The sequence below is a fragment of the Agelaius tricolor genome, unplaced genomic scaffold, assembly GCF_023055355.1.
Source record: "Agelaius tricolor isolate 1412-34295 unplaced genomic scaffold, bAgeTri1.0.p SCAF_81, whole genome shotgun sequence".
In the NCBI taxonomy this organism is placed as follows: Eukaryota; Metazoa; Chordata; class Aves; order Passeriformes; family Icteridae; genus Agelaius; species Agelaius tricolor.
Genome location: NW_027269341.1, coordinates 17,301 through 87,109, shown reverse-complemented (window position 1 = coordinate 87,109; position 69,809 = coordinate 17,301). Strand labels below are relative to the sequence as shown.

The following is a 69,809-nucleotide window of genomic DNA, read 5'->3' as shown; positions in this document are numbered from 1 at the left end:
TGGTGCCCAGGGACAGGAGTGGAGGGAGCGGCTGCAGCTGAGTCAGGGCAGGCTCAGGTTGGATGTCAGGAAAAGGTTTTTGCCCAGAGGCTGCTGGGGCCCTGGCCAGGCTCCCCAGGGAAGGGTCCCAGCTCCAGGGCTCTCTGAGCTGCAGCAGCATTTGGCCAGCGCTGCCAGGCCCAGGCTGGCATTGTTGGGGTGTCCTGTGCAGGGCCAGCAGTTGGACTGGAGGATCCTGATGGGTCCCTCCCAGCTCAGCCAATTCTGTGCTTCTGGGATCCCATGAGCCTGGGGATGGGACTGCCAATGGTTGCCATGGCAACGGGCTCTGGCTGCAGGCCTGAGCTGGTGTCCATGGCAACCACCCCTGGCATGGGGACTCCATGGAGCTGCCGAGGGACTGAGCATAGCAACAGGGAGCTGGTGATGGTTGCCATGGAAACTGACCATAGCAACAGGGAGATGGGGATGGTTGCCATGGCAACTGACAATAGCAACAAGGGGCTGCTGATGGTTGCCATGTAAACTGACCATAGCAACAGGGGGCTGGTGATGGTGCCATGGAAACTGACTGTGATAACAAGGAGATGGGGATTGTTGCCATGGAAACTGACCATAGAAACAGGGGGTGGGCATGGTTCCAAGGAAACTGACCATAGTAACAGGGAGATGGGGATGGTTGCCATGGAAACTGACCATAGCAACAGGGGCCTGGGGATGGTTGCCATGGAAACTGACCATAGCAACAGGGGCTGGGGATGGTCGCCATGCAATGGTGATGGTTGCCCGTGGCGCTGCTGCCATTCTCTGCTGCTGCTGGGGCACTCGGGGCTCTGGCTGAGCAGCAAAGGTGACCCTGAGCCAGGAGCTTTCCTTGCCTGCAGCAAAGCCTCGGCACGCAAAGCCCTTCCTGGGGCTCTGCCCTGTGCCAGCAGGGATTGTGCCAGTGGAGCTGACCCGAAATTTCTTCTCCCAGGCAGCTTTAGGACACACAACATGGAAAAGCCAGAGCCCACTCTCAGCTCTGTGCAGTCCTCCAGCAGAATCCGGAGTGTGAAGCAACCTGGGAACAGAGTTTAGTGTCAGGGGAGGGGAACTCAGAGCCCTTTCCTGCCCTGTGGGCTGAGGCTCTGCATTTCCAATGGCCCTGCAGCTGCCAAAGGGGCCTTTTTGGCTCAGCTGAGAACAGTTCTGCTGAGAGCCTGTCCTTAACCTGCTTTTTCTGCAAACATGCCCAATCAATTCTCTTTTTTTGCAGCCCCAGGTCTTGTGTGAGTGCAAGTGTGACAACTGAAGGATGGAACAGCTCTACTGGGGGGGAGTTCTCTTTTTCTTGATTTGTTTTTTTGTTTATTGGTTGGTTTGGCTTGATTTGGTTTTTTATCCTTTGTTCTGTTTTGGTTGGTTTGTTTGTGTTGTGTTTTTGGTTTGGTTGTTTGGTTAGGGTGCTGGGGTTTCTTTTGTTTTCATATGGTTTTGTTTGGTTTTTTGTTGGTTTTTCATTTTTTGTGGTTTTTTTTTTTTAATTTTTTGGTTTATATGGTTTTGGAGTTTTTTTTAATTCTCTCTTCCTAGAAGCTCTGGGCAGAGCTCTGTGACTGTGTCTGACACTTGTCTGTGGCACTGTGCAGGTGGCCAGGGGGACCTTCCCCGAGCTGTGTGCAGAGGAATCCACATCAGCCCAGGCCGGGGTGGGCAGTGGCCGCTCAGTTCCATGGACTGGACGCGGCTCTGGACGCTTCCCTTGGAGCGACTGCAGGGAGGGAACGCTGGGGCTGTCACTGCTGGGGTGTCACACACAGGGAACGCTGGGGCTGTCACCAATGGGGTGTCACACACAGGGGACACTGGGGCTGTCACCAATGGGGTGTCACACACAGGGGACACTGGGGCTGTCACTGCTGGGGTGTCACACACAGGGGACACTGGGGCTGCCCCACTTCTGCCCTGTCCCCAACAGTTCTGCCAGCACCTTGAGGGAACACAAAGGTTGAGCCAAAGGATGAGAATTGCAGAAGGGGCTGAGCTGGGAGGGACCCAATGGGATCATCAAATCCCAGAATCACAGAATCAGAGAATTACTGGGTGGGAAGAGACCTTCAAGAGCATCAAGTCCCACCCATGCCTGAGCACTTCAACTAAACCATGACACTGAGTGCCACATCCAGCCTTTTATAAACACATCCAGAGAAGGTGACTCCATTACCTCCCTGGGCAAACCAATCCAGGACTTTATCACACATTCTGTGAAAACCCTTCTTCCTAATATCTACCCTATATTTCCCTTGGTGCAGCTTAAGATTGTGTGCTCTGCATCTGTCAGTTGCTGCCTGGAGAAAGAGACTGACCCCCACCTGACTACAACCTCCTTTCAGGAAAGGTGGAGAGAGTGGTAAGGTCACCTCTGAGTCTCCTTTTCTCCAGACTGAACAACCCCAGCTCCCTCTCCTCACAGGATTTGTGTTCCAGACCCCTCCCCAGCCTTGTTGCCCTTCTCTGGACACGCTCCAGCCCCTCCATGTCCCTCCTAAGTTGGGGCACCCAGAACTGGACACAGCACTCAAGGTACGGTGCCAGTACAGGGCAAGAATGCCAAGTACACCAGAGCCAGGTACAGGTGGAGAATGATCTCCCTGCTCCTGCTGGCCACACTGTTCCTGATCCACACCAGGAGCCCTTGGCCCTCTTGGCCACCAGGGCACTCTGCTGGCTCATGTTCAGCCGGCTGCCAACCAGCACCCCCAGGTCCCTTTCTGGCTGGGCACTGTCCAGCCACACCGTCCCCAGCCTCTGGCCTTGCAGGGGTTATTGTGGCCAAAATGCAGGACTCGCCACTTGGACTTAATTAACTTCATCTCATTGGACTCTGCCCATCCCTCCAACCATTCCAGGTCTCCCTGCAGAGCCCTCCTACCTTCCAGGAGATGGACACACGCTCCCAGCTTAGTGTCATCTGCAGATTTACTAATGAAAGGCTCAAGCCCCTCATCCATGGTGTCAATAGAAATATTGAACAGAGCTGGCCCCAGCACAGAGCCCTGAGGGACACCACTGGTGCCTGGCCCCAGCTGGATGCAGCACCGCTCACCACCACTCTCTGGGCCCAGCCAGCCAGTTCTGAACCCAGCACAGAGTGCTCCTGTCCCAGCCCTGGGCTGCAGCTTTTCCAGGAGTGTGCTGTGGGAGACAGTGCCAAAGGCCTTGCTGGAGTCCAGGCACACAACACCCACAGCCTTTCCTGCATCCACCAGGAGGCTCACCTGGTCATAGAAGGAGACCAGCTTGGTCAAACACGACCTACCCCTCCTAAACCCCTGCTGGCTGGCTCTGATCCCCTGGCCATCCTGGAAGTGCTGGCTGATGACACTCACTAGAAACTGTTCCATTGCCTTACCGGGTACTGAGGTCACGCTGCCTGGCCTATAATTACCAGGATCCTCCTTCCCACCCTTGTTGTGAATGGGTGTCACATTGGGCAGCTTCCAGTCATCTGGAACCTCACCAGGGAGCCAGGACTGCTGGTAAATGATGGAGACTGGCTTGGCAAGCTCAGCTGCCAGCTCCCTCATCACCCTGGGGTGGATCCCATCTGCTCCCAGGGATCTGTGAACATCCAAGCAGCTCAGCAGTTCTCTGACTGCCTCCTCCTGGATAACAGGGGCCCATTCTGCCCCCTGATGCTCCTCTATGATGCTGTAGCTGCTCAATGACCTCACACAACAAACTCTGTGATGTCATAGCCCAATCTGTGATCTCACAGAACCCACTCTGTGCTGTCACACAGCCCCTTGCTGACATCCCAGCTGCTCTGTGCCTCTGTGACACAGCCACAGAGGTGCCACTGTGACACAGCCCCCTCTGGGACATCCCACAGCCCCTGCCAGTGCTGAGCCCCTGGGAGCTCTGTCTGTGCCCTGCTGGTGTCCCTGAGGGGCCCTGGCAGTGCCCCAGCCCTGCTGGGCTGTGCCCAGGAGCTGCTCCTGGCCAGAGCTGTCTCTCTGCAGCTCTGCTGCCCTTGCCAGGAGCTGCCTCTGGGCCAGGAGCCCGGCCCAGCTCAGCAGCACAGACACAGCACCAGGACTTCAATGACCCTCTGGGGCTTTGGTGCTCTTTGCATCAGAGCCAGTCCCTCAGAGTGGGCTCAAAGACTTCTCAAGAACTCAAAATCAGATTCCAAGTCCAAACTTTCTTTAACTTTTAATGGGTCTCACTTAGGGACAGGACTGAGAAAGTGTCCCTAAGTTCCAAGTAGAGCAGAACACTGGAGATAGTAATGACAGCTGGGGACAAGCAAGGCAGAGGTGTCTCTGGTGCTGAGCAAACCTGGATGTGTTTCAGGAATGCAAAGGGCCAAGGCCTGAGCCCCAGCCCTGGCCAGGCAGATCCTGTCCCTCCCTCCTTGCTCAGGCTCTTCCCAGGATGGGCACTGGCATGTGGGGATGGGCAATGCCAAGGGCAGGAGCGTGGGGCAGCCCCTGCCAGGCTGCTGAGCAGGGACAAGGAGGCCATGAGGCCCCAGGCCTGCAAGGGTCACTTGTCCCCTCCTCACGGCTCAGGCCCAGGGCCAGCAGCCATGGCCAAGGTGCTGCCCAGGTTGTCTCTGGCAGGGCTGTCTTGCAGCTGCTGCCCATCCCTGTGCCCTGTGCAGCCCAGGCTGTCCTACGGTGTCCCTGCCCTCTGTCCCTGCAGGCTCTCGGCATCCCCCGGCTGCCCCACCTGGCTGGGCCCTTCCTTTGCTGGCAGCTCTGCCTCCTGCCTGCCCCTGCCTGCCCACACAAAGCCTTGGGCTGCTCCAGGCTCCTGCTGGGGACGTGCTGCACCACAGCCCTGCCCTGGCAGGGAAATTCCTTTCTCCTGCTGTCCAGTCTTGGCCTCCCCAGCTGCGCTTGTGCTGCATTCTGCCCCAGCGAGGGGCACAACAACTCCCCCGGCCCCGGAGTCTCAGACCTCAGGCAGCCACCGGTGACCAACAGGGACAGGAATGCAACAGGACGGGTCCGGCTTTAGCAAAATCCAGGACCCTTTATTGTGCCAGGGAACAAGACAAGAAATGAGGGGCGGGGGTCAGGTCATGGGTTTTACATGACAGGGTAGGAGTGGAGTTTAGGGTCAGGGTCCAATAGCAGGAGGAGCAGGGGACTGCAATGGGGTGGATCAAAGAGCAAACCAATGGAAAAAAATAAGGTGGGGACACTGCAGTAGAATTTGAAGCAATGAGGACACAGAAAAGGAAGAACATTCTGGGGCCATTCCTATTTTGACCAGATGGGGTGGAGTGTCTTTTCCCGGGCTTGCAGGGCCATGCCCCACAGGTGGAGGGGTGGAATCTTCATTAAATCTCGCCCTTTGCCCGATGCTCTCTGTCTGGGTAGAATCCCCGCCGCCTGGGGCGGGGGCACTCCACACCCTTGGTGCCATTCTTTCTTTCTCTGCCTGTTTCATAGAATGAAGAAAAACTCCAGCATCTGTGGAACCACCCTCCAATTCCTTTCAGGCTACTCCTGTCCTCAGTCTGCACACAACTGAGCCCAGAGCCATCAGCCTCTACATCCTGGTTATGTGATGAGGCCTCCCAACCCCATCTTGGGAGATTTTTGGGTCCTCAATGTGGTCTTTGAAAATGGAAACAGTGGTCAAAGTTATTTTCTCACAGATCTTGCAGTGACAGAACAAGGGTCAATATCTTTGTTACAGATCAGTAATGCCATGGTGGACTCTCCCAAGTAAGGGGCAAATATTAAGTATATGTTAAGAGAAGTTTTGCAGCTGTAGAGTTATGTTTTCCCTCTCCCTTGCATTGTTATCACAGGGTGGCCTCAGTAGCTGGGGCACTTGGGAGGGTCAGCTTGTTACTATGGCAGCACCTGACCTCCAATCCAGCTGTGAGAAAGTGATCTGAGCACCACTGTGAAATAAACACAGGCAGGAGACTTTTCTCCTTTTTAATGCCTTTATTGCAAGTGATGAGCTCTGGGGGGAGAGCTGATGGGCTCACGCTCACGCTGCCACTGCTCCCAGTGGTGACTTGGAGGAGGAGGAAGAGTGCAGCTTTGTCCACTGGTCTGTGGCCAGAGCTGGGGATTCTGTCCTCATGGGAGCATCAGGAATAATCCCTTGTTCACCTTTTCAGTTTGACTCCCAGGGTTCTGCCTCTAGCTGAGGTCCTTCCTTGGCTAGGGCAAGGGGCAAAGAAAGGGTCTCAGCATCTTTGCAAGCTCTGGGCTTTGTTCCTCACATCCAGACATCACTTTGATGTCTTAATTCTGTGTTGGTTCGTTGTTTTTGGGGTCTTTTGGTAAGTTTGGAGGGGTGGCTTTCCCGTGGCAGGCTGGCTCCAAGGTCATTTGCACGCCCTCCCATGTCCCCCTGCCATGTCATCCACCTGGCAGCAGTCAGGGTGGTCCTGACAAAAGGAGTAGGTAACTAAAAGGACTGCTGATTACAATAACAAACAGTTAGAACTCCACCCTGGCAGCAACTGGTCCAACCTGTTCACTCTGCAACCTTTTAAAAAAAATTGGCAGCTTTTTCTACTTGTAACAGTCCCCCCTCTTTTTCTTTGATCGGGCTTAAACTTAAGCTCGCATCAACTTGCAATTTCTGACTCATGAGCACAGAATTTCCTTAATTTTTTGTATTGATTATAAATTTCTTGAACACTCTGATAATCATGGCTACTTAACTTTGTTCCCTTTCCTGGTTTCTTCAGGTTAACTTTTTTAGAGATCTTTAGGCTGGTCTGCCTGGCAGATACTACCATTTTAATGAAGCAGGGAAGTAAGCATAGTAAAAAGAGCAAACCAGCAAGTGTACCCACAGTGAAGAAAGCTACTTTTTTCCACCAATCTCCTTTGAAAGTCCATAGGTTATTCCAGCAACTGGAATCAAGTGTAGGAGTCCGTTCTTGGTTACTTACACATGCTAGTTTTTTATCTTGTTGGAGAGGTTTTTAATGATTGCTCTCTTCATCTCTAATACTGCCTGAAGCCTGATGATTCTGTTTAACATGGATATCGGGGCCCAATAACCCCAGGACCCATCTTGAGCCCCGGTGGCTGGGCCATAAGTCTTGATAATTTTTCTTGGGGTCCAAACCTGGCTCTTAGAATCTTGGATTCTCCCAATTTCTATTGCATTTTGCCTCTTCTGTTTGGTTTCTCTTAAATCATTGTGTATAGGAACTCCTAAACTTGATCCAGTTTCTTTGGGTAATAAGAAGAAAGCTGGTTTTATCATTCTAGCGGTGCAGCTGTCAGACCAGCTTCTCGGCAATTTAGTGCATTCTATAGTACTATAGATCAAAAACAGGTGTTTGGGGGCTCCCCAAAAATGTGTTTTTAGCTTCTGTTGGACATTCCCAATATTTAGAAATGTCTTTCATTCTCCAAAAGGGGTTTATCCCTTCTTCAATACATTCATAAAATTCATATGCTTCATGGTAGATACACTTGTTCTTTTCTTTCCTTTCAGCAGAGCAAAATCTATTTGGATCTCCTGAGATCCACCAGGTAGCAGAGTTCTTTACTGCTAGATACCTTTTACAGACCATTCTTTTGACTGGCCTGTTGTACCCTTTAATACTAAATTCTGAGTTATTCCGTATCCAATTTAAGATTTCTAATAGCCTTAGATTAATCTTTTCCCATGGCCAAATTTCAGTCATCTGGGTACAAACTCGACAATCGGTTAAATTTAGTTTGTGGCTGCCTCTTTCTACTGAATCTATGAAAAGGTTCTTACCTCGGGGTATCTCTAAATGATCTTGTTTTCTTATTGCTTTTACTAACTCTTTCTCTTTGACCAGATCTACCAGCCTTGCTGCAGCAGCATCACATTCAAAGCGCAACCAGGCTTCTCCTACAGGGCACTGTCCCAGGAGTTGCTGCCTAAAAGTGGCAGTATTCTGGGCTATCCAATACATTCCCTTATCTTCTTGACAAAGGACCAATTGGGAGAGGTTAACACAATTAGGGTTAGAATTGATGGACTCTAGACAAGGAGCTCACTTCCTCCTCATAGAGGGGTTGGTAGCACTCACTGCACGGCTCTCCTGGGCTCCCCAGAGCTCCACCAGCAATTAGAGCCATCATTACTACCCTTCCCAAGAGTCCGGTATGGGTCATCTTGCACAGCCTGCCCACCCGGCCTTGCCTCTTGGGGACTTTGCTGAGAAGAAGCTTCCAAGCTCTTTAGAGTCCCTTCTGTGATAAACGAGTCCACTGGATTTAAGGACCATATAATTATTTTTATTATTATGCAAGCGAGAATAAGCAAAGTTCAGTGCTGAGCCGGGAGTCTCCTCTAGGCTGGCACCGTTCCTATCCCCAAAGTTCGCCTTTTATTGCCTTCTTCTCCTGGGTCCAGGGATGACGTGGTCTGTCTTTTGTGCTTGCTCGTTCAGTCGCTAGGGGGTCTTTTTCTGCCTTCTGGTGGTCATGGGATGAAGGCTCCAAGTCTTCCTCTTTAACCTCTGAGTGAACTTTCCCTTATAAGGCATCTCTAGACAGTGGAATTTTCAGAACACTGTACTATTCCTGCAAGCCTAAGCAATTCTTGCAAGTTTAAGGATTGTTGTTACAGCCTTCCTCTGTGACCTCTGGGTGAACTTTTCCTTATAAGGTATATCTTTACCATGGAATTCCCAAAGCACTATACGATTCCTGCAAGCCAAGCAACCGTATGTGGCTGCACATTTAAGAATCAAGCGGTTTTAGCTATTTAGCTATTTAGTTATTGCTTTTATATTGTATAATTATTTAGCGAATGATTTAATTAATGAACAAACGTATTGCTACTTATTACAATCCCCCATTTTTTTTTACCAATTTTGTTCATTAAATCTTTTTAGTTCCTTCCTAGCAAGTGTTAACTGAGTTTCCTCATCAGTTAAGCTATGTGCACTAATTATAGAAGCTAATTTCCTTAGCTTTTTCATCATATTCCAATTCATAATGAATAGAACTGCTGACAAAATAAAACCAAGCACAATCAGAATCAAAAGAACAACAATGGGATGGCATATACTGTTTAGGACACCTGTGGTAGTAGGAGACCACCCAAACAGGGTATCCCACCACCTGTGCTCGCCATCTTGCTTTACCCTCTCTATAACCCGGTGTATTTTTCCTACGTCATGATGAACAGTCACTAGGGTTTTCTGTCCGCTTTCCTTGATTTTCTCGAGGATTTTGATTAGGTCTTGATGGAGCATCAGTTGTCTCACTAGAGTGAAGTTCATCCCAGTCGGGGTGGGCATTAGCTTGTGAAGCAGTGTGTAGTTGGATTGTAATAGGTGATGAGAGGTGACTTTAGCTTCATAAGTGATATCACACCCTGTAATCTTAGTGAAGTTACAAGCACAGAAGTTTGAGTGATTCTTTGTATCCACCACAATATTATCTACAAGCACAGAAGCACAAATAGTTCTAAAACATGCACATCCATTGCCTATGTATGTAAGAACTGTTTTAGAAGTCTCGTTAGGACGAATCTCAAAATGACAGATGTTTTGCTCCGTGTCTAAACAGATATCTTGAGCTATAATTACATTGCCTTCACAGATGAACCCCAATTGTTCTCGGATAATACAAGATTCCAAATCAACAGTTTGCCATTTGTCATCAAACTGATGGGCCCATCCCCTATGTTCTATAGGATAGAGAACAGTTCCGTCATGGTTTATCCCTAATGCAATACCAGGAAAAACTAGATGTACAGAGGCATTGTATATGGTCAAGACAAAAGCAGTAGCTGTATTTGAAATAGCATTATAGGTAAAATTCACCAGTTTCCACCAGGGTTGGAATTCTCTTTCAAAACTGGTGGCATTGTCCCAGATTATTTTCTGAATTTCTGTGGGGAAAGTGCCTTCCTTGTCTTCTCTTATAATCGAGGCAGAAACTGACTGCATCCACAATTGTGCCTGGATACAGCTGAGGGCTAAGGAAACATTATTTTGTGCAGCACTGAGTGCATCAATCACCAGTTTGTGATCGTTCACATTTACTCTTTCCCAATTTGGCAAAATGTTTGACAGCATCCACTGCTGTGTCCCCAAGGCTAACAGAGATGACTTCAGTGGTTGCTGTAATTTGGACAGATCTCTAGTCATAGCAGCCAATTTGTTCATTAGTACTTCCGAATCAACGCTATTCAGAATTCCCAATCCTGTACCTAGAACACCGGTCGCATCTCTAAGTTTCCTTGTTTTAAAAGAGCTGCGTTTCCGGAGCCAAATGGTTCAGCCTTCAAAGGATGTTTGCAAAAATGGAGAACAAGCTGGCTGGATGTCTGAAACATTGGTCTGCATCAGCAGTTTGACCTGTTTGAGAGACCATGCTGGATTGAATAATATTTGTTGTTGACCAGTTTTCCTGATTATATAAGGTCCAAGTTTGAAAATTTTTGGGGTGAGTATGACTGGTGGTGCGGGTGGAGTGGTGATATTGTGAGGTTCAGCAGTGGTAGAGTGCGTTTTAGTATCTATTATAAATTTAAAAGAAAGGCCCTGTGTATCTTTCAACCACAGACAGACTACCTCTGCAGTGTGAGTTAATGTGAAGTTTTGCCAGCAGTCTCGTGTTATTGGGTATGCACAGTCTGCTATTTGTTTATCCTCCTGACCCATGGAAACACTGATTGCAATTGCGTTAGTATGGTCAGACCCATTAACCATTCGACATCCAATATTAATTTGTTCTCCCACTACTCCTTGAAGCTGCCAGGTTTTCTGCTTCTTCCATTCGTGTCTAGCATGCGGCAGACTGTCATGCAGTACTAACGTTAGTAAACTTAAACCTGTGGTATTCCCCATAGATCCGGTAGATTGCAAAAAGGCCTAAGACCAGTCAGGGATCAGGGTCCATTTACTTAGGGGGATCATGTTCTCTTTGTAAGGCTGATGAGGGTTTCCCCAGGCAGCCGGGAGGCTCAGGGTTATAATAATTAAGGTAGCTCGCCAAGCAGGGCAGGGTCCTAGCAACAAATTTCTTTCTCCTTTTGTACTCATATCTCTTTTACCTGGGGCTTTCCTGTGCTCCATTCCTGTTCCTGTGCTCCGTTGCTCTCCCCCACTACTCCTCACCTCTCTGCCTCGCCTGCCAGCCCGGGTGCGTTGGTCTGCAGGGATCATTATCTTCTGGGCAGCAGGGGTAGTCTTCAGGGGGTGCCTTATTTGGGCTATCTCCTTAACTCCTGCCCCCACTCCTAAGGGCAGGCTGTCAGGCCTCCAGGCAAAGCGTCTCTTGCAAAGGATTTCTTTGATTTTATGATGGACTCTCTGCCATCCCTAGCGAGCTTTACAGGACCTGAGTCCCACACCTACTTAGGGTCCACCTCTGCCTTTTATTCACTTTCTTCTATCTTCCTAGAGTTATGTCGTTCTTCCCTACATTCTCTACATTTTTGTTGTTTATAAACTCGGGAATAACAGCGAATCGTGCTATTCCACTCGTCAGGCCTCACTTGCCACCCCAGAGGAACGTGGATTCCCTTCTTACACCAGATAGTTAATATGACTGTCTGGTTTTGGCGTGTGATCCTATGCAATTGGTGCTGGAATTCTCATGCCAGGGCCCAATCTCTTCTCTGTTCTAGATTTTCAACTAGTGACGCTGCTTCTCTGTTGGGGATCTCCCGCTCTCCAGGGATCCTTATAAATTCTCTTAAGGCTCTTAATGGATTTGCTCTTCTCCAATCCCAATCACAAGTAAGACACCATGCACCCCCCACCAAATGTGACTGGAGAATCCACCATTTGTCTTTACAGCCCCCGCAAAAGATTTTTACCCATGCCCGACAAGAAGATTCCTGACATTTAAGACACTCGGTGTAATTGAATAATTCTCGCCTCACTTCAGCCACTACTGAAAGAGCAAGTGTCAGTTCATTCCAGGTTTTCCACGGCAGAGGGCACTTTAACTCCTGTTCCAGTTCCTGCAGGGGTTTTCTTACCAAGAGTCTCAATCGGTATAGTTCTCTGTCCCCTAATTCAGTCATTCCCGTTCCCAGCTGGCGCAGGTTCCGGTGCCTTCCGAAGGGTGAGCTGTAGATCTCCAGGGCGACTGGTCACCTCCCAGGGGTGTCTGCAGTGATGGGCCCTTTCACTCGACTGGCATGTGTCCAGCCTTTTTCAGCAGTTGGGATGGCTGTTTCTGTGGTAAACAGGACAACATAGGGACCTTCCCATTGGGGTGTTAGGGATGTCTCTTTCCAAGTCTTAATTAGGACCCTATCTCTGGGTTTAAACTTATGCATTATTATATCCAAAGGGGGTCTTTGTACCAATAGCCCTTTTCGTTTTAATTCCTCCCTCCGTTTCATTAACTGTTGTATGTAACCCTGAATTTGACTATCTTGGATGCAAGGATGGTTCCCCGGGAGTTCTAAGTCATAAGGCATTCCATAAAGCATTTCAAAGGGAGAGATTCCCACATCCGTCCTGGGTTGGGTTCTGATCTTTAACAATGCCATGGGTAAACATCTGACCCAAGACATTTTAGTTTCTACCATGAGCTTGGTGAGTTGCTTCTTGATTTCTCCATTTGCCCTTTCCACCCTCCCTGAGCTTTGAGGGTGCCAAGAGGTGTGATATTGCCATTTAGTGCCTCAGGCCCTGGTTACTTCTCTCAGTACTTTGTTTGCAAAATGGGGACCTCTATCAGAGTCTAGTATTTCTACTAGTCCATACCTAGGGATTATTTCTTCCAGCAGGGTTTTAATCACCACATTTGCAGTAGCCTGCGATGTAGGATATGCTTCTACAAAGTGGGTTAGATGGTCTACCAGTACCAATAAGTACTTGTATCTCCCTACTTTCGGTAGCTTGGGGAAATCTATTAGTACATGTGAAAAAGGTCGGTGTGCTAATTCCCTTCCTCCTGGAATCCTTTCTCGAGCCTGATGTCTGTTAACTCTTTGGCATGTTATACATCCCCTAACTACTTGTTTTGCTATATCGTAAATTCCTATACACATGTACTTAATAGTAAACTGATCTACTAAGGCTTGGGTTCCCCAATGAGTCTGGTCATGCAGCTGCTGCACTATTCTTCGGGCCATAGATTTTGGCAGTACTTCCCTATCGTCTGGCAATTTTCAAATACCCCCATTCTCTTTTATTCCCATTTTGTCTAATTTCTTCTTTTCCTGGGCTGTAAAGCTCAGGACTCGAACTTTCTCATCATCTCGCGTTCTCCTTATCCCCTGATCCTGGAATTTTCTGAGAGCAGCTTCCTTTGCCTCTCTGTCTGCTGTGTTGTTTCCTCTGATCAAATGGGAGAGACCCTTTGGATGTCCTTTAACATGTACTATTGCTATTTTCTTTGGGCCTCTTAAAGCTTGTAGTACCTGAGTAATTAGTTCCTAATGTATTAATTCTCTTCCTCGGGAGTTTATTAACCCTCTTTCTTCCCAAATTTTCCCAAAAGTATGTACCACTCCAAAGGTGTATTTTGAGTCCATGTAGATGGTCCCAACCTTAGCTTCCAAGAATTTTAGAGCCCGCAATACTGCATACAGCTCACAGGCCTGGGCTGACCAACTAGGACTCAAAGGTCCAGATTCTATTATTTCCAAATTTTCACCTCCTACAATCGCATATCCAGAAATTCACTTTCCCTCAACAACTCTAGAGGACCCATCCACAAATAACCTTTCTCCCTCCTCCAGTTCTTCCTCTTCGAGGTCCGGCCTAATTTTTGTTTGTTTTTCTATGCTATGTAGGCAGTCATGAGTTAAATTCTCCTGTGGATCTCCAAACAAGAATTCAGCGGGGTTTTGCAGAGAGGTGGTTTCAAGTATCAACCAAGGGGATGACAGTAAAATGCCCTCGTATTTCAGAAGTCTTGAGTCTGTTATCCATTTTTCTGCCTCTTGTTGCAATACTGCCCGTATGTTATGGGGGGTAAAGACTTTCAGTTCTCCTCCACAGGTAATTTTGAGAGCTTCTACCACTAAGAGGGCTGTTGCCACTATAATCTGCAAACATGTTGGCCATCCTCTACTTACAGGATCTAGTATTTTAGAAAGAAATGCTACTGGTTTTTGACTGCTGGCCCAGTCCTGAGCCAGTACCCCAAATGCTACTCCTGCCTCAGTGTTAAGGAACAAATAAAAGGGTCTCCTAACATCCGGAAGGCTTAGCACCGGGGCATTAGCCAATTCCTCTTTTAATTGTTCTAATGATTCATCATCCTTCTCAGTCCATTTCATCAAACCTTCAGCAGTTAGTTTTTCATAAAAAAATTTTACTTTACCACTAAAGTTTTCAATCCATTGTCTGCAGTATCCTACAAGACCCAATAGCTGCCTGATTTGTCTCTTATTTCTTGGGGGAGGAAGGGAGAGGATTCCCTTAACCCTCCCTGGGTCTAGTGTTTTAGTTCCTTTACTAAGTCGGTGTCCTAGGTACTTCACTTCTTCTTCTACGAATTGCAATTTACTTTTGGACACCTTCAGCCCCTGGATGCTTAAAAAGTTCAGAAGCTTAATGCTTTCTTCTCTAACTGATTCCTCACTTTTTCCAGCAATTAAAAGGTCATCTACATATTGAACAGTGGTTATTCCTTGGTTTGGGGTATGGGATTTCATTATTTGCTCTAGTGCCTGCCCAAACAAATTCGGGGATTCTGTGAATCCCTGTGGGAGCACTGTCCACCTTAGTTGTTGCTTTCGGTGGGTATCAGGATCTTCCCATTCAAATGCAAAATAATCTCTACATTCTTCTTTCAAGGGGCATGCCCAAAAGGCCTCTTTCAAATCTATAACACTATACCAGTGATCATTTGGTTTCAATTGACTGAGCAATGTATGGGGGTTTGCTACTACAGGGAACCAGGCAATGGTTCTCTTATTTATTTCCCTTAGATCATGTACTCATCGGTATTTTCCATCTGGTTTCTTTACAGGTAAGATGGGGGTGTTGAAGGGAGACATGAAAGGTTCCAAGAGCCCTTGTTGTATTAACCGTTCTACCTCTGGTTTTAGTCCCCTTCGCCCCTCATCTGACATGGGATATTGTTTTATCCTTACTGGGATTTCTGGGTTTTGAATGTTGACTGTGAAGGGTTCTATATTCAATCTTCCTGCTGTATCAGGGGTATACCAGACTTCTGGGTTGATTTTCTCTTTGTCAGTGACCTGTAAGGGGCATAACCTGACTTTCAGCTTTCAAGATTTATGTTTATTCCTAATTCCACCATTAAATCTCTTCCTAATAAATTGTAATCAGCTTCAGGGACCAGTAGCAGTGATCCTACCCCTATTTTCTTCTCTGATTCTATTAAGACATCTTTAATTACAGGAACCTTGAAGGGTTCTCCTTTTGCCCCAATAACCTGTACTGTGGAAGGTGGAATTTTACATCCCAGGGGCAAAGATTGAACTGTTGATCTCTCAGCCCCTGTATCTACAAGGAAGGTTATGGGGGTTTGCTGGGGACCCACCTTAAGTTTTACCAAGGGCTCCGATGACATTTGGGTCCCCAATAGATAGAGCCCTTGACCCCCCTAATCCTCTTTGAACATTTTCTCATCCCTAAGCCTCTTTCGGCATTCCCTCTTCATGTGTCCTTTTCCACCACAATAGTAGCACACTGTTCCTTCTCTCCCTCCAGTTGGAGGTCCTCCTAAATCCCGGGGACCTCTCCTCATGCCATTTCTTTCTCGTGCTGGAAGGTTGTTTCGCTGTCCCTCCCTGACTGCTGCCACCATCATCCGAACTTGTCTTTTGTGTGCCTTGTCCTCCCATCTAACATATACCTTCTGAGCCTCCCTGAGCAACTCATCAAGTCCTCTGTCCTGCCAATCCTCTAACTTTTCTAATTTCTTTCAAACATCCTCCCATGATTTGGCTACAAACTGTGTTTTAAGGAGCTCTTGCCCCATTGGCGTCTCTGGGTCCACCCGAGTATAACTGAGAACTCTTCCTTAATCTTTCCAACCATTCAGTGGGGGTCTCATCTTTTCCTTGGCACTCTTTGAATGCCTTGCTTATATTTTGTCCCCGGGGCACAGCCTCTCGTATGCCCTGGATTATGATGGTTCTTATTAAGTCCTGCATATGACCACAATGGTTGGGGTCCTGATTGTTCCAGTTGGGATTTTGCAAGGGCCATTTCACATCAGTCGCGGGACCTTGAACATGTTGGGTGTCCCAAATCCTCATTCCTGCCCTTCTAATCATTCCTCTCTCCTCTGTTGTAAATAGGATGCCTAGAATGGATTGCATCTCTACCCAAGTATATATGTTTAGCCCTAGGAACTGATCCACTCTTTCTGCTACTCCTATAGGGTCTTCTAATAATTTTCCCATCTCTTTCTTAAACTCGCAGACATCTCCCGAGTTCAAGGGAACAGTGACAAACCCCATCCCAGCTTGAGGTCCTCCTAATGCTATTTCCCTGAGAGGGAACAACCCACTGCTCTCTCCTTCCTCAATTACTGTCCTCATCTGACTCCGAGTACGCCTCCTGCAATCCGGGAGTCCGTGACCTGCTGTCTATTAGGGGCCGATGCCAGGGGTGCGTTTGGGAGGGGTTCAGGGGGAGCTGGTGGTACATACGGGGGAGGGTAAATAGGAACATATTCCTCCTGTCGAGACTTTTTCTTTTTTTCCTCCTGCCCTTGACTTCCCTTAAGGGGGAACAGCCTAGCTGTTTGCTCATTACTTCCTACCAACCATAATTTAGCATATGCACTCTCCTCTGGGTTCACCAGCTCTTTAGAATTCATATAAATGTTCAGGGCTTGACAGACCCAATCCTCGAAGGATCCGAAAATGGGCCAGTATATACTCCCTGAATCCAGATTCTTACCTCCCCACACTACCATTAAATAATTTATCATTTTTGCCTTATCCTTCCCCTTTCTGGAGGGAAAATCATCCCAGTACTTAATCATTAATCCTAACGGACTGTCCTTAGGTATTGGGGGTAATTGGGGACCCTCCCCCATGGGATCAGAAGGCTTGCTTTTCTTCTGCCACATCTTCCAAGGCACCTCCACACACACACACACACACACACACACACACAAAACCCCTCGGTCGTGGCTCGCTCCCTCGCGGGCTATGAGAACCGCACTACTAGAGGGTCCCTCTCATGTCGTCCACAGGTGGACGTCTCATTCACCGTGCCCTGGGATCCCAACCCCAACTGAGCGGTTCACCTCGTATCCTCACGCGTCCTGCGTCGTCGCTCGGATCTTCGTGCACAAAGTTTACAGGGTTACCGGTGTTTTCCTTGCTTATTCCGGAATTTAGGTTCATCACTCCAGATGAGGGGTCGGGTGAGAAGGCCAGGGCCACCAGGTGGTGGGGCGCCCCCTCAGGATTCTTGAACCAACCCCGTTTTCTGGATCCAAGTCACGGCACCAAATTGTGATAAACAAGTCCACTGGATTTAAGGATAATATAATTATTTTTATTATTATGCAAGTGAGAATAAGCAAAGTTCAGCGCTGGGCGGCCGGGAGTCTCCTCTAGGCTCGCGCCGTTCCTATCCCCAAAGTTCGCCTTTTATTGCCTTCTTCTCCCGGGTCCAGGGATGACATGGTCTGTCTTTTGAGCTTGCTCGTTCAGTTGCTAGAGGGTCTTTTTCTGCCTTCTGGTGGTCGTGGGATGAAGGCTCCAAGTCTTCCTCTTTAACTGCTGAGTGAACTTTCCCTTATAAGGCATATCTAGACAGTGGAATTTTCAGAACACTGTACGATTCCTGCAAGCCTAAGCAATTCTTGCGAGTTTAAGGATTGTTGTTACAGCCTTCCTCTGTGACCTCTGGGTGAACTTTTCCTTATAAGGTATATCTTTACCATGGAATTGCCAAAGCACTATACGATTCCTGCTAGCCAAGCAACCGTATGCAGCTGCACATTTAAGAATCAAGCGGTTTTAGCTATTTAGTCATTGCTTTTATATTGTATAATTATTTAGCTATCGATTTAATTAATGAACAAAGGTATTGCTACTTATTACAGTCAGCATGATCCTCTGTGCTCACACAGATGCTCCAGGAGGAAGACCTCAAGATACCCAGTGCCACCGCCCTGAAGCTGGCTGAGCCCCTCCTGCCACGATTGGAGAATGTAAGGCTCTGTGCCCCCAGCCACGGGCACTGGACACTGCCCAGAAATGTTGTGCCTTGTGCACTTTTGGGCCTCTGCCCTGATGGGCCTGGAATAGTTGGTGCTGAGGTCTTTTCCTTTCCTCCAGGACAACAGCCACGTGCAGCTGCTCTCCATTCAGCTCTTCTGCAAAGTGATGGAGCTGGTAGTGGAAGAGGGGGAAAAGCCTCTCACGAGAATTGTGAGCCGGAGCCTCCTCCCTCTCCTCTTGTGTTGGCACAATGAGAACCGGCGTGTGGCAAAAGTCAGGAGGAGAGACCCTTTGTCATCATGGAAGAAGAGAAGAAACCTGAGTCGATGACAAGTGGGGAGATGTTGGGGCCCGAGAGCTTGGCCTGAGGGAAGAGGCCACAAGCTGTGAATTCTCCCAGTCAGTGCCAGCAATGGCAGTGAAGGAAGCGTCCCCACGCAGAGCAAGGAGTGCCCACAAGCTGCACCAGTGGAAGGCGGCTGTGAGGGTGCTGTGGGGAGATGGGGCACAGCAACAGCCCTGCCAGTGGCAACAAAGGGCAACAGTCCAGGAGCTGCCCCCAATGGAAAAGGAGGTGACTGAGCCAGAGCTGAGCCAGCGAGGGGAAGGAAGTGTGAACAGCCAGGAGAAGCAGGCACATTCTCCTGCCCCCAGGGAGGAGGTGCCATCAGCAGGGACACAGAGCCCAGTCCCTGCTCCAGACAGCCCCTGCTGCCCCCCAGCCCCTCACCCAGCCCACTGGGAGCCCAAAGCCCCAGTGAGCAGCTGGAAGAGGCAGAGCAGGGCTCAGTGCTGGCAGAGAAGGACAGTGAGGAGGGCACCTCAGCTGGCAATGATGAAGACTGGGAATCCTACAGCCAGACTGAGCTTTCCCCAGAGTGCCAAGGTGAGGCAGAGCCAGAGCTGTCCCAAGGAGAGTTCAGCAGCTCCCAAGACCTCTCCAGCTGGGAAGACTGCAGCAAACCAGAGCTCAGAGAACTCCGAGATGATTCCACGGAGGAAGACAGCAGCAGCACAGACCTGCCACAGGACTGCTGTGAAGGTAACAGCCTCTTCAGCTTTGGGCCCATTCCCTTGCTGTGGGAGGAAGAGGAGGACGACAGCTGGCATGAAGTCTACGACCAGGAGCTGTATAAAGGAGAAGGCAGGGCCCAAAGGCTGGCAGGTCTGGCGGCAGATGGGCTGCCCCTGCCCGTCCCTCAGCAGGTCTGGGTTGAGGGGCAGGCAGCGGAGTCCCTGTGTGCCTCGCTTCCCTGGCTGTGCAGCGAAGGCTCCGTGGGCCAGCAGGGGCCCGAGGCAGGGCCACAGAGCCCGGGGCCTGCCCCGCAGAGCCCTGGCGGCGCCTCAGCTGGCCAGCCGGGAGCGCAGGCCCGCAGGCAGCAGCGGCTGCCCCAGGCAAACGGCCCGGCCGCCTCAGGCGGGCGCTGCGGGCGCTGCAGGCGCTGCTCTGCTGGCCCTGCCTGGCGCGGCAGCTGCAGGAGCAGCGCCCGTGGCCCTGCCCAGCCCGGGCCGGCCGATGGCGGCTGCTCCCTGCGCGGGGCCCACAGAGAGTCTGAGCCACAGGCCTTTATTACCATTCTTTCCTATTCTATTCTTAGCTAGCCTTCTGATGAAATCCTTTCTTCTATTCTTTTAATATAGCTTTAATGTAATATATATCATAAAATAATAAATCAAGCCTTCTGAAACATGGAGTCAAATCCTCATCTCTTCCCTCAACCTGAGACCCCTGTGAACACGGTCAGAGGGGACACACAGGGTCCTGCTGCCGTTCTCCTCCGTGCTGCGTTCTGGGCCCAGACAGAGAGGAGGAAGGGCAGCTCAGGCTGCAAAGGTCCCTGTCCTGCTGCTCCAGCTGCACAGCACCATGGAGTTAAAGGTTGTGCTGAGCATGCTGAAGGGGACAAGGACCCCGGGTTTTAGAAGAGCCAGCTTGAGGATGCTGTGAACCCAGCCATGTGGGATTCCATGGCAAGCATCCACTGAGGGCAAAGGAGCTTGCAATCCTGGAAGGTTTCACAAAGAGCTTCCTCAAAGCACAGCAATGCTCCATGCCTACACACGGACAGGAACAGGGCAGAACCAGAGACCACCATGGCCTAGCAGTGAGCTTTGGGTGTGCCTGAAAGCAAATGGAGCAGCAGCAGCAGCAGGGAGTGGCTGAGACTGGGAGGCGCGACCGTCCCAGCGGCCGCAGCGCTGTCAGGCAGTGCCTGCACACTGGGTGCGGTTCCGGCAGCTCTGCTCTCCCCACAAGTGAGGAATCGCAGCCGCTGCCTCAGATCCAGTCAGAAACCCAACCAAGCGAGACCAGAGGCAGGGGACCCTTCCCATCTCTCTGGGGCATGGCTGCAAAACAGCTGCTGCGTCTTTTTGCGCCTGTGTTTGGGCTGTGCTGAGCCCAGAGCCGGCCAGCTTGTGTCCTGCTGTGCCAGGAGCGTTCTGGGCGGGCAGGAGAAGGGCTGCGTGCACAGTGGGGAAGGGGCTCACCAGAGCCTCCTGTGGGAACAGGGCTCCGCTCCCAGGCTGGGAACAGCCTGGTTTTGCTGCCCTGAGCGCGGGCAGGAGCTCAGGCACGTGCAGAGGCAGCGGGCAGGTCGTGTTTGGAGGGGCCCGGGGCTGTGCGCCACAAGGGACACGTGGAAACAGACTTGGGGGCAAGGAAGATGAGCTCCAGCTGGAGTGCCTGTGCTGCAAGAAGCAGAAGTAATTCAGCCTTGCCAGGGTTTCTTAAGTGTGTGTTGGTGTTCCCTGGGCAATGTAGGCATTTGGGGAAATGCCTTTGGAAGAGAGGGGCTTGCTTCTCAAGCAAAGTGCTTCCCCAGGAGCCCCCAGTGAGGTGGGTGCAGCTGTCTCCCTTTGGCTCCCTGTGCTCCTTTCCAACCTTGAGGCCCCTTGCACTTGGCAGAGGGGTGAAGGCTGTGAAGAGCAGCTCTGGCATCTGCCTGGGCCTGCGGAGACCAAGCCAAGCACCAGCGGCAGGGTGTGTTCCCCACCTCTGAGCACAGGACAGAGCGGGATCATCTCCGTCCAGCTGAGAGCCCCAAATGCCTCTCAGAGAGCTGTGATTTCAAAGGCCTTTACGCACACATTAATGCCATCTTGCCTCTCTGGTGTGTTTGAACTCTCGGCAAGACACGTTTGCCTCTTGCTTGCTGGAAGCTGCTCAGCTCCAGGGCCGGCACTGAGCTGGGCTGTGCAGGCCGGGCACTGTGGAGAGTCCTTCCCTGAGCATTTGGCCGGGCTTGGTGTGTCCAGGGCTGCGTCAGACACTCGGGGCAAGAGATTCCTTCCAACCGGGGGCACCTTGGGTGGGGAGGGGGCAGCCCCGGGGCACGTGGCAGCGTGTCCAAGGGCCCTTTGTGACACGGTGCAGCGGGGTGACCGTGGAACCGAAAGGGACAGCGTGTCCGAGCAGCCCTTTGTGACACGCGCTGACATAGGGGCTGGCGGCGCTGCGACCACGCCACAGTGCTCAGTGCATGCGAGGGGACAGGACGGGACAGAGCGGTGCTGTGAGGAGCCCCTGCACAGCCAGCTCGTTTCTTGCTGACCCTGAGCTTTTCCAAGGCGTTCCTGTGCGGCTGGCCTCACGGCCAGACCTCGGCACTCGGTGACTCGGAGCTTTTCCGAGGCATTTCCCATCCCTGCGGCCGCTGCCCTCGTGGCCAGGCCGTGGGACTTGGTGACCTCCATCGTTCACCAGGAGTCTCCTGTCATTGTGACAGGAGGCCTCGAGTGCAGGACTTGCTGTCCTGTAGCCTTCCTGAGGCTCCTCTGTTGCAGGTGCCCGCAAGGCACGACTGCAGCACTCGCTGACTCAGGCCTTGGCTGAGGCATTTGAAAGTGCCCTCGAGGTCAGACAGCGGGATGGCGGGCAGAGTGCTCAGCCTGTTCAAGGGGCTTCGAGGGAAGAAAAAGAATGGCCCTGCAGCTGCCCCAGCGCAGCAGCCTGCAGAGCCAGAACAGTTGCAGCAGCTGCAGGACGGTGAGTGGCAGAGCTGGGCCCCAGGGCAGGTGCCTGCAGCCAGCCTGGCCCCATCCCATCCCATCCCATCCCATCCCATCCCATCCCATCCCATCCCATCCCATCCCATCCCATCCCATCCCATGGATGTGCCCACAGACAGGATGGCACAGGGGCCGGGGCTGCCCCTCCGATGGCCATGCTCTGTCCCCTGGGCACCCGGGGGGCTGTCCCTGCCTGGGCAGCGCAGGGCTGGGCCGTGTTCTCCGGCCTCTCCTGCAGCCCCTCAGCTCTGGCTGTGCTCGCTCTTTGCCAGATGCAGCCAAGGACCAGGCTCAAGAGCAGGAGCCCACCCGTGGCCGCTTCCACAGAGCAGCGCAGGTACCTGCGGCCGTCCCCACCTGGGCCGGGCCTGCTGGCACTGCCCGGCCGAGCCCCGCGCTTGGAGCAGGCCATGGAACGTCCCTCTCTTCCCACCCTTCCTTCTGCTGCAGACACTGCGGAGGCTCCTGCGCCTTGGCCGCACAAAGACCGGCGGCACCGGCACCGAGGGCACGGCCCAGCCCGACTCCAGGCCCGGCCGGCTGCGGGCAGAGCCTGCTGCCAGCTCAGCGTCCTCGCAGCTCGCAGCAGCCTCTGAGCAGGACACAGCCCAGGGCAGGGCGGAGGCTGACATGGCCCTGACTGAGGGCATGGCCACCACCCACACCCAGACTCAGGGCATGCCAGAGACTCAGGCCATGCCCACACTGACCGGGACTCCTGCACCCACTCTGGAGGTTTTCCAGAAGGGTGCTGCTTCTCCACAGCAGGTAAGCAGCCTGGGGCCAGGGCTGAAGGCCTCCCAGGATCACCTGGCCCCTCAAGCTACATCCGCTGGACCCCCTCAGCCTTTGAGGCCATCACAGCGGGGTGGGAAGGCAAGCACTTCTTGGGGCAAGCTGGGCAAGTTGCTCCCTTGGACAGCACTCCAAGTCTTCCCCATGCCACCTCCTCCAGGTGCTAGCCAGGGTCAGGGACATTCTCCAGAGACTGGCGTCCCATGTCACCAAGGACGCTGGGCTGCAAATGGAGATTCTGAGCCTGACGGAGGAACACCCTGCTCAAGTGGTGATGAGCCTCCTGTGCTGTGCCCCGACGTGTGACAGGTACGGGGCACAACTGCCTCGAGAGCTTGGTGCTCACTGGCCCGTAGGGCCCCTGTCCAGCGGGCTCTGCCAGACAGGCAGAGAGCTGCGGGAGCCTCGGGCCCCTCTGTTTCCTGAGCCTCTGCCATGCTCCCTCCCTGCCCCTCAGGGCACTGGGGCTCTGTCACCCAGCCCCACGCAGCTGCACGGGGCACGGTGCTGACGCGCAGCTCTCGTCCCACAGAGCCGCCGCACTGATGTGGAGAGCCATGGGCACGTTGGGAGTGTCCGCCCAGGAGGTGCTTCCAGCGCTGCTCTCTGCCATGGAGGAGCAGCCACCCTACGGCAGCTTCTCCTGTGGGGACAAGGCCGTCTTTGCCCTGGCTGTGAGTTTCTGGAGCTGGCCTTTGCTCGCCCTCCCGGTCGCCTCTCCAGCAGCTCTCCCTGCTCTCCCCAGCCTGCAGCTCCCTGCCTGGGCTGAAAGCTGGCCTAGGGGCAGGCTCAGGGGCAGCAGGCCCAGTGCTCCCCCTGCGTCTCCCCTCAGCCTCTGCCTCATGGACACCCTGGCACTGAGCCCTGCCTCGGGCTGCTTTGTCTCTTGCAGGCAACTCTGGTGCTGTGGAGGATTGCCCCCATGTCCGACTGGCACTATGCCATTCTCCTTCATTCTCCCCAACTGTTCGTGGCTCTGTTCTTGCAAATTGTCACCACCACAGAGCAGATGCCAGGGGACGTTGAGACCTGGAGCTTCTGGAGAGCATGCCGGGAGGAACACGGCCTTCCCTGCCATCCCCACAGGTGCCAGTCACCCCTTCCTTCCCACGCCCTTGTGGCCAGGGCCAGCACTCCCAGAGTGACCTGGCCTTTGCTGGGCACGCAGGTTTGCAGCGCAGACCATGAGGGCTCTGCTCTCCCGCCTGGGCTTTGACAAGAAGCTGGTGGCTCTGGAGCACAAGCGGGTCTGGGAGAAACTGCTCTGTGCTGACACCCAGCACTATGCAGCGGGTCTGCTGGCCAGGTGAGATCCCTTACTCCTGCCACCACCAGCATTTGTGCGCCCTGCCCAGAGTGCCCCACACAGTGCCCAGGGTTGTAAGCGAGAGGGCCTTGTCAGCGAGAGAGGGCCGAGCAGACTGGAAAAGGCTGGGAGAGGAGGATGCCCAGGAGCAGCCGCCTCCCAAGGGGCCCATGTGCCCTTGCAGAGTGCTGGGGAAAGATCAGACCTCTGGGAGTCACTCCTGGGAGAGGTTTGCCTGCCCGCCGGCTCAGGGCCTTGGTGCCTTTTTCCCCTGGCAGGGAGATGCGCCGTGGCTTGAGCCCCTTGTGTCCCTTCATGGCCTCGCACCTGCTCAGCCTGCTCATGGGGAAGCAGCCCCGCTGGCATCTGCCTGCCCTGGCCTTCTTTGTGGAGGTGAGCCTGATGGCCAGCGCTGCCTGGCTCAGCTGCCTCCCAGCTCTCGGGCCTCTCGTAGCTGCAGCCGCCTGGGACGCCGCCCGCGCCCGCTGCTGCTGCCTGGCCCGGCCCTGTGCGGCTCCGGGCTCCTGCCGGCCGGATCCCCTGGCACTGCCCTCCTGTGCCTTTCAGCTCCTGGAGTGCCTGGACTTGAGCAAACACGGTCCCAGTGCCCTGCTGGTGGTATCCAGGCACCTGCCCAGCCAGTGCAGGGACAGGCTGCGCCTGGCGCTCAGAGGCCTCGTGGTGCTCAGCCAGGAGCCCTCGCTGGTGAGAAGGGGGCGGTGGCTGAAGCCCCGCTGGCAGCAGCGTGGGGCTGGGCAACGCAGACCTCTCGGCTTGGCTGGCCTTTGGCAGCAGAGGCAGCTGCTCCCAGCTCTCCTGCCTCCCGCTTCAGCTGCTGCTGTTGGTGCTGCGGCCGTTCACGGCTTCACAGCACAGCCTGGTCTTGCACACAGGGAGGAGGAATACGCGGCCTCTATCAACACCTGGTGCAGCAGCTGGCTGATCCAGATGCAGAGGTGGTCTGGATGAGCCTCTGTGTGCTCACACATATGCTCCAGGACAAAGACCTCCTGCTACCCAGCGTCACCGCCCTGAAGCTGGCTGAGCCCCTCCTGCCACACTTTGAGAACGTAAGGCTCTGTGCCCCCAGAAAAGGGCACTGGATGCCACCTGGAAACTTTGTGCTCTGTACAGTTCTGGGCCTTTGCCCCAGTGGGCCAGGAGTAGTTGGTGCTTAGGACTTTTCCTTTCCTTCCAGGACAACAGCCACGTGCAGCTGCTCTCCATTCAGCTCTTCTGCAAGGTGATGGAGCTGGTAGCGGAAGAGGGGGAAGAGCTTCTCATGACAATCGTGAACCAGAGCCTGCTCCCTCTATTCTTGCGCTGGCAGGATAAGAACCTGCACGTGGCCAAGGTGAGGTTTTGTGTGACGCTGCCGCATCCCTGGCAGGGGGCTCGGCCGCCTCCTGCCCTGGCACCTGGCGGGCTCCAGCCTCCCCTGGCCAGGGCACAGGGACCCGGGTCCCGTGCCCTGGGCTCTGGTGCCACCTGTGGCTCTCTGCCGCTCTCCAGGCCGCCGGCCAAGCCCTGCTTTGTGCGGCACGCTTCCTGAGGAGAAGGGACCTGGAGGAGCTGCTGGTGAAGGAGCAGCGCATGAAGTTCGCCGAGCGCCTGGTAAGGACAGCGCGGGAGCCCCAGCCGCAGGCTGGAGAAGCCCCCTGCCCCCCGTGCCGGGGCTGGCAGCTGTGGCCCTGCCCAGCGCCGCAGCCGGGCCCGCCAGCCTGCGCCCCACACGCCGCTCCCTGCCCTGGGCCGTGCGGGCCGGCTCGGCCGCTGCTGGGCGCAGGGAGCGCCCGGCCGAGGGGCAGAGCCCGCGCCGAGCCTTCCCTGTGGGTGCTCCCCGCAGCTGCTGGAGGACGAGAGCCGAGCGGCCGAGCACCTGCGCTGGGCCCTGCACCTGCAGAGCCCACAGAGGCCCCTGCGAGAGGCGGCCCTCAGGTTCATCGGTGAGCCCCGAGCCCGGCGCCCCTCCCTGCCCCGGCCCGGCTGCTGCCCCGGCTACAGCGGGAGCCGCGCCCGGGCCGCTGCAGCCCCGCCCGCCCTCGGCGCTGCCGCCGCCCTCCCGCAGCCGAGCCCTCGGGCGGCAGCGTGCGGCAGGGGCCGGCAGGAGCCCTGCCCGGGCAGGAGGGCGTGCGGCCGCAGGGCTGGCAGCGCCCGTGTCGGGCAGCTGTGCCGCCTGGCGCCGCCACGGGCTCCGGCTTGCCAGGGCTCGCCAGAGTGCTCATGATGGGGCAGAAGGAGGAGCTCCAGGTCCCCAGTCAGGGTGAGTGGGGGCAGCCGCGGGGGTGCCAGCGGGGGCCGCCGGGGGCAGCTGCACATCCCGGCTCCGGAGCTACAATCGCTGCCCGGGCTGCCGAGGGCTCTGCTCCCCGTGCGGACCAGGGGCGGCGGGGGCACAGCCCGGAGAGCTGCCAGGGACACGTGGGGGAGCCGAGGCCAGCACCTTCCGGCCCAAGCCCTTGTCTCCGGCTCCCTTCTGGCCATAGCAGGAGCTGGCTGGGATTGCCTGGCAGGAGTGTTTCCCTGGATTCCCGCAATCCGGCCTCTAACCGTGGCTCTGGGCTTCTTTTTTCCAGCCCTTCAAGCCCTGAGGGAATACGAGTGCCCCTTCTCCATCAACCAATTCAATCCAGCTGAAGTTCGAGGCAAGATCTGCCGAACTTTGTCTGCAGGATCAGAAGAACCCGTGTCCTTCGGCAACCCCCAGTTCCCAATGCAGATGAGACCACCTGCAGAGCACAGGGTTCCAGCTGGAACTCCAGGCACAGCTCTTGTTGGTCACAGCTGAGCCTGTGGGAAGCTCCAGGAGCTCCTGTCATCTCCCTCCCTCTTGGCAGTTCCCTCCCTCTCTCCAGCCCCCAGGCCCTGCCTATCCCCTTTTCCGCCTCCCAGTTGACCCCTTCTCTTTGCCTTCCCTTAATAAACAGTTTGGCTTTGTCACTTTACCCCCGTGTCCGTGGAGCTGAAGCGGCACAAATCCTGAGCCCGGGGACACGCAGGGCCCTGCTGCCGTTCTCTTCCACGCTGTGTTCTGTGCACGGGCAGAGAGGAACAAGGGCAGCTCAGGCTGCAGAGATCCCGGTCCCGCTGCTCCAGGGGCCATTCCCAGCCAGTCAGAGCATTTGTCGCTGATGACTCTCAGTGTCCAGGAGCGGAATTTGGGGCAGGGGGCGGTGACCCCGGCGATGGGGATGGGGCGTGCGGGGGCAGCCGGGGCCGCACTGGTGGCACTGGGGGCGCTGGGAGCCCCCCCGGCCGTGGGGGGAGCGGGGGGCGCGGGGAGAAGGGGGGCGAGGGCCCCAAATTCAACCACAGGGAGGTCGGGACCCCCAAAGGGAGCAGGAGGGGCCTGGAACCCCCAAAACCAAGCACGGGGGAGGGGATTGGGGGAACGATGGGGAAGGGGCGGGAGAGCGGGGGAAAGGAGGGGGATGGGACTCCCAAGCAGGTTTAAGCCAACTTGATGTGGCCACCTTCAGACGTGGATGGCAGCCAAAGGCAGCCAATGGTAGCCAAAGCTTTTTCCCAGTCCTTGTGATCCCAGTCTGTGCCATCCCAGTCTGTGCAATCCCAGTCTGTGCAATCCCAGTCCATATGGCCCAGTCCATATAATCTCAACCCAGTTTATCCCCGTCTGTCTCATCCTGATCTGTATGGCCCCATTCCATATGGTCCCAGCCCATATTTGATCCCAGTCCAGTTTATCCCAGGCTGTGTGGTCCTGATCCCTATGGTCCCACTCTGGGCAGTCCCAACCCATAGGATCCCAGTCCATCTTTGATCCCAGTCCATCTTTGATCCCAGTCTATGTTTGATCACAGTCTGTGTGGTCCTGCACACACTCCCAGGGTCTGGAATTCCAGTTCCAAGCCAGGAAAAAATGTTCCTGCCCTTGAACTTCCTTCCTATCCTCTCAACAAATTATAATAAATTAAAAATCAATAAATTATAATTAAAATGAAATACATTAGAATAAAAATGAAATATAAAAATGAAATGTACTTTCAACTCTTCCTTACAATACTCCAATAATGATTCAAGCCAAAACAACAGTAAACTATTCATATAACATTACCAATAAATATAAATAAACAAATTATATACAAAGAAATACCTTTGGAAAGTTTTAACTCAGTAACCAACATACTTTAGATTAAAAATATCTAAAAAATTAACATAGAATCTAACACACCTTAGTAAAACAATTCCTATTACAAATAAATTAAACACAAAACCAAACACCACTGTAATTTCTCTTACATTTTATCCAAACAATTAAACTTTAGTATTTCCCTTAAGTACTCTAAAACAATTAAAATTATTTTTAAAATTTTTAATTATGGGTGAGTGGTTTTATTTGGATATTGGTTTTTGGATTGTTTGGGTTAGATTTTAAAAAAGGGATTTTAATAGTAATTGAATCAGCGGAGAAGGCTGCATCTGCAAACAGAACTGACAGAAAACAGGACAGGAATTAGTAACTCTGAAAGTTTTATTTGCTGTCAAACACATCCCAGCCAGCCAGCCCCACACAATCCCCATCCCACTGCTCCAAATTGGGATCCCACTTATCCCAATCCCCTTCCAGCCCCATGTCACCCTGGCGGCTGTGGAATGGAGTGAGTTTGGTGTGGGATTGAGTTTTTTTGAGGAGGGAACAAGCAATTTGAGGTGGGATTGAGGTTTATGGTTCAAAATTCAGTTGTTTTCAGTGGGGTTTGGGTGGTTTTGAGGTGACAGATCCATCCCTCTTGGCTTTTGGATTGCAGAGAAGGTGAGAAGATAAAAAAATTAAGGCCAAGCCAAAAGGAGGAGCAGCCAGGTGTATTCCCAACATGCATCACAGGGAATGTGGCTCACCAGGGCTGTGCCCAACGTGGCTCCTCCAGTGGGGGAAGGAGCTGGAGCAGCGCACGAAGCTCTTCCTGCACTCGGGGCACTCGCAGGGCTTCCCTTATCGGTGCCTCTGTCGGTGTCGGGTCAAGTGAAAGCTCTGGCTGAAGCTCTTCCCACACTGGGGACACTCGTAGGGCCTCTCCCCTGTGTGGATGCGCAGGTGCTTGACAAGGGTGTATTTGCGCTTGAATCCCTTCCCACAGTCAGAGCATTGGAAGGGCCTCTCCTCAGTGTGAATCTGATAGTGCTGGAGGAGATGGGAGCTCCTCTGAAAATTCTTCCTGCATTTATCACACTCGTAGGGCCTCTCCCCTGTGTGGATGCGCAGGTGGATGATGAGGTGGGAGTTCTCTTTGAATCCCTTCCCACAGTCGGGGCAGCGGAAGGGCCTCTCCTCAGTGTGAATCTGATAGTGCTGGAGGAGATGGGAGCTCCTCTGAAAATTCTTCCTGCATTTATCACACTCGTAGGGCCTCTCCCCTGTGTGGATGCGCAGGTGGATGATGAGGTGGGAGTTCTCTTTGAATCCCTTCCCACAGTCGGGGCAGCGGAAGGGCCTCTCCTCTGTGTGAATCTGATAGTGCAGGAGGAGATGGGAGCTGGTCAGAAACCTCTTCCCACACTTGGAACACGCATAGGGCCTCTCCCTAGTGTGGGTCCTCTGGTGCGTGATCAGGTGGGAGCTCTGGCTGAGGCGCGTCCCACACTTGGAACACTCGTACGGCCTCTCTCCAGTGTGGATCCTCTGGTGCATGATCAGGCTGGAGCTCTCACTGAAACTCTTCCCACACTGCCCACACTCATAGGGCCTCTCTCCAGTGTGGGTCCTCTGGTGGCTGATCAGGTCGCAGCTCCTCCTGAAGCTCTTCCCACACTCCCCACACTCATAGGGCTTCTCCCCACTGTGGATCCTCTGGTGCTTGATCAGGTTGGAGTTCAAGGTGAAGCTCTTCCCACACTCCACGCACGTGTGGGGCTTCTCCCCATCATGGAGCTGCTCATGGAGCACCAGCTCCGAGCTCTGGCTCCATCTCCGGCCGCCTTCCCGGCCCAGGCTGCCTCTTTCCCCCTCACATCCCCGCCATCTGCGTTTGCAGCCCCTCCTCGTGCAGCATCTCCGGGGATTTTCCTCCCCATTGGCTTCCTGCGCTGTGGAGCCACTCAAAACGGCCTCTGCCACCAGGTTCTGCCGCGGGCATTTGTCCTCCCTGCTCTCCATGCTCAGCTCCTGCTCTGGGCGAGGAAGGACAAGGACAGCATGGGATTTGCCTCTGTGCCACATGCAAGGGCAAGGAGATCCCCGCAGGGCTGAGCTGCAGCCGGGGCCGTGCTGGGCTGGGAGATGGAGCAGCACAGAGGGGAAAGGGGCACTGACTTCCTCCTCACCTGCCTGTGTGTCCCGGGGCATCTTCCTCTTCCTCACAGACTGCCAAGGGTTGGTGTGGTGGTTTGACAGGAAATGTGTTTTTTGGGATGCCGTGTTTTTGGCCAATGGATATTCAGACTTTAATATTGGCATTTAACCTGGCCATTGAGACATGGACACGCCTCTGAGAACACGGGGTTAAAAGCAGAGCTCTCCCCTGGGAGGGTCCTCTCTTGGGTTTCCGGCGGGAAAGAGTTCGGGTCTCTCCCCCGGCCCAGCTGCTGGCTGGGCAGGGGGAGGGGAAAGCCATGTGGCCGAGAGAGGTAGGCCTGAGCCCCGGGGTGGAAGGGTGGAAGAGAGAAAGAGAGAGAGAGACACCGGGAGCCATCGGGCAGCCCCCCCTGAGAGACACAGAGAGAGAGAAAGAGCCGCTGCCTGAGACTGTAACCTTGAAGCTTGATAAACATGGGCCTGTGCCGGCAGCACGGCTGGGACGGAGAAGAGGGGGGGGGGGTTCAGCCGGCCGCTTGTAGGAGCTTTTAACCCCTTTTTGGAGAATGAGAACTTTACAGAACATTGACCTTTCCTAGAAGATAGAGTGGAAGATGAGGAAGGAAATGTGCAAGTGTGAGAGAGGTCTGGGCAAGCGAGAGATAGTAGAAGAGTAGAGAAGAATCCTAGTGGGAAGAGATGATGGAGTAGCTTTTGCTGGACTCTTTTTGTATAGCCATGGACAGACCCATGTTCCTTGTGATATAGAGACTGCATTCTAGCGGGAGGCAACGGCCTCAGAAGCAAGAGGGTTCAGTGTTGATGCCCCTTGGCCCCAGGGGGTGAAAAAATATGGGGGGGACAGGTGTCCCAAAGGAGAGATTGTGGGGACAGGTGTCCCAAAAGAGAGATGGACAGACCCAAGTTCCTTGTGACACAGAGACTGCATTCTAGGGGGAGGCAATGGCCTCAGAGCCAAGAGGGTTCAGTGTTGATGCCCCTCGGCCCCAGGGGGTGAAAAAATATGCGGGGGACAGGTGTCCCAAAGGAGAGATTGTGGGGACAGGTGTCCCAAAGGAGAGACTGTGCCTTTTTTGGATCGGGACAGAGCATCCTTAAAAGACAACCCTAGAAGCAGCTCTGGTCCGTGTTCAGTGGTGAGAGCACTGGACATGAAAAGGAAGAAGTCACGACGGCAGATGTACTCCGGGCGGTGCCACGAGTGACACAGAAACACACGAGGCTTCGACTGTGTTTCCAGGGGAAGCCCATGGTACAAGAAGGACTCCTCTCCACTTGATGAACTGAGGATTGATTGTCTAAAAGGTGCTGCTGGACCGAGAGTTGGTGATTTGAGGATCAAATGTATTGTGTTGAAATTTGGTGGGGGGAGGAGGAAATGCATTTGTGAGGTTTTCATTTTCCCTGTGTGTGTGTTTCATTTTATCTGTAGTTGTAGAGTAGTTAATAAAGTTCTGGTTCTTTTTTCCCTAAGTAGGAGCCTGCTTTGCTTATTCCTGGTCACATCTCACAGCAGAAACCAGGGAGAAGGTATCTTCATGGGGGCACTGGCATTGTGCCAGTGTTAAACCATGACAGTTGGCAATGGGAAATCCTGGTTTGGAGAAAACAAGGGATGAGCACGCTGAGTTTGAAGCTCCCTCTGCCCGAGTCCATCTCTACAACTCACCGGCCATGTGGGCTCCAGAAAAACCTCCCAAACACCAAGATTCAGCCCTGGAAAAGCGTCCCAGGAGTTCCCCGTCCCTGGTCCCTCCCCTCTGGTGTTCGGGGGCTCCCCCCTGTCCCAGCTGCTGGGGTCACACTTGGATTGGGGGTCCCCCTTGTGCTCGGTGCCCGCCCTGCCCAGGCTGCTGGCAGTGCCAGCAATGCCAAAAGCTCCCCCCTCTTGGCTCTCCCCATTTCGGGATGCTGGGGCTCTTTGGGCTCCCGGGCTCCCTTCTCCCCTCATTCTCTGCTCTGGGCTGCAGCGGCTCCAAGGAGTCCCCCCTGCCCCTCTCCAGGCTCTGGAGGCTCCCGCCAATGGCGGCGCTCCCCCCTCTCTGGGCTCCCCCCTTTGGGCTCCTGGGGCACACAGGGCTCTGCTCCTCCAGGCTGCCTCTGCCGGCAGCCGCCACCGCCACCCCCGATGTCCCCCCGAGGGGCCTTTTCTGCTCAGCCTTGCACTGCTTCATTCTCCAAACATCCCCCCAAAAACCCAGCTGGGAGCAACTGGGAGGGACTGGGAACATGCTGGAGGGAACTGGGCTACACTGGGACATACTGGGAGGGACGGGAACAAAAGTGAGGGTGAAAGAGAGGAACTGGAACCATGTGGAGCACAACTGGTTCATACTGGCAGGGACTAGGAGCACACTGGGCTCCTCTTCGGACCATACTGGGGTAGACTGGACTAATACTGGGAGTATCTGTGAGCGACTGGGAACACACCCTGCACATCATCCCCCATCCTGGGCCTGACTGGGAGCAACTGGGAGCACGCTGGCAGCAAATGGCATCATACTGGGACTGACTGGGCTGATCTAGGAAGCAACTGGAACCATGCTGGAGGCAGCTAGGACCATACTGGGAGAGATTGGAAGCAACTGGATTATACTGGGACCACACTGGGAGGGCTGGCATGTGACTGGGATCAAACTGGAGCTTACTGGGATCATATTGGGGTTGAAAGGGAGCGACTGGGATCACACTTTGGGCTACTGGGAGCAACTGAGGGAAACTGGGATGATGCTGCAAGCAAACTGGTGGAACTGGGAAGGACTGGATGCCTGCTGGAGGCAACTGGGATATTCTGGGCATAATTCTGGGATCATACTGGGAGAACTAATACCTTACTGGGGCCACTGGCAGTGCCTGGAAATGACTACAGACATGCTGGGGGCAACTGGGATATACTGGGAGTGTCTGGAACCATCCTGGGGGGACTGGAACCACACTGGGACCACAGGTGGGCCCATACTGGGGTAGACTGGGATCACACTGAGGGTGACTGGAATCATGCTGGGATTGACTGGGTTGGCTGTGAGGAACTGAAATCATGCTGAAAGCAACTGGGAGAAAGTGGAAATGACTGGGAACAAGCTGGAAGCAACTGGGATAAACTGGGAGAGACAGGGAGTCACTGGTACCATACTGGAGGCAACTGAGTACGTGCTGGCATTGACAAGGAGCAACTGGGATCACATTGGGGGCACTGGAATTGTACTGAGAGTGTCTGGGAGCCACTGGGATTAGACTGCAAGTGACTGGGATCATACTGGGGGTGGCTACACTCATACTGGGATTATACTGGGTGTGAATGGAACCTGACTGGGGGTTACTGGGAGCTACTGGGCCCATGTTGGGAGGAAAATGTGGATATATTGGGAATCACTGGGATCAGCTGGAAGGTACTGGAACCATGCGGAGAGGACTGAGACTACAACTGGGGCAACTGGGAGTTACTGGGGAAGACTGGGATCATTCCGAGGAAACTAGAACCTTGCTGGGGCAACTGGGATATACTGGGAATGTCTGTAACCATCCTGGGGGGACTGGAACCACACTGGGAACAGCTGGGGTCTTGCTGGGGACAACTCAGACCATGCTTGGGGCCATACTGGGCATGACTGGGACCCTGCTGGGAGGGACTGGGACTAAATTTGGGTTAACTGGGATCATAATGGGAGGAGCAGGGAACAGCTGGAACTGTGTTGGGGGCAACTGGGATCAAACTTGAATCACAGTAGAAGCAGCTGGGTCCCTGCTGGGTTAGACTGGGATCACACTGACAGTGACTGGAATCATGCTGGGATTGACTGGGAATGGCTGTGAGCAGCTGGAATTGTGCTGAAAGCAACTGGGAGAAAGTGGAAGTGACTGGGAGCATGCTGGAGGCTACTGGGGTCATGCTGGCATTGACAGGGAGCAACTGGAATCACACTGGGGGCACTGGTATCATACTGGGAGTGACTGGGATCATACTGGGAGTGTCTTGGAGTGGCTACAATCATACTGGGATTGGAGTGGGTGTGATTGGACCCTGACTGGGGGTTACTGGCAGCTACCAGGCCCTACTGGGAGCCAACTGGGGACATAATTAGAAGAACTGGGAGACTCTGGGATAAAAAGGTGGGGCAAGTGAACCATGCTGAGGGAACTGGGAGTGCCTGGCAATGACTACTAGAATGTTCAGGGCAACTGGGATGTACTGGGAGTGTCTGAGCCCATATGGGTGGTGACTGGGACCAAGCTGGGAGCAACAGGGAATGTGTTAGGGCAACTGGGAACATGCTGGGGGCAAGTGGGAGTGACTGGGGCCCTGCTGGGAGAGACTGGGATCATACTGGGAGTGACTTGGACTCTGCTAGGGGACAACTGGGCTAACTGGAAACACACTGAATTGAAGAGGGAGCAACTGGGAGCAACTGGGACCATGCTGGGAAGAAATTGCATCAACATAGGGAATGACTGGGAGTGACTGGGCTCATACTGGGATCAGCCAGTGCCGGCACCGGCACCCCCGAACCCCCTTCCCGGCCATCCCGCCCCTCCAGCCCCAGCACCCCCCACTGCCGGGGTCCTGACAGTTCCAGGGGTCCCCCCTTCTCGGGGTCCCCTCTTTGCCCTTCTGGGGCTCTCCTCTCTCTGGGCTCCTGCTCGGAGAAGCCGCGGCTCTCCCGGGGCTCCCCAGAACCGGTGTCCCCCCGCCGGTGCCGCCGCTCCCGTGCGGTCCCCACGTGGTCCCGGCGGAGCTCGGAGGGCCCGGCTGGGAAGCCCAACCCCACCACGGGGGGACCCGCATCTCCCCCCGCCGGGGCTCTGCCGCCACCCACACCGGGACCCCCCACAAACACCTCCCGGGGAGCCCCCGATGTCCCCCCGAGGGCCATCTGCGGCTCGGCTTTGGAGCCCTGCCAGCTCCAAACATCCCCCCCAAAAAACCCAAACCCAGGCACCCCCCGGCAGATTTGGGCCGAGGTACCCCTGCCCAGGAACCTGCGGGATGGGGGGCGATGCTCCCGGGGCTGTGGCGACTCCAGGGAGTGCCAGGGCCACGAGATTCTCCCTCTCCTCTCCTGCTGCGGCCACTCGGCCTCTTCCTCCCTCCCTCCTCATCCCCCGTTCCCGAAGGCCAAACCATGAGGGGAAAGGGGGCAGGGAAAGGGCAGGAACCGTGAGGGGAGAGGGGGCAGGGAAAGGGCGGGAACCGTGAGGGGAAAGGGGGAGAGGAAAAAGGGCGGGAACCGTGAGGGCAAAGGGGGCAGGGAAAGGGCGGGAACCGTGAGGGGAAACGGGGAGAGGAAAGGGCGGGAACCGTGAGGGGAAAGGGGCGGGCTCAGGCCAAGGGCAGCGACTGTGGGGGGACACTCTGGGAGGCGGCACTCTGCAAACAGAACTGCAACGGACTGAACATGAACGGGAGAGAAAGCAGTAACTCTGAATGTTTTATTTGCTGTCAAATACATCCCACACACCCAGCCCCACACAATCCCCATCCCAGCACTTGAAATTGAGATCCCACATCTCCCAATCTCTTCCCAACCCCATCTCAGCCATCTCAGTCACTGTGGAATCAAGAGAATTTGTGAAGAGGTAGTTTTTTTGAGGTGGGAAAAAGCCCCTTTGATGTGGGCCTGAGTCCTTTCTGGGTAAGACTGAGCTCTTTTCTGTGGGGTTTGGGTGGTTTTGAGGTGACAGATCCATCCCTCTTGGCTTTTAGATTGCAGAGAGGGTGAGAAGATAAAAAAATTAAGGCCAAGCCAAAAGGAGGAGCAGCCAGGTGTATTCCCAACATGGATCACAGGGAATGTGGCTCACCAGGGCTGTGCCCAACGTGGCTCCTCCAGAGGGGGAAGGAGCTGGAGCAGCGCACGAAGCTCTTCCCGCACTCGGGGCACTCGCAGGGCTTCCCTTATCGGTGCCTCCGTTGGTGTTGGGTCAAGTGAAAGCTCTGGCTGAAGCTCTTCCCACACTGGGGACACTTGTAGGGCCTCTCCCCTGTGTGGATGCGCAGGTGCTTGACGAGGATGGATTTGTGCTTGAATCCCTTCCCACAGTCGGGGCAGTGGAAGGGCCTCTCCTCTGTGTGAATCCGATAGTGCTGGAGGAGATTGGAGCTGGTCAGAAACTTCTTCCTGCATTTATCACACTCGTAGGGCCTCTCCCCTGTGTGGATGCGCAGGTGCTTGACGAGGATGGATTTGTGCTTGAATCCCTTCCCACAGTCAGAGCATTGGAAGGGCCTCTCCTCTGTGTGAATCTGATAGTGCAGGAGGAGATGGGAGCTGGTCAGAAACCTCTTCCCACACTTGGAACACGCATAGGGCCTCTCCCCAGTGTGGGTCCTCTGGTGCGTGATCAGGTGGGAGCTCTGGCTGAAGCGCGTCCCACACTTGGAACACTCGTACGGCCTCTCTCCAGTGTGGATCCTCTGGTGCATGATCAGGCTGGAGCTGTCGCTGAAACTCTTCCCACACTGCCCACACTCGTAGGGCCGTTCCCCAGTGTGGATCCTCTGGTGGCTGATCAGGTCAGAGCTCCACCTGAAGCTCTTCCCACACTCCCCACACTCATAGGGCTTCTCCCCACTGTGGATCCTCTGGTGCTTGATCAGGTTGGAGTTCAAGGTGAAGCTCTTCCCACACTCCACGCACGTGTGGGGCTTCTCCCCATCATGGAGCTGCTCATGGAGCACCAGCTCCGAGCTCTGGCTCCATCTCCGGCCGCCTTCCCGGCCCAGGCTGCCTCTTTCCCCCTCACATCCCCGCCATCTGCGTTTGCAGCCCCTCCTCGTGCAGCATCTCCGGGGCTTTTCCTCCCCGTTGGCTTCCTGCGCCGTGGAGCCGCTCAAAACGGCCTCTGCCACCAGGTTCTGCCGCGGGCATTTGTCCTCCCTGCTCTCCATGCTCAGCTCCTGCTCTGGGCGAGGAAGGACAAGGACAGGATGGGATTTGCCTCTGTGCCACAGGCAAGGGCAAGGAGATCCCCCCAGGGCTGTGCTGCAGCCAGAGCCGTGCTGGGCTGGGAGATGGAGCAGCACAGAGGGGAAAGGGGCACTGACTTCCTCCTCACCTGCCTGTGTGTCCCGGGGCATCTTCCTCTTCCTCACAGACTGCCAAGGGTTGGCAATGGGAAATCCTGGTTTGGGGAAAACAAGGGATGAGCACGCTGAGTTTGAAGCTCCCTCTGCCCGAGTCCATCTCAACAATTCACCGGCCATGTGGGCTCCAGAAAAACCTCCCAAACACCAAGATTCAGCCCTGGAAAAGCGTCCCAGGAGTTCCCTGTTCCTGGTCCCTCCCCTTTGGTGTTCGGGGGCTCCCCCCTGTCCCAGCTGCTGGGGTCACACTTGGATTGGGGGTACCCCTTGTGCTCGGTGCCCGCCCTGCCCAGGCTGCTGGCAGTGCCAGCAATGCCAAAAGCTCCCCCCGCTTTGCTCTCCCCATTTCAGGATGCCAGGGCTCTTTGGGCTCCCGGGCTCCCTTCTCCCCTCATTCTCTGCCCTGGGCTGCAGCGGCTCCAAGGAGTCCCCCCTGCCCCTCTCCAGGCTCTGGAGGCTCCCGCCAATGGCGGCGCTCCCCCCTCTCTGGGCTCCCCCCTTTGGGCTCCTGGGGCACACAGGGCTCTGCTCCTCCAGGCTGCCTCTGCCGGCAGCCGCCACCGCCACCCCCCGATGTCCCCCCGAGGGGCCTTTTCTGCTCAGCCTTGCACTGCTTCATTCTCCAAACATCCCCCCAAAAACCCAACTGGGAGCAACTGGGAGGGACTGGGAACATGCTGGAGGGAACTGGGCTACACTGGGACATACTGGGAGGGACGGGAACGAAAGTGACGGTGAAAGAGAGGAACTGGAACCATGTGGAGCACAACTGGTTCATACTGGCAGGGACTGGGAGCACACTGGGCTAATCTCTGGACCATACTGGGGGAGACTGGACTAATACTGGGAGTATCTGTGAGCAACTGGGAACACACCCTGCACATCATCCCCCATCCTGGGCCTGACTGGGAGCAACTGGGAGCACCCTGGCAGCAAATGGCATCATACTGGGACTGACTGGGCTGATCTAGGAAGCAACTGGAACCATACTGGAGACAGCTGGGACCATACTGGGAGAGATTGGAAGCAACTGGATTATACTGGGACCACACTGGGAGGGCTGGCATGTGACTGGGATCAAACTGGAGCTTACTGGGATCATATTGGGGTTGAAAGGGAGCGACTGGAATCACACTTTGGGCTACTGGGAGCAACTGAGGGAAACTGGGATGATGCTGCAAGCAAACTGGTGGAACTGGGAAGGACTGGATGCCTGCTGGAGGCAACTGGGATATTCTGGGCATAATTCTGGGATCATACTGGGAGAACTAATACCTTACTGGGGCCACTGGCAGTGCCTGGAAATGACTACAGACATGCTGGGGGCAACTGGGATATACTGGGAGTGTCTGGAACCATCCTGGGGGGACTGGAACCACAGGTGGGCCCATACTGGGGTAGACTGGGATCACACTGAGGGTGACTGGAATCATGCTGGGATTGACTGGGTTGGCTGTGAGGAACTGGAATCATGCTGAAAGCAACTGAGAGAAAGTGGGAATGACTGGGAGCATTCTGGGGGTGACTGGGATAAACTGGGAGAGACTGAGAGTCACTGGGATCATACTGGAGGCTACTGGGGTCATGCTGGCATTGACAGGGAGAAACTGGAATCACACTGGGGGCACTGGTACCATACTGGAAGTGACTGGGATCATACTGGGAGTGTCTTGGAGTGGCTACAATCATACTGGGATTGGAGTGGGTGTGATTGGACCCTGACTGGGGGTTACTGGCAGCTACCAGGCCCTGCTGGGAGCCAACTGGGGACATAATTAGAAGAACTGGGAGCAACAGGGCTAAAAAGGTGGGGCAAGTGAACCATGCTGAGGGAACTGGGAGTGCCTGGCAATGACTACTAGAATGTTCAGGGCAACTGGGATGTACTGGGAGTGTCTGAGCCCATATGGGTGGTGACTGGGACCAAGCTGGGAGCAACAGGGAATGTGTTGGGGCAACTGGGAACATGCTGGGGGCAAGTGGGAGTGACTGGGGCCCTGCTGGGAGAGACTGGGATCATACTGGGAGTGACTTGGACTCTGCTAGGGGACAACTGGGCTAACTGGGAACACACTGAATTGAAGAGGGAGCAACTGGGACCATGCTGGGAAGAAATTGCATCAACATAGGGAATGACTGGGAGTGACTGGGCTCATACTGGGATCAGCCACTGCCGGCACCGGCACCCCCGAACCCCCTTCCCGGCCATCCCGCCCCTCCAGCCCCAGCACCCCCCACTGCCGGGGTCCCGACAGTCCCAGGGGTCCCCCCTTCTCGGGGTCCCCTCTTTGCCCTTCTGGGGCTCTCCTCTCTCTGGGCTCCTGCTCCGGGAAGCCGCGGCTCTCCCGGGGCTCCCCAGAACCGGTGTCCCCCCGCCGGTGCCGCCGCTCCCGTGCGGTCCCCACGTGGTCCCGGCGGAGCTCGGAGGGCCCGGCTGGGAAGCCCAACCCCACCACGGGGGGACCCGCATCTCCCCCCGCCGGGGCTCTGCCGCCACCCACACCGGGACCCCCCACAAACACCTCCCGGGGAGCCCCCGATGTCCCCCCGAGGGCCATCTGCGGCTCGGCTTTGGAGCCCTGCCAGCTCCAAACATCCCCCCCAAAAAACCCAAACCCAGGCACCCCCCGGCAGATTTGGGCCGAGCTACCCCTGCCCAGGAACCTGCGGGATGGGGGGCGATGCTCCTGGGGCTGTGGCGACTCCAGGGAGTGCCAGGGCCACGAGAGTCTCCCTCTCCTCTCCTGCTGCGGCCACTCGGCCTCTTCCTCCCTCCCTCCTCGTCCCCCGTCCCCGAAGGCCAAACCATGAGGGGAAAGGGGGAGAGGAAAGGGCGGGAACCGTGAGGGCAAAGGGGGCAGGGAAAGGGCGGGAACCGTGAGGGGAAAGGGGCGGGCTCAGGCCAAGGGCAGCGACTGTGGGGGGACACTCTGGGAGGCGGCACTCTGCAAACAGAACTGCAACGGACTGAACATGAACGGGAGAGAAAGCAGTAACTCTGAATGTTTTATTTGCTGTCAAATACATCCCACACACCCAGCCCCACACAATCCCCATCCCAGCACTTGAAATTGAGATCCCACATCTCCCAATCTCTTCCCAACCCCATCTCAGCCATCTCAGTCACTGTGGAATCAAGAGAATTTGTGAAGAGGTAGAGTTTCTTTGAGGTGGGAAAAAGCCCCTTTGATGTGGGCCTGAGTCCTTTCCGGGTAAGATTGAGCTCTTTTCAGTGGGGTTTGGGTGGTTTTGAGGTGACAGATCTATCCCTCTTGGCTTTTAGATTGCAGAGAGGGTGAGAAGATAAAAAAATTAAGGCCAAGCCAAAAGGAGGAGCAGCCAGGTGTATTCCCAACATGGATCACAGGGAATGTGGCTCACCAGGGCTGTGCCCAACGTGGCTCCTCCAGTGGGGGAAGGAGCTGGAGCAGCGCACGAAGCTCTTCCCGCACTCGGGGCACTCGCAGGGCTTCCCTTATCGGTGCCTCTGTCGGTGTCGGGTCAAGTGAAAGCTCTGGCTGAAGCTCTTCCCACACTGGGGACACTCGTAGGGCCTCTCCCCTGTGTGGATGCGCAGGTGCTTGACGAGGATGGATTTGTGCTTGAATCCCTTCCCACAGTCGGGGCAGCGGAAGGGCCTCTCCTCTGTGTGAATCCGATAGTGCTGGAGGAGATTGGAGCTGGTCAGAAACTTCTTCCTGCATTTATCACACTCGTAGGGCCTCTCCCCTGTGTGGATGCGCAGGTGCTTGACGAGGATGGATTTGTGCTTGAATCCCTTCCCACAGTCAGGGCAGTGGAAGGGCCTCTCCTCTGTGTGAATCTGATAGTGCAGGAGGAGATGGGAGCTGGTCAGAAACCTCTTCTCACACTTGGAACACGCATAGGGCCTCTCCCCAGTGTGGGTCCTCTGGTGCGTGATCAGGTGGGAGCTCTGGCTGAAGCGCGTCCCACACTTGGAACACTCGTACGGCCTCTCTCCAGTGTGGGTCCTCTGGTGCTTGATCATGTCAGAGCTCCTCCTGAAGCTCTTCCCACACTCCCCACACTCGTAGGGCCGTTCCCCAGTGTGGATCCTCTGGTGGCTGATCAGGTCAGAGCTCCTCCTGAAGCTCTTCCCACACTCCCCACACTCATAGGGCTTCTCCCCACTGTGGATCCTCTGGTGCTTGATCAGGTTGGAGTTCAAGGTGAAGCTCTTCCCACACTCCACGCACGTGTGGGGCTTCTCCCCATCATGGAGCTGCTCATGGAGCACCAGCTCCGAGCTCTGGCTCCATCTCCGGCCGCCTTCCCGGCCCAGGCTGCCTCTTTCCCCCTCACATCCCCGCCATCTGCGTTTGCAGCCCCTCCTCGTGCAGCATCTCCGGGGCTTTTCCTCCCCGTTGGCTTCCTGCGCCGTGGAGCCGCTCAAAACGGCCTCTGCCACCAGGTTCTGCCGCGGGCATTTGTCCTCCCTGCTCTCCATGCTCAGCTCCTGCTCTGGGCGAGGAAGGACAAGGACAGCATGGGATTTGCCTCCGTGCCACAGGCAAGGGCAACGAGATCCCCCCAGGGCTGAGCTGCAGCCGGGGCCGTGCTGGGCTGGGAGATGGAGCAGCACAGAGGGGAAAGGGGCACTGACTTCCTCCTCACCTGCCTGTGTGTCCAGGGGCATCTTCCTCTTCCTCACAGACTGCCAAGGGTTGGCAATGGGAAATCCTGGTTTGGGGAAAACAAGGGATGAGCACATTTGTAGGAGCGCTGGGGGGTAGGACAGTCGGAGATGAGAGATCTCTGCAGCCAGGCCGTGGAACCTGCGGCTCATTGCAAAGGGCCTGGGTGCAGGGCCCTGCTTGGAGCTGCCAGGCACAGCTCGGAGCAGGCCCAAGAGAAGAGAGGGGCAGAGAGGATGAGAGGGTGAGAGAGTAAGAGGGGAAGAGCGTAAGGGAGTAAAAAAGGTAAGAGAGTAAAAAGGGTAAGAGAGCAGAAGGGTAAGCGAGTGAGGTTCCCGTTACAATACAATAAATCTTCTATGTTGAATATTCTATTTCTCACTAACCAACCTAGTACAAGATACAAATCCTGTAGCATTTACATACAGCCTGTAAGAATCATAACATCACCATACTGTGTTATATTTCAAACCCTAAATACTCCTCTTTGGACCCCTTCTGCTGAGCTAGCAAGGTCTGCTCTGACCCCTGGACCTGTCTGCAGGCAGAGGGAATTGTTTAATCAGAAGGGGATTACCTTCAGGCAGGCCACATCATTGTTTTCCATTTATTCAGTAACTAAGGTATCTAAAAGCTTGCTTTCATTTCAGTCTTGCTTATAGTTTCCATATTTTCAAAATTTTTTGCCAGACAATCATATTTCTCATATTTATGAAACACAAAGCCTGTTTCACCTTCCCCAATACACATTGAGTTTCACGGTCCCTCTGCCCAAGTCCATCTCTACAACTCACTGGCCATGTGGGCTCCAGAAAAACCTCCCAAACACCAAGATTCAGCCCTGGAAAAGCCTCCAAGGGGTTCCCTGTTCCTGGTCCCTCCCCTTTGATGTTCAGGGGCTCCCCCCTGTCCCAGCTGCTGGGGTCACGCTTGGATTGGGGCCCCTCTTGTGTTCGGTGCCTGCCCTGCCCAGGCTGCTGGCAGTGCCAGCAATGCCAAAAGCTCCCCCCTCTTGGCTCTCCCCATTTCGGGATGCCGGGGCTCTTTGGGCTCCCGGGCTCCCTTCTCCCCTCATTCTCTGCTCTGCGCTGCAGCGGCTCCAAGGAGTCCCCCCTGCCCCTCTCCAGGCTCTGGAGGCTCCCGCCAATGGCGGCGCTCCCCCCTCTCTGGGCTCCCCCCTTTGGGCTCCTGGGGCACACAGGGCTCTGCTCCTCCAGGCTGCCTCTGCCGGCAGCCGCCACCGCCACCCCCCGATGTCCCCCCAAGGGGCCTTTTCCGCTCAGCCTTGCACTGCTTCATTCTCCAAACATCCCCCCAAAAACCCAGCCCAGGGACCTCCTGGGATATCTGGGCCGGGCTCCCCCTCCCCAGTCACGATTCCATGGGTGGGGGGTGTGAATTCAGGGAGGGTTTGGTAGGGCTGAGGCACCTCAACCTGCACTGTGTCCCAAAGGAGTGGCCAAGGGAACAGTGGGGCTGGGGACAAGCCATGAGGAAGCACGACCACAGCCACATTCCTGGATTCACTCCTCCACCAAGGTGCTTCCAGCCTGGAGGAGATATCCCACAGAAACAGCTCCATGTCACACCCCCAACACCTGCACTGCTCCAGGGCTGAATCCAGAGCCTGCTTCTGCCTGGCTGAGGGCACAGAGGGAGCTGCAGGACACCTCAGCTCTCCCGGGATCCTTCTCTTCTCCAGGTGAGCACCCCCAGCTCTCCCAGCCCGGCTCCAGATCAGAGGGGCTCCAGCTCTTGGAGCATCTCTGGCGCCTCCTCTGGACTGGCTCCAGCAGCTCCAGGTCCTTCCTGGGCTGGCCCTCAGGGCTGGGGCAGCTCTGCCGGTGGGGGCAGAGGAGCAGAATCCCCCCCTCCCCTGCTGCTCACACTGAGACTCAGTCCAGGCTCAGGGGGGGTTTCAGGGCTGGGGCTTCCTTCTGCTTTCCTCGATTTGCCTTTGTCCCTCCTCTTCCTCTTCCTCCCACTCCTCCTCCTCCCTCAGCCCACCTCCTTCTCCTCTTCCATCCCTTCTGGCTCCAGGAGGGGGGAACGCACACAGGCCTGGGCGATCCCAGCAGTGGCAGCACTGCCAGGGACTGGTTTGTACTGGGGTAACTGGGAATGACTGTGAGCATGCTGAGGGACACTGGGATATACCAGCAGTGTCTGTTAACCATAGACAGGGGACTGGAACCACACTGGGAACAACAGGGACCATACTGGGGAGAACTGGGACCCCATGCTGGGGGCAACTGGGAGTGAGTGGGAATGACTGGGTGTACACTGGGGACAACTGGGCGTGACTGGGACCATGCTGGGAGAGACCGGGATCCTCTATGGATTGCCTGGCACTATACTGGGGGCAACTGGGATCACACTGGGAGGAACAGGGATTGACTGGAACCTTGCTGGGGGCTACTGGGATCCTACTGGGATCACAGTGGGAGCAGCTGGGCCATGCTGGGGGAGACTGGCATCATACTGGATCATACTGGCAGCCACTGGGACTGCACTGAGGGTGACTGGGAGTGGCTGTGAGCAACTGGCATCAGCCTGGAAGCAACTCAGGGCAACTGGGAGGGACTGGGAACATGCTGGGAGCAATGGGGATGCACTGGGAGAGACTGAAACCACACTGGGGGTAAATGGGAGCAACTGGAACCACACTGGATGATCATGGGAGCAGCTGTGCCCATGCTGGGCTCATACTGGGATCCTATGGGAAATGGCTGGGATCATACTGGGAGTGACTGGGAAGGTGCTGGCTCTGACTGGAACCATACTGGAAGCGACTGGGAGCAACTGGGTCCACACTGGGAGTGCCAGGGAGTCACTCTGAGCATGACTGCAATAATGCTGGGAGTATCTGGGACTGACTGGGGTCATCCTGGGGGTGACTGGAACCATACTGGGAGTGACTACTGCTCCTGCTGGGGTCATCCTGGGAGCCACTGGCAACTGCCAGAAACTGGGATCATGCTGGAGGCAACTGGGAGGAACTGGGAAAGGCTGGGATCATTCTGAGCTAACTAGAACTGTACGAGACCAACTGGGATATACTGGGAATGTCTGTGACCATACTGGGGGGACTGGAACCACACTGGGAACAGCTGGGACCATGCTGGGGGCAACTGGGAGTGAGTGGGACTGGGACCATTCTAGGCACAACTGGGATCATGCTGGAAGGAACTGGGAACAAGTGGAACTATACTGGAGGCAATGGGGATCATACTGGGATAACAATGACAGCAGCTGGAACCATGCTAGGTTAGACTGGGATCACACTGAGGATGATTGGAATCATGCTGGGATTGACTGGGAGTGGTTGTGAGACACTGGAATCATGCTGAAAGCAACTGGGAGGAACAGGGAGTGACTGGGAGCATGCTGGGGGAGACTGGGATATACTGGGAGAGACTGGGAGTCACAGGGATCATACTGGAGGCTCCTGGGGTCATGCTGGCATTGACAGGGAGCAACTGGCATCACACTGGGGGCCACTGGCATCATACTGGGAGTGACTGGAAGTGACTGGAGTTACACTGCAAGTGACCGTGATCATACTGGGAGTGACTGGGATCATACTGGGAGTGACTGGAGTTGGACTGCAAGTGACCAGGTTCATACTGGGAGTGACTGGGATCATACTGGGAGTGACTGGAGTTGGACTGCAAGTGACCGGGTTCATACTGGGAGTGACTGGGATCATACTGGGAGTGACTGGAGCTGGACTGCAAGTGACTGGGTTCATACTGGGAGTGACTGGGATCATACTGGGAGTGACTGGGATCATACTGGGAGTGACCGGGATCACACTTGGAGTGACTGGGATCACACAGGGAGTAGCTCCAATCGGACTGGGATTGTAGGGGGTGTGATTGGTCCCTGTCTGGGGGGTGCTGGGAGCTGCCAGGCGCATGCTGGGAGCCGAGTGCGCAGCCACTGGGAGGCACTGGGAGCAGCTGGGACTGGCAGGATGCAGCTGCAGCAGCGGCAGCTCCCCGGTGGCCCCGTGCCGGTGCCGCTCGTGCTGCCGGCTCTGGCCGTGCCCAGATCCCGCTGGAAGGGGATCCCAGCCAGGGACCCCATGGACACCAACGGGGGGAACCCCGGGCCGGGCTCCGGCAGCGCCACGGGCAGGGAACGCAGGGACGGGAGAACTGGGGGGACACCGAGATTTGGGGGCTGGGGGGGCACGGGGGAACCAAAGGGGGAACGGGAGAGCTGGGAGAGCAGGGAACGGGGTTTGGGGGTTCCAGGACTGAGAAAAGGGGAGGCTGCGGGGGACGGGCTGGGCTAAGGGGGCTCCTGGATGCAGGAAAGGGAGCTCCAAGGGTCCCCGGTGTTCCCCATTCCCAGCAAAAGGTGGGAAACTCGGGATGGCTGGGAATAGGGGTCCCAGGTGTCCTCGGTGTTGAGGAGAGGAGGGGCTGGGGGCTGGGAAAGGCAGGAATTGGGGTCCAGGGGGTCTCTGGGTGAAGGAAAAGGTGGCTCTGCGGGCTGGGAGAGGCGGGATGGCCGGGAAGGGGGTGCGGGGGTTGTTGGTGCCGGATAAGGGGGTGCAGGGTGGATCCCATGCCTGGGAACGGGGGTGCGGGGGCACCCAGGAATGGGGGTTCAGGGCCCCCCGGTGCTCCGGGATGGGCGATCAGAGAGTCCCGGTGCCGGGGGCCCCCTTCACCTCTCGCCGCCCTCCCGGGACCCCAGGAGCGCCCCCAGCCCCAGCGCTGGAGCCATCGCGCTGCTCCTCCTCACTCCCAGTGTGATCCCAGTATGGTCCCAGTAGAACTCAGTCACCCGGGAGCTGCTCCCAGGATGATCCCAGTACAGCCCAGTCACTCCCACTCCTGCCATCCCCTCCACCCCTCGCTCCCTTCCGACCTGTCCCGGCTCCATCCCCGCTCCTCCCGCGGGCTGCGAGGGCTCCGGGACCGGGGGAGGAGGAGGCGGGAGGGAGGAAGAGGCGGAGCGGCAGCAGGAAGCGGCGGGAGCAGAGGACGGCCGGAATCGCGCGGCTCCGGCGCTGCCTGAACTCCGCACCCCGGGAGCATCGCCCCCCATCCCGCAGGTGCCCGGGGAGGCTCCCCCCTGTCCCAGCTGCTGGGGATCACGCTTGCATTGGGGGTCCCCCGTCTACTCGGTCCCCGCCCTCCCCAGGCTGCTGGGAGACCCAGCGATCCGAAAAGTTTCCCCTTTTCCATCTCCCCATTTCGGGATGCCGGGGCTGTTTGGGCTCCCGGGCTCCCTTCTCCCCTCATTCTCTGCTCTGGGCTGCAGCGGCTCCAAGGAGTCCCCCCTGCCCCTCTCCAGGCTCTGGAGGCTCCCGCCAATGGCGGCGCTCCCCCCTCTCTGGGCTCCCCCCTTTGGCCTCCTGGGGCACACAGGGCTCTGCTCCTCCAGGCTGCCTCTGCCGGCAGCCGCCACCGCCACCCCCCGATGTCCCCCCGAGGGGCCTTTTCCGCTCAGCCTTGCACTGCTTCATTCTCCAAACATCCCCCCAAAAACCCAGCCCAGGGACCCCCCGGGATATCCGGGCCGGGCTCCCCCTCCCCGCTCACCGGCGCCTTGGGGGGACGATGATCCCACAGGTGGGGGCTGCGAATTCAGGGAGGGCTGGAAAGAACCGCGTGGTTTTCCTCTTTCCTTGATGCTCCTTTGTCCCTCCCCATCCTCTTCCATCCCTCCTCCCCCCTAACCCCACCTCCTCTTCCCCCTCCATCCCTGTCCTTCCCTGCCTCCTCCTCCTCCCCCAGCAGCAGCCACACCCTCGGTGCCCGTTCCCGCAGCCCTCGCAGCCCGCGGCAGCAGCGGCGATGGAGCCGGGCCAGGTCGGCATGGGCAGCGCGGGGCTCTCGGCTGCTCCCAGCCGCTGCGGGCGGGGGGAACCCGGCCCGGGCCAAAGGAGAGGCAAACTGGGGGCTGCACATCCAAACTGGGCCTTGCTGGGGACCCTGCCTGGCCACTGCCAGCCCTTGGGGCTCCTCTCGGCACAGCCGCCAGGGGGGAACGCACACAGGCCTGGGCGATCCCAGCAGTGGCAGCACTGCCAGGGACTGGGCTGCACTGGGATCATACTGGAACCTTACTGGCAGAACTGGAAGTGACTGGGAATAACTGCAAACATGCTCATGGACCTGGGATGTACTAGGACTGTCTGTGACCTTACTGGGGTGACTGCAACCACACTGGGAACAACAGGGGCCATACTGGGGAGAACTGGGACCCCATGCTGGGAGCAAACGGGCATGACTGGGACCATGCTCGGAGGTACTGGGATCATCTATGGAGTGACTGGGACTATGTCAGGTGCAACTGGGATCACACTGGGAGCAACGGGGAGTGACTGGAACCATGCTTTGGGCAGCTGGGATCGTACTGGGATTACAGTGGGAGCCGTTGGGCCATGTATGACCCCAGTCAGTCCCAGATACTCCCAGCATTATTGCAGTCATGCTCAGAGTGACTCCCTGGCACTCCCAGTGTGGACCCAGTTGCTCCCAGTCGCTTCCAGTATGGTTCCAGTCAGAGCCAGCACCTTCCCAGTCACTCCCAGTATGATCCCAGCCATTTCCCATAGGATCCCAGTATGAGCCCAGCATGGGCACAGCTGCTCCCATGATCATCCAGTGTGGTTCCAGTTGCTCCCATTTACCCCCAGTGTGGTTTCAGTCTCTCCCAGTGCATCCCAGTTGCTCCCAGCATGTTCCCAGTCACTCCCAGTTGCCCTGAGTTGCTTCCAGGCTGATGCCAGTTGCTCACGGCCACTCCCAGTCACCCTCAGTGCAGTCCCAGTGGCTGCCAGTATGATCCAGTATGATGCCAGTCACTGCCAGCACTGGCCAGCTGCTCCCACTGTGATCCCAGTAGGATCCCAGTAGCCCCTAGCAAGGTTCCAGTCACTCCCTGTTCCTCCCAGTGTGATCCCAGTTGCCCCCAGTATAGTGCCAGGCAATCCATAGAGGATCCCGGTCTCTCCCAGCATGGTCCCAGTCACGCCCAGTTGTCCCCAGTGGACACCCAGTCATTCCCACTCACTCCCAGTTGCCCCCAGCATGGGGTCCCAGTTCTCCCCAGCATGGTCCCTGTTGTTCCCAGTGTGGTTCCAGTCCCCTGTCTATGGTTAACAGACACTGCTGGTATATCCCAGTGTCCCTCAGCATGCTCACAGTCATTCCCAGTTACCCCAGTACAAACCAGTCCCTGGCAGTGCTGCCACTGCTGGGATCGCCCAGCCCTGTGTGCGTTCCCCCCTCCTGGAGCCAGAAGGGATGGAAGAGGAGAAGGAGGTGGGCTGAGGGAGGAGGAGGAGTGGGAGGAAGAGGAAGAGGAGGGACAAAGGCAAATCGAGGAAAGCAGAAGGAAGCCCCAGCCCTGAAAGCCCCCCTGAGCCTGGACTGAGTCTCAGTGTGAGCAGCAGGGGAGGGGGGGATTCTGCTCCTCTGCCCCCACCGGCAGAGCTGCCCCAGCCCTGAGGGCCAGCCCAGGAAGGACCTGGAGCTGCTGGAGCCAGTCCAGAGGAGGCGCCAGAGATGCTCCAAGAGCTGGAGCCCCTCTGATCTGGAGCCGGGCTGGGAGAGCTGGGGGTGCTCACCTGGAGAAGAGAAGGATCCCGGGAGAGCTGAGATGTCCTGCAGCTCCCTCTGTGCCCTCAGCCAGGCAGAAGCAGGCTCTGGATTCAGCCCTGGAGCAGTGCAGGTGTTGGGGGTGTGACATGGAGCTGTTTCTGTGGGATATCTCCTCCAGGCTGGAAGCACCTTGGTGGAGGAGTGAATCCAGGAATGTGGCTGTGGTCGTGCTTCCTCATGGCTTGTCCCCAGCCCCACTGTTCCCTTGGCCACTCCTTTGGGACACAGTGCAGGTTTAGTGCCTCAGCCCTACCAAACCCTCCCTGAATTCACACTCCCCACCCATGGAATCGTGACTGGGGAGGGGGAGCCCGGCCCAGATATCCCGGGGGGTCCCTGGGTTGGGTTTTTGGGGGGATGTTTGGAGAATGAAGCAGTGCAAGGCTGAGCGGAAAAGGCCCCTCGGGGGGACATCGGGGGGTGGCGGTGGCGGCTGCCGGCAGAGGCAGCCTGGAGGAGCAGAGCCCTGTGTGCCCCAGGAGCCCAAAGTGGGGAGCCCAGAGAGGGGGGAGCGCCGCCATTGGCAGGAGCCTCCAGAGCCTGGAGAGGGGCAGGGGGGACTCCTTGGAGCCGCTGCAGCCCAGAGCAGAGAATGAGGGGAGAAGGGAGCCCGGGAGCCCAAAGAGCCCCGGCATCCCGAAATGGGGAGAGCCAAGAGGGGGGAGCTTTTGGCTTTGCTGGCACTGCCAGCAGCCTGGGCAGGGAGGAATCCGAGAACCTCAAAACTGAGAGACGATAGATGGGGAACTCCTGGGAGGCTTTTTTAGAGCAGATTTTTATGGACACATGATGTTGGCATCTATACACAGACTTGGGCAGGGGAACTTTCAAACCCAATGTGCTCATCCCTTGTTTTCCCTGCAACCCAGGCTTTCCCATTCCCAACCCTTGGCCGAATGGAGGAGGAGGCTGTGAGGAAGAAGATGCCCTGGGACGCCCAGGCAGGTGAGGAGGAAGTCACTGCCTCATTCCCCCTCTCTCCTGCTCCATCTCCCAGCCCAGCCTGGCCCCTGGCTGCAGGAAAACCCTGCTGCTGGGGATGCACTGGGGGGATCTCCTTCCCTCTGGCATGGAGGCAAATCCCATCCTCTCCTTGTCCTTCCTCCCCCAGAGCAGGAGCTGAGCGTGGAGAGCAGGGAGGACAAATCCCCGCGGCAGAACCTGGTGGCAGAGGCCGTTTTGAGTGATTCCACAGCACAAGAATCCGATGAGGAGGAAAAGCCCCAGAGATCCCCCAGGAGGAGGGGCTGCAAGCCCAGCCCAGGGTGCTCTGAGGAGGAAAGAGCCACCCTGTGCCAGGAAGATGGACAGAGCTCCAGCCAGAGCTCGGAGCTGGTGCTCTTTGAGCTGCTCAATGATGGGGAGAAGCCCCACAAGTGCACGGAGTGTGGGAAGGGCTTCAGCTGGAGGTCGCGCCTGCTCCGCCACCAGATGATCCACACTGGGGAGAAGCCCTACGAGTGTCCTGAGTGTGGGAAGGGCTTCAGAGACAGCCCCCAGCTCACCATCCACCATCGCATCCACACCGGGGAGCGGCCCTACGAGTGCTGGGAATGTGGCCAGAACTTCCTCCGGAGCTCCCACCTGACCTCCCACCAGAAGATCCACACAGGGGAGAGGCCCTACGAGTGTTCCGAGTGTGGGAAGTCATTTCAGACCAGCTCCCTTCTCCTCATCCACCAGCGGATCCACACTGAGGAGAGGCCCTTCCGCTGCCCCGACTGCAGGAAGGGCTTCAAGCACAACTCCCACCTCACCAGGCACCGGCGCATCCACACCGGGGAGAGGCCCTACGAGTGCCCCGAGTGTGGGAAGAGGTTCAGGACCAGCTCAGTCTTGAATCAGCACCAATGGAGGCACCGCTAAGGGAAGCCCTGCAATTGCCCTTGCTGCAGGAAGAGCTTCGTGCTCTGCTCCAACTCCATCCCCCATCAGAGAACCTTCATTGTGCAGTGTCGAGATCGGCGGAAGAAATGCCTCACACCATATGCGTGAACAGCAAATCCCAAAGTTTATTGAAAACTCACACATATTTATATTGGTGTTAATGAAGCTTATACATATTGCAAAAGCTGAGCTCATTATTGGTTAAAGCACACTTGGATCAACCACACCTACTTCTATCTTCTAATGATTATTTTGCTTCTATGTTTGCATTCTTCTAGCTTCTCTACCTAGAATATCTACATTTTCTGGCAAGCAATTTTCTCCCCCGTCTTCCCGTTTCAGTGAAGGTCACTATGACCTTTGTCAGTGATTGGACACTGGTTTCACAATCCCCAGCTTGTTTCCCCTATCCTTACCCATCAGTATCACATCGAAATGTCCTTTCTCAGCTAACCAATTATCCAAAAAGCTCTCTACAGTGCAGAGCTCTGGTGACCCACATTGCCAATAATCCAAGTTGGGAAGACACCTGGCTGGTGGTGTCCACATCATCCTGGATCCCTGTAGGCACCTGACTCAGCGCTGGGGCAGGAACGTCCATTGGGTCTCAGCTCCATATTGGAAACTCCTTGGGAAGAGCTGAGTTTTAACCTTGTCTTGGTTTGAAAGCCAGGTGTCTGCTAAGGAAGGCAGGAGCCCTCCTTGGAATGGAAAATGTAAACCCCCTCCCTTTGAATTATTAGAATCGTGAAATTAAGGGCTCTCAGGCAAAGATAGAGGAATAGGAATAACAGTTTTTTACTGGTGTGTATAATAAAGCAAACAAAGAACAACAACTACAGCACTGAGAGAGGCTGTGCTGCACAAACCCACAGGGGCAGCTGATCCTGGTGCCCCAGCAGGGCTGGCAAGATGTGTCAGCAGGCAGGGGCTGTGGGGTGTGAAAAACACCTTCAGTCTCCTGTGAAAATTTAAATAATTTATTACAGGACAATGGGAAACAAGGACCATAGAGCAAAGGTTATTACAGCCAGGTGCATCTTGGCTCTCAGCCAGGGATACCCCTTAAATACCTTTTCCCTTACATCAACCTTTTGCATATTCATAGACCCTTATGCATAATAAACATTTCCCCAAGCTAGTTTACATGTTCCAAGAACTCTTTAGCATATCTCCTCCTTGGATCTGCCTTTTTAGAGCGTGATTATTCCTGGGTTGTGGTTCTAGTCCTTTTTTTATCAATATCTTCAGTTTTGGCCCTGGTCCACTCTGCCTTCAGACAGTGAGTGCTGATAGTTGGCAGATCTGTCCAGGTGCCCTCATCCTGTGTGCATTGTGTTAGGAAGATTAATCCACAAACACCAGAGGTTTATGTCCAAAAAGGAGACAGAGGAGTCCTTTGGCTTTATTCCAATAAAGGCAGAGGCCATGGGGCATCCCCTGGGGTCTCTCCAATTTTTGGAGGATGCAGCCTCCTTTTTATCCCAGTTTCCTGGCTGTATTTCCCTTCTCTCTTTCCCTATTTCTGAGGTACTTGAGAGGTTCAGACTTCCCTGATACCAAAGATTTCCCTCTGATGTATAACCCTCCCTTTTCATTTTTAATTCTTACTGAATTTAGGGTTTTCCCCATTTATTTCTTTCATCTTTCAATGTCTAATTTTATTCATCAGCAAACCTAAAGTTTATTTGTAAAGGCAAATATCTTTTCCCATTAATTAGTGGAATCTTTCCCATTGTTTCTTTTATCTCCCAGGGCTGGTTTTATCTACCAGCAGACCCACAGCTGGTTTGTAAAGACAAATCTGCTGTTCCTCTGAATTGGATGTTATCCCAACCAAAGCAAGCATTTTAGCACAAGCATAATCATATCAGCTATTCCACTACTATGTCTAACCTTAATTAACAACAGAAATAGAAACTATATCTTTATAGCAAAGTTCTTTTAACACCACAGATATCAAACCCATTTTTACCTTTGTGAAAAGCCACTATTACAATATCTATCTATAGCAGTGGCTGTAGGGCAGGGGGGCTGAGCTCAGGGGCCCAGCAGGCTGGGATGGGTCCCTCTCTCAGTGAGGTGGGGTTAACAGGGTCCCAGTGCAGGCTCACAGGCAGAGGCTCACCCTGATCTGCAGAAAAACCCCACCATTTCTGGAAGCTGCAAAGGCAGTGGGATTGATTTCAGTACTGCCCTAAGGACACGGGCACCCCCGAAAATTCCCAAGTCTATTCCACCTCTTAACTTGTTGCATATACATAAAAGACATATGCAAATGAGAGGAATGTGGGATTTGTCTTTACAAACCAGCTCTGGGTCTGCTGCTAGATAAAACCATCACTGGGAGATAAAAGAAACAATGGGAAGGATTCCAATCGTTGATGGATGGAAAAAGAGATTTGCTTTTACAAATAAAATGTACGTTTGCTGATAAATGAAATTGGACATTGAAAGATGAAAGAAACAATGGAGGAAAACCCTAAATTCCATAAGAATTGAAAATTAAAAGGGGGGGTTATACATCAGAGAGGAATCTCTGATATCAGATGTTTTAGGAAGTCTGTCTCTCTCAAGTACCTCAGCCAATGGGGAAAGAGAGAAGGGAAATTGGGATAAAAAGGAGGCTGCATCCTCCAAAAACTGGAGAGACCCCAGGGGAATCCCCATGGCCTCTGCCTTGATTGGAATAAAGCCCGAAAGGACTCCTCTGTCTCCTTTTTGGACACAAACCTCTGGTGTTTGTGGATTAATTTTCCTGGCACATACGTGATTAAACTGCCTTATTAATTTTATGAGCCTGCACAGTTGTTTGCTCACGTAGTTGTAACCCAGGTTCAGTTTCTCCATCTGCTTCAGCCCCAGGGTCGGTGGGGCTCTTTATCTCTCCTCAGCTTGGGTGTCTGCATTCCTTCCTAGGTAGCCTTGAATCTCCTTTGTTTTCTCTGCAGGCTTTTTTGGGAGCACACAAGTTAACAGACCACACCAGCTTAAACAGCAGACTTCAGCTAAATCTACAATTGGTTTCTACCCCGAAATTCTAAATTTCTAACCCAGGGCTGGAGGAGCAGCTCTGGGCTGGGCTTGAGGAGAAACTCGTAGATAAGAGGAGTGCAACCAGATGCCCTCCTCTTGGAGCTTGATCACTCTTTTGTTAATGAAGTACCCAGTTGTTAGTGTTTCCTAGCAACTTATGGGAAAAAATTCTGTAAGGAAAAAGGAACAAAAGGAAGAAAAACCTCACCCCCAACATACCTTTGCACCCTAAAAAATCTGCTCTGTCCAATCGTTTCTTCTTCAAGCTGGATGATCCTTGGAGGTCTTTTCCAACCTGAGTATTTTCCATCTTTATCCCATCAAAACACCCAGAATTGAGGTAAAAATAAAGAAATTAACCAAAGAGATCTAAAGAAATTAAACAAAGAGATCGAAAGCTGCACCACTTCACTGGGATTCGGAGGTGAATTTGGAATATCCAGGAGGATATGGGTGTTGTAGGGCTGAGAAGCCAGGCAGATGGGCCACAGTCTCACAGCTGTGCTGGCAGAGTTTGTCCCCCTGAGCCCATCTCTTCTCCAGCAATTCTGGCTCTGTCCCAGGCCCTGGCCTGGGTCTCCCCATTTGGGCTGTCCCCCCAAAGTGCCCAAATCACTGCTGAAGGGCCGGGGCTGCTCCTGGCTGGGGATGTTCTGCCCACCAACCTCTCCTGGGCAGTGCCATGGGGGTCCTGGGGGAACGGGCAGAGGCTTTTGGGGCTCTTGGGGTGTTTGTGGTGTTTGTGGGGGAGATGGGAAGGGGCTTTGGTGGCTCTTAGGGCCATTTACATTGCAGGGAGTGTCACGGACGTATTTTCTAAAAAATCCTTTCACTAGGATTTCTCTCCTGAGGAGCTGAGAAGCCTCAGAAATGTCAACAATAACTCTGTGATGGCTGTGGAATGTGATGTGGGGATGGTTTACCAACAGGTGCAGCTTTGATTGGGCTCATGTGGTTGTTTTTAATTAATGACCAATCATAGGTCCAGCTCTGTCAGGACTCAGTAGTGAAAAGATTTTATCCCTTTCTTTGCTGGCTTTCTGATGTCTCCTTTCTCTTTCTTTAGTGTAGTTTTAATATATCATTTTTTAATAATATATATCATAAAACAATAAATCAGCCTTCTGAAACATGGAGTCAAGATTCTCATCTCTTCCCTCGTCCTGGGGACCCTCAAACACCACCACAGAGGGCGTGCGCTGGGGGAGCCCTGGCCAGGAGCTGTGGGGTGGTTGGAGGGGTCCGGGAGGGGTTTTAGGGCAGATGTGACCCCAAAGCAGCACCAGACCCCACTCCTCGAGATGCTGCCAGGGCTCTGTGGCTCCACGTTGGGGTTCATCCTCCTGGTGCTGCGGTGAGGGGGTGTCCCCAGGGCTGCGTGTGTCCCCCATGCCGGTGTCACCCCCTTGTCCCTCCCCTCAGGGCTCCTGCCCCAGCTCCTGCTCCCCCAGAGGGGGTTTGGGGAGGGGCACAGGGGCTGCACAGCCCCCACCGGGGATGAGCCCAGCCCAGCCCCTCTGCTCTGCACCGGGCTGGGCTGGGGCGGATGGGGAGCAGATCCTGCGGCTGGGACAGCGTCACTGACATTTCCTGAAAAATCCATTGCCACTGGGAAAAACCCCAATCACCTGGCTTTAGAATTTTTAAAGAGTTGAATAGTAATAAAATGGTTATAAAAATAGTAATGCAATTAGAGTAATAATAATTTGGACAATTTGAATTAGGACAATATGAGACAATAGAGACAAAGAGTTACAGACATCCGGGCTCCAGGTACCTTTTTCTGGGCAGCACAAAGGACACCCATTAACACAGGATTAACCCTTAAAAACAACAGCCTGTTGCATATTCATACACCTCATACTTGATGCATAAATTCCATTCAAACACAGGATTCTGTCTGGTCATTGTCAACTTCTTCCTCCAAATCCTGACAGCGCCTTCGAGGCGGGAAGAAGTTCGTTTCTTCTGATAAGAAATCAATAAATTCTTTTTCTCTGAAAGATTCAGGTGCCCTGTGGCTGCTACCTCGCTGCAAGCCCTTCCTTTAAAAAAAGAATCCTACATAGCATCGTTTCTATTTTAACAATTTTTATAACCTAAAACTATATTTAACACAGTACTTAAGAGAATTAATACAGCATTACTTTCTAACACAAGACATATAACATTCATTTTAATATTTGTGAAAAGCCAATCATAAAATACATGCATTTTTCACAGCCAGGATTTCTTCTCCTGGGAAGTTGAGAAGCCTCAGAGAAAAATCTAAATAATAATTATCTGATTGCTTCTCCTTGTGTTCTGCTGCTTTAGAATGTGGTAGGTGAGTCTTCCATTGGTTCCATGTGAATTGTGTTTTCTCAATGACCAATCACAGCCAGCTGTGTTGGACTCTCTGAGGAGTCATGCGTTTTTATTATTTTTATTATTCATTCCTTTCTAGCCTTCTGATGTATCCTTTCTTTTTCTTTAGTATAGTTTTCTTATATCATAATATAATGTAATGTAATGTGATATGATATAATGTAATATAATGTAATATAATATAATATAATGTAATATAATATAATATAATATAATATAATATAATATAATATAATATAATATAATATAATATAATATAATATAATATAATATAATATAATATAATATAATATAATATATCAGCCTTATGAGAACATGGCGTCAAATTCTCATCTCTCACCTCGTCCTGGGGACCCTCACAAACACCACAGACTCCCCGTTGGGAAGGATGAAAGTTTGACAGGAAAGTCTCACAGATGTGTGTGCTTGGCAAAATGATCTCTGAGAATGGAATAGAGATGGAAGCAAGTTCTGATACAGAAGAAAAGAATTGCTGAGCCAAGCTCACTGGCTAACCAAGGAGGCAAAGGGTGTGTTGGTTAGAAGGGGTTTTTATGGCTTAGAGCAAAGGATAAATAAACCCACCCCAAACAAGAAGATGTTTTTACCAAGCAGGAAGAGAGCACAGGCAAACAAGACATGTACAAGTAGAAAAAAGGTCTCAGAATTTCCCACTGCAAAAAAACTGAATAACAACTTCTAGCTTAAACTGTAATCTACTAACTTTAAGTGATTGGAGAACAGTAACATGAATATGGTATTTATAGTAGCTATGATATAGGCATCATAATGATATGATATGATATGAGATATGATATTACATTATATGATTGATATAGTAGTTATAATATCATATGATAAGACATAGTAGTTAGGCTATAGGTAAAAGTTAAGGAATAGATTGGTTCTGCAATAAAATTATATTAAATTATATTAAATTATATTAAATTATTTGTATACTGCAAAGAAAGGAGTACAGGCTCCCTGGGAGAGCCCTGTAGTTTCACCTGCACCCTAAAATCTAAAATTTCAATATTCACACCATATCACAGGATCAAATAATCACACTTGGCTTCATAGTGCTCTCTCAGTCTGTTATGTATTCCATCACTTCAGGATTATCCAGTTAGGCTCTTCAGTTAGTGAAAGAAATCTTTATGGTCAGCAAAGAAAAGTATAAAATGCAATGTAACCAGAATTAAAGGGTGTCCAGGCTTGTGTGCAGCTGGAGCTGCAGGCACGGCTCTGTCACCCACGAGCCTGGACAGAATAAACTGCATTTTGTACAACATAAACTGCATTCTGTATACCATAAACTGCATTTTGTACACCCTAAACTGCATTTTGTGTACCATAAACTGCATTTTGTACACCCTAAACTGCATTTTGTACACCATAAACTGCCTTTTGTGTACCATAAACTGCATTTTGTACACCATAAACTGCATTTTGTACACCCTAAACTGCATTTTGCACACCATAAACTGCATTTTGTACATCATGAACTGCATTTTGTACACCCTAAACTGCATTTTGTACACCATGAGCTGCATTTTGTACACCCTAAACTGCATTTTGTGTACCATAAACTGCATTTTGTACATCATGAACTGCATTTTGTACACCCTAAACTGCATTTTGTACACCATTAGCTGCATTTTGTACACCCTAAACTGCATTTTGTACACCATGAGCTGCATTTTGTACACCATAAACTGCATTTTGTACACCATAAACTGCATTTGTACATCATGAACTGCATTTTGCACACCATGAACTGCATTTTGTACACCATGAGCTGCATTTTGGAGAGCCCACATCTCTCATTTAGGCTCTTACAACTTCCCCTCTGTCAAGTTCTCCACACTTGTACAGCTCATTGGAGAGGGTTGAGATGAAGATGGAGATGAAGATGGGGATGAAGATGGAGATGAAGATGAAGATGGAGATGAAGATGGGGATGAAGATGGAGATGGAGATGCAGATGAAGATGGAGATGAAGATGGGGATGAAGATGGGGATGAAGATGGAGATGAAGATGGAGATGGAGATGGAGATGAAGATGGAGATGGAGATGGAGATGGAGATGGAGATGGAGATGGAGATGGAGATGGAGATGGGGATGGAGATGGAGATGAAGATGGGGATGGAGATGAAGATGGAGATGGAGATGAAGATGGGGATGGAGATGAAGATGGGGATGAAGATGGAGATGGAGATGAAGATGGAGATGGAGATGGAGATGAAGATGGGGATGAAGATGGAGATGAAGATGGAGATGGAGATGGAGATGAAGATGGGGATGAAGATGGGGATGAAGATGGGGATGAAGATGGAGATGGAGATGGAGATGAAGATGGAGATGAAGATGGGGATGAAGATGGAGATGGAGATGGAGATGGGGATGGAGATGGAGATGAAGATGGAGATGGAGATGGAGATGAAGATGGAGATGAAGATGGAGATGAAGATGGGGATGAAGGCTCCAGTGCCCACTCTGAGGAGGTGCCAACAGCGCGGTGCAGCTGACACCAATCCAGGGAATGCTGAGGAGACCATGCCCAGGGGACAAACAGTTCCTGAGCACGGGATGGACAAAACTCTGCCCAGGCCTCCATCCCCAGCCCTTTCTCTCAGCGGCCACCGGGGCCCTGCCTCAGTGTCTGTGACATGAGAGGCGTCCACTGAGTCCTGTCACAGCCCCTTTGCGCCAGCTTCCACCTCCTTTCACCCTAGACCTGGCTTGGAAGGGTTTCTGCTGATTATTAAAAAAATTAATTATTTTAATTTTTTTTTAAAATTATAAAAATTATGTTAAAAGTAATAGCAACAAGAATAGCTCCCTACCAAAACCAAAAAAAACAAACAAAAAACCCCCCCAAAAAACCCAACTAAACCAAACCAACACAATCAAATGTCGCAGACGTCTTTCATGAAAAATCCTTTCTTAGGATTTTTTCTTGTGAGAAGCTGCAGTTTCAGCAACCAGAGTAAACAATGGTTATCTGCTGCTGTGGAATGCAACAGGTAGTCCTGTGATTGGTCTCCTGTGGTGTTTGGATTTCCTGACCACTCATGGCAGAGCTGGCTCTTGCTCTGTCTGAGACACTGATCTTTGTTATTCATTCTTTTCTATTCTTAGCTTAGCTAGCTTCTGAAGAAACCTTTTCCTTTCTATTGTTTTTTAGTATAGTCTTGATGTAACATATATCATAAAATAATAAATCAAGCCTTCTGATCATGGAGTCAACATTCTCGTCTCTTCTTCATCCTGAAAACCCTTGTGACCACGGTCACAATGAAAAACAAACAAGTAAAAAACCCAGAAACCCAAACCGCACCCAGCTCCAGAGGTGGAACCTGATTAAACAGTAAAACACAACCAATGGCTCCCACAGCTCCACCACCTCTGCAGATGGGCAGGGAGGGGCTGCAGGGCCAGGGCAGCCTCGTGCCCTGCCAGGGACCCCTCAGAGCCCCACAGGCTGGCAGCTTCCCTCCCAAAATAGAGCTGCATTCAGTTCCAACTGAACGCTCATCATTCCTTGCTTTCTATTGTCCTAACTCCGATTGTCCTAGTTCTCATTGCTCTAATTTGTATTAGTACCTTTATAACCATTTTATTACCATTAAACTTTTGAAATTTTAACACAAGTGATGGCGTTTTTCACACCAGGGACCCCTCAGAGCCCCACAGCTTGGCAGCTTCCCTCCCAAAATGCTGCATTCAGTTCTGAGCCAGCACTAAGAAAGCCAAGGACAACACAGAAAGCTGATGACAGAATCTTGCAAAATCCCATCCAAGAGCATTTTGTTATAAAATCACAAGTCTTAACAGAAGCTGAGAATTCAACAATGTTAGAAAACGATGCTGTAGATGAGTAATGCAATGGTTTGCTCTCACCATTAAAGAGTGAATATTAAATATATGTTAAGAGAAGTTTTGTAGATGTATAGTTCTGTGTGAAAAATACATATTACATGATTGGCTCTTTGCAGATACTGAAAGGAATGCTATATGTGTTATATTGTATTAATTAGTAGTACTGTATTTTTTAAGTAGTGTGATAAATATAGTTTTAGGTACAACATAATACATTAAAATGTGATGTAAGATACTTTTCTAACTAGCTCAAAGAATGGATAAGATAATCAAGAAATTCTTTGCACAGAAATAACAGCAACAAGACACTAAAATCCCAAAGAGAATAATTATTGCCTCCTTATCAGGAAGAACCAGACTTCTTCTACCTCCTTTCAGACTCCATGAGCCAAACTGTGATTTACAAGATGAAGGGGGAGAGGTTGACAATAAACAGAAAAATCCCTAGTTTGAAAGGAATGTTTGCATCATGTCTGAGATATATGAATATGCAACAGGCTGTTGCTTTGAAGGGTAAATGCTTTGTTAGCCATGCTTTCAAGAGGAAAGCATCCAAATGTTTGTAATTCTTTGCTTTTTATTGTCCTTTATTGTCCTAACTCTGATTGTCCAAGTTCTTATTGCTCTAATTTGTATTACTACCTTTAGAACCATTTCATTACCATTAAACTTTTGAAATTTTAACACAGGTGATGGTGTTTTCCACACCAGGGACCCCTCAGAGCCCCACAGCTTGGCAGCTTCCCTCCCAAAATGCTGCATTCAGTTCTGACTGAACGTTCATCATTCCTTGCTTTTTATTGTCCTTTATTGTCCTAACTCTGATTGTCCAAGTTCTTATTGCTCTAGTTTGTATTACTATCTTTAGAACCATTTTATTACCATTAAACTTCTGAAATTTTAACACAAGGGATTGGTGTTTTCCACACCAGGGACCCCTCAGAGCCCCACAGCTTGGCAGCTTCCCTCCCAAACAGAGCTGCATTCAGTTCCGACTGAACGTTCATCATTCTTTGCTTTTTATTGTCCTTTATTGTCCTAACTCTGATTGTCCAAGTTCTTATTGCTCTAATTTGTATTACTACCTTTAGAACCATTTTATTACCATTAAACTTTTGACATTTTAACACAGGTGATGGCGTTTTCCACACCAGGGACCCCTCAGAGCCCCACAGCTTGGCAGCTTCCCTCCCAAAATGCTGCATTCAGTTCTGAGCCAGCACTAAGAAAGCCAAGGACAACACAGAAAGCTGATGACAGAATCTTGCAAAATCCCATCCAAGAACATTTTGTTATAAAATCACAAGTATTAACAGAAGCTGAGAATTCAACAGTGTTAGAAAACAATGCTATAGATGAGTAATGCGATGGTTTGTTCTCATAATTTAAGAGCAAATATTAAATATATGTTAAGAGGGGCTAGAGGTATAAAGGGCAGAACATCCATTTTTGTAGATGGGCACATGGTGATTGAATCCTTTGCTCTTAGTGCTGTATTATTTTCTTTATTCAGTCTTCTGTTGGTTTTTGGTAAGGTTTCAATAAACCTTGTAAATTTTTGAAAGTGAGCATTATTTCTCACAACAAACTTCAAGCACCTGGACTAGAAGAGCTCAGGCAATGAATTTAATTGGAATGAACCCTCTCTTTCTAACATGTGAGCAATTCCATCAGATTTCCAAAACCAGTGAAAGAGGGACCCCAGCAGCAGAGGCTTCACACAAAGCAATGACAGGGCAGGGAAAGCAGCTGCCAAAATTATAACTTCCCCATTGCACTGAAGGATTTATTTTAATTTTACTGTAGCTGCTATTAAGTGCAAGATTGAGGAGTCTTGAAAAATAAAAATAAAGAAATAATGAAAGGACCCCACTATACCAAAAAGACAAACCTCATTTTTCTTCACTGTCATGAGGCTCCTGAAAAAAAAAAATCAAATCATCCTGCAAGTTCAGAGGTACAAAAGAAATCTGACTTGAGTTTCTCCACCAAACCACAGCAGGGTTTGTCCAGCTGGCCATCCAGAATAGGAACAAACACACAAATCTGTATTTTCTAAGATATTTTTCATGGTCATCCTCCATCCTTGTAAGGCGGATTGCACCAAAGACCTATTTTATTCTTGCTGGGAAGAAAGCTGCTTTGAGTTATTTAAGCTTTGAGGTGCAATTAAAAAATGGCTTTCACTAAAGTCAGATACTCACAGGCTTGAAGGTAAGGCATAAATAAAATCAGTCACTTTGCCTGCAATAAGTGCAGAAAGAACACATTGAAATGACCTTTCCCATGAAAATCTAAAAAAATCTGAAATCTAATTCTGGACAACCAGGAGTGACCAGATGAGAACTGGACCAGCCAGAGCCCAGATGGGAGCTGTTGCCAATTCTGAGTTTGTTTTTCAAAGCCCCTGACCCCAAAGCCTGGGTTTAACCTTGGCAGAGCTGTGTTCAACAGTGACAGAGACGTGTTCAGAGCTGGTTCACATCCTTCAGCACCAGCCCCTGCCTGCACAACGACAGCTGCAGCTCCCACTGGAAAATCCTCTTTGTGGCCATTGGAAGCACAAGCCCAGCCCAGCTGCAGGTAAACCCCAGCAGGGGAAGGAGGGATTGGTTTGGAAGCTCCTGGGTGCCCTCGGTGGAGCCATCCCCACCTTACCAGCAGCAGCTGCGGGGCAGGAGCGGTGCCCGCTGTGCCCCAGGGGTGTTCGGGGTGGGGAAGGGCTGGGGCAGGGCTGGGGAAGGGCTGGGGCTGGGGGGGGCAGCTGGGCTGGGGAAGGGCTGGGGAAGGGCTGGGGAAGGGCTGGGCAAAGGCTGGGGAAGGGCTGGGGCAGGGCTGGGGAAGGGCTGGGGCAGGGCTGGGGCAGGGCTGGGGAAGGGCTGGGGAAGGGCTGGGGAAGGGCTGGGGCAGGGCTGGGGAAGGGCTGGGGCAGGGCTGGGGCAGGGCTGGGGAAGGGCTGGGGAAGGGCTGGGGCAGGGCTGGGGAAGGGCTGGGGGGCAGCTGGGCTGGGGCAGGGCTGGGGCAGGGCTGGGGCAGGGCTGGGGGGGCAGCTGGGCTGGGGCAGGGCTGGGGAAGGGTTTGGGCAGGGATGGGGAAGGGCTGGGGGGCAGCTGGGCTGGGGAAGGGCTGGGGAAGGGCTGGGGCAGGGCGGGGGGCCAGCTGGGCTGGGGCAGGGCTGGGGGGGCAGCTGGGCTGGGGCAGGGCTCTCCAACTGCCCTGGATGTGGAACTGGAGCCCAGCAACTGCCAGAACGGCCGATGGAGCCCTGGCAGGTGGGAGGGGAAGGGGCAGCTCCCCCTGTGCCGGGCCCAGGCGGGACCTGGGGGGGCCTGGGCTGTCCCATGGGGAATGGTTCCCTTTGGGAACGTCAGGGCATCCCCAGGGGGCTGTTCTGGAGCTGGTGGCAGCTTTGGTACTGGCCCTGGGGACAGGCCATGCCAGGGAATTGGGGCTGCCATGCCAGGGAACTGGGGCTGCCATGCCAGAACTGGGGGTGCCATGCCAGAACTGGGGGTGCCATGCCAGGGAAATGGGGCTGCCATGAACTGGGGCTGCCATGCCAGGGAACTGGGGGTGCCAGGGCACACCAACATCCCCCATCAGTGCAGGCTCTAAGGAGGGAGCAGCTTTTCCTTTTCCTTGCATTCTCAGCACCCCATTCACAGCCCGGCCCCAGCACTGCGCTGACACCACCCTGGGCTTCTCCCAGGCCCCTCCCAGGTGATTCCCAGAGGAGCCACAGGAGGGATCAGAGGGTGCTGGGGGGGCTGGAGCATTTCTGCTATGGGAAAGGCTGTGAGAGCTGGGACCCCCCTGCCTGAAGAAGGCTCGGGAGAAATGTCAGAGCTTCTTCCAGCCCCTGGGCTGGGGCTGAGGGGACTCAGGGAGAGCTGGGGAGGCACTTTGGACAAGGACCTGCAGGGACAGCTCAAGGGGGAATGGCTCCAGCTGACAAAGGGCAGGGTTCAACTGGACCTTGGGGAGAAATTCCTCCCTTTGCAGGGAGGAAGGGTGGGCAGGGTGGAGAGACCCTGGCACAGGCTGCCCACAGCAAACAGAGTTGCCCTGGGAGTGCTCAAGGCCAGGTGGAACGGGGCTGAGAACAACTCCCCTTCTGGTGCTCTCACCAAGCAAGGCCTCTTCCAGCGGGTTCTGTTTGTTCCATTTTCAAAGGCCAGGGCTGAAAGGATTCCCAAGGAGGGGAGGAAGAGCTGAGCTGGAATTCCTGAGCTGGGATAGGCTGGGAAAGCATTGAGGGAAAACAACGTCCTCAGGGACAGCCGTGCCAACCTGAGTGAGCTCATCCCCGTGTTCTTCCAGGAGCTTGGACTGAGCCAGCAGCTCCCTTCCCAGATGTTTCTTCAACAGGAGCCTTCCTCAAGAGCCCCTGAGGTGAGTGCAGCTGTGCTGAGCTGGCTCAGGACCCCTTTGAAATGGGAATTCCCTAAAGGGCAGAGAACTGCAGGAGCCCTGCAAGGAGAAGCTGCTTGGCCATGGCTCTCCTGAGAGCCCCTGAGTGGGGTTCATTTCTCTGTGCCTGATTTCTGGATCCCCATTGTACCCCAAAGGAGACTTCTTTCCTCTGCTCCATGGGTTTAACAGCATCTTTGGTGGTGAACATGAACAAATAGAACAGGAACCTGATCTCTGGTGTGTTATTTAATTTCATTGTAATAACAGTATACATTATTATTATATTATATTATATTATATTATATTATATTATATTATATTATATTATATATAACAGTATACATTATTATTATACATTAGTATTACATACATAATAACAGTAATATAAGCAAAGTGCTCAGAGTAGAAATAGATTTCACATTTTTAAGCAGATTCTGAAATTGGTTCTCCATGAATGAACACCCATTCTTGTTGGGATCAGAAGAGGCACCTCAGATGGTACTTTGGAATAGGGCAGAACATCTGCCCTCCTCTTAGCAGGGTAAAGCAGAGATGGAGCATCAGATCTCCAGACTATGAAAAAACATTTTTTCCCCAGATATTTGCATTTTATATAGTTCTGTTTTCTTTTCTTCATCCAATTTTATTTAATCATATGTTCCAAACCTATTTATCCCAATGCACCCAGTAAAGTTAAGGGAAGGCAACTAATTTAACATATTGTCCCTCGATGTCATCTTGTTTGGTGCTAAAATCCATGGTAAAGCATTGTCAGAAATCACTTCTGGGACCAAAACAAATCTCTCCTGGGACATATTGCAAAGGCAAGCTGTGACAAGCACAAGGGGGAATAGCTTTAAGCAGAAAGAGATTTAGATTGGACATGATGAAGAAACTCCTGGCTGTGAGGGTGCTGAGGGCCTGGCACAGCTGTGGCTGCCCCGGATCCCTGGAAGTGCCCAAGGCCAGGCGGGACAGGCTTGGAGCAGCCTGGGGTAGCAGAAAGTGTCCCCTGCCCATGGCAGAGACCTGGAACGAGATGATCTTTGAGATCCATTCCAACCCAAACCATTCTGGGATTGGACTGGATTCCCTGAAGTGACTCTGAATCCCAGGATTGTCCCCTCACCTCCCACTCTCCCTCTGCAGGCCTGGCAGGAGCCGAAAGAACCCAAGGAACGACCCCAGGGCGGCGCAGACAGAGCGAGCCGTAAGCGGAAAGCGGGAAGCCATGGAGACGTGTCGGGGACAAAAGCAGAACCAGCAGCAGCAGAGAGCAGCTCGGGGACAGTCCCCAGCCCTCCACCTCTCATCCCTCTCTCCAGACTCGGGGAAATAGAAGCGGAGCTGATCTGCGCCGACGAGGTGGACACCGAGCTCGAGTCCGGCGAGCCGGTGGCGCCTGCGGTGCCACCAGCGGTGCCACCAGCGGTGCCACCAGCAGCAGGGCTGGCACCCGCAGCAGGGCTGGCACCCGCAGCAGGGCTGGCACCGGCAGCAGGGCTGGCACCCGCAGCTCAGGCTCCTGCCCAAGGCCCTGGGGACAGCCGGGGGCTCCGGGCTGGTGCGGGGCTGCGGGCGGCCCTGCGGGACGGCAGCGCTCGGTGCCGCCAGCGCGATTTCGCCGCAGCCGCTGCCAAGTTCTCCACGGCTCTGGAGGTACCGGGGCTGAAGGGTTGTGAGCCCAGGGCAGCTGGGACCCCTGCAGCAAAGCCAAGGCATTCCCTGGGGCAGGAATAGCAAAGGGAAGCGGGGGCACCAGTCTGGAGTGCATGGGGTTAGAGAGAAATGCTGAGATGTGATTTCGCCTGAAATCTGAAAGTTGGGAGTTGGAAATAAACCGCAGAAGGAGGGAAGTGTTGGGCTGAGCCAAAGAATTTCAGGTGATTCTGTACTTTTCTCCAAGTTCTTTACTGTATTGGCGTGTGGAGGAAATTGAAACCCCACCATTGAAACGCCCTCTCAGTAACTGGGGAGCTTTCGCTCTGCCCCAGCTAATCCTTTCTCTCCACCTTCACTCCAATACCTTCAGCTTCTTCAAACTCTGACAGAGGGACTGCACTTTTTTTAGCACTGCCAAACTTCATTCAAAAGCATTTGTCAAATATTAGGGCTTTCCAGTTCACAGGCAAATACCCTATTCCTTCTTCTTTTTTTTTTTCTACAATACTGAAGTAAATTTTTAAAGCCATAAATATTAGAGCAGTCAGTGAGTAAAATGATAAAGTGTCGTCCTTTTTAAGTACTTTTGAGCTTTTTTCAGCTCTGTTCTGAAATGAGCTGTGGTAGGAACAGCACCAGAGGTTACTTAAGAAGAAAGGAGGATTTGTCTCCTCCTGAGAGGAAAGGCTGGTGAATGGACATACCAGGAAAATGGATGAGCGAATTCATCCCTGGGATTGTGGACAGAGTAATTGGGACAGCACAGAATTGTAGGGCTGGTGCTCCTCAGCAGCCTCGAAATCCAGCTCTCAGAAACAAAAACCACAGAGAATCCCTGAAAGACCCCTCTGTCCTCTGCGCTGGTTTTTGTAACGCTGACTTTAGTTAAAGCCCAAGCCTACTAGACCTCAGTTTTCTCCACCAAAAAGTGCTTCCACCCAGCAAGTGGTGTGTTCTAATATTTGGAAATCACGGTTTTGTTTCGTGCGCAGCTCTGCAGTGAAGGCTTTGCCCTGGAGGATGCCCTGAAGTCCTCTCCCGATGACATCTCCAGGCTTGCCAGCTGGATCGAGTCCAAGCTCGTCATCTGCTACTTAAAACTGGGGCAGCCTGGCCTTGCCCTGCAGCACTCCCACAGGTAAGGGAAAGCAAGGACGGGATTCACTGAAATCCAAACTGAAACTAAGGCTAGGAATGAATGCTGTGCAGGAGGAGCCAGTCTAAAATGAGAACAGAGGGATCAGGAGAACACTCGTGTGGAGCTGGTGTTCAGGTTGGACTAATGGCATCTGTTGAAGGGTCTGACAAACAGGACAAGGTTTGCCCATGCTGCACCTGTGCCTTGTACAGAAAGGATTTAAAACTATCTCAGGTTCAGTGATTCCAGGGAGATGGGCCAGGCACCTGCTGCTCCTGTCTGGGCAGCTGGGGCTTAACAAGAACTTGTGCTGTGGCAGTTTTGCTTATGATTCCTGCATGCCAAAGGCAAGAGAGAATATTAACCTGGAGCATTTGTTCTAGAGCAATACCCAAACCCCTAATGAAATTGCATTTAGGATAAAACCACAAAGAAATGAACCTTTAAGTAATAATTTTAGTAATGTTTTCTGCATCAATCACAGCTGGAGAGACAGGGAGAGAGACCACAATGAAATGAACCTTTAAGTAATATTTTTAGTAATGTTTTCTGCATCAAACACAGCTGGAGAGAGAGGGAGAGAGACCACAATGAAATGAACCTTTAAGTAATATTTTTAGCAATGTTTTCTGCATCAATCACAGCTGGAGAAAGACCACAATGAAATGAACCTTTAAGTAAATTTTTTAGTAATGTTTTCTTCATCAATCACAGCTGGAGAGAGACCACAATGAAATGAACCTCTAAGTAATATTTTTAGCAATGTTTTCTGCATCAATCACAGCTGGAGAGAGAGGGAGAGAGACCACAATGAAATGAACCTTTAAGTAATATTTTTAGTAATGTTTTCTGCATCAAACACAGCTGGAGAGAGAGGGAGAGACACCACAATGAAATGAACCTTCAAGTAATTTTTTTAGTAATGTTTTCTTCATCAATCACAGCGGAAGAGAGAGGAGGAGGGAGGCAGAGACAGAGAGCTCCCCTGACATTTGAGATGTAGCACTGAGTCAGAGAGCAGAAGTGCATTTGGAGTCTGCCTCAGGCACCCCTCGATTCTTGGGAGTTTCAGTGGTGTGAGGAACGCCAGGCCAACCTTGTCCCTGCCTGTTCTCTCCCCAGGAGCATCATCCAGAGCCCCTCTCACTTCTGCAACCACCTGCGCCAAGCCGCCTGCTTCCGGGGCCTGCACAGATACTCGGAGGCTGCCAGGTACCTCTGCAGCTTGGTCCCCTTCCAGAGAGCTCCTGTGCATCCCCTTCCACAGCTCTCAGCAGGGGCACATCCTCCAGGAGCCAGGCTTTGCCCAAATCCCTGCCCTGGCTTTGTGTGTTTGACCTGAGGGGCAGCAGAGCTCCAGTGCCCCCAGCTGCTGTGATGGGAAAAATCCCAATTGTGGCCCTGAATGGCATCTGGGGCTGGCAGGGAGTTCAGGGAGCTAAAAATGTGTTTGCTGATGCTTGGGAGTTCTGGGTAAGCTTTGGTTTAAAGCTCACCTGGCACTCTTTAAGCAGGACCTCCTTCCAGCCTGGCCACGGAGCCCCTTCCATGTGTGAAAAACACCAGTCACTTGTTTTTAAAAATTT

At 53.4% G+C, this 69,809-nt stretch overlaps 3 protein-coding genes and 1 pseudogene across 3 annotated transcripts in view; 2 read left to right on the top strand and 2 right to left on the bottom strand.

The window, feature by feature from the left end:
• Positions 1 to 28,574: 28,574 nt before the first annotated feature.
• Positions 28,575 to 47,936, bottom strand: LOC139585489 (zinc finger protein 271-like; annotated as a pseudogene).
• LOC139585486 (zinc finger protein 436-like) lies at positions 40,611 to 42,034 on the bottom strand. The gene has a single exon (XM_071418268.1). It carries the CDS (start codon positions 42,023 to 42,025, stop codon positions 41,033 to 41,035), a length of 993 nt encoding a protein of 330 aa, XP_071274369.1. The 5' UTR covers positions 42,026 to 42,034; the 3' UTR covers positions 40,611 to 41,032.
• Positions 47,102 to 55,896, top strand: LOC139585488 (zinc finger protein 70-like). Its single transcript, XM_071418269.1, has 3 exons — positions 47,102 to 47,280; positions 50,707 to 50,782; positions 50,949 to 55,896. The coding sequence occupies exons 2-3, from the start codon at positions 50,734 to 50,736 to the stop codon at positions 51,701 to 51,703; spliced, it is 804 nt and encodes a 267-aa protein (XP_071274370.1). The 5' UTR covers positions 47,102 to 47,280; positions 50,707 to 50,733; the 3' UTR covers positions 51,704 to 55,896.
• A 7,672-nt stretch (positions 55,897 to 63,568) lies between these two features.
• The window catches only part of SPATA16 (spermatogenesis associated 16), a 23,278-nt gene continuing 17,037 nt past the window's right edge, over positions 63,569 to 69,809 (top strand). Inside the window, exons 1-6 of the mRNA XM_071418270.1 lie at positions 63,569 to 63,593; positions 65,364 to 65,402; positions 66,573 to 66,852; positions 66,934 to 67,082; positions 68,078 to 68,223; positions 69,346 to 69,435. Coding sequence (XP_071274371.1) covers positions 65,364 to 65,402; positions 66,573 to 66,852; positions 66,934 to 67,082; positions 68,078 to 68,223; positions 69,346 to 69,435 — 704 coding nt within the window. The 5' untranslated portion in view covers positions 63,569 to 63,593. The remainder of the gene's footprint in view (positions 63,594 to 65,363; positions 65,403 to 66,572; positions 66,853 to 66,933; positions 67,083 to 68,077; positions 68,224 to 69,345; positions 69,436 to 69,809) is intronic.

Bases quoted from the DNA above. Each gene is read 5' to 3' on its own strand.
- LOC139585486 (XM_071418268.1), bottom strand. From the start codon at position 42,025: ATGGAGAGCAGGGAGGACAAATGCCCGCGGCAGAACCTGGTGGCAGAG.
- LOC139585488 (XM_071418269.1), top strand. From the start codon at position 50,734: ATGGAGGAGGAGGCTGTGAGGAAGAAGATGCCCTGGGACGCCCAGGCA. The intron at 50,783-50,948 runs GTGAGGAGGAAG...TTCCTCCCCCAG, and splicing joins GCCCTGGGACGCCCAGGCAG to AGCAGGAGCTGAGCGTGGAG.